Below are 53,833 nucleotides of genomic sequence, written 5' to 3'. Positions count from 1 at the left end.
TATCATATGTTACACCATTGGTTGCTGGCAAGTTTGGGGTAGAGCTTGAGTTGATCAAACCTTTCGAGGTGTCTACGTTAGTCGATGATCCGGTTATAGCTAGGCGAGTATACCGGGACTGTGTTGTTATAGTTTATGACCGCCACACCGTAGCAGATTTGATTGAGTTAGATATGATTGATTTTGATGTTATTATGGGCATGAACTGGTTAGCTTCTTGTTATGCTAATGTTGATTATAGAGCAAAGATGGTTCAATTTCAGTTTCCAGGCGAGCCAGTCCTAGAGTGGAAGGGCAATGCTGCTTCGCCGAGAGGTAGGTTTATTTCCTACCTTAAGGCAGAGAAGATGATCAGAAAAGGGTATATTTTTCATCTAGTTCGAGTTCAAGATGTGCAAGCAGAGTCGCTGAATCTTCAGTTTGTTCCTGTGGTTAATGAGTTCCTAGAAGTGTTTCCAGATGAGCTTCCAGGCATTCCCCTAGAGAGGAAGATTAATTTTGCTATTGATCTATTGCCAGACACTCAGCCAATATCTATTCCTCCTTATAGGATGGCACCTGTGGAGTTGAAGGAATTGAAAGATCAGTTGAAAGATTTGCTTGAGAAGGGCTTTATCAGGCCTAGTACATCACCGTGGAGAGCGCCGGTGTTATTTGTGAGAAAGAAGGATGGTTCCTTATGAATATGTATCGATTATAGGCAATTGACTAAAGTGACTGTAAATAATAAGTATCTGCTCCCAAGGATTGATGATTTATTTGATCAGTTGCAAGACGCCAAGTATTTCTCGAAAATAGACTTGAGGTCAGGATACCACCAGGTTAGGGTGAAGGAAGAAGACATTCCGAAGACGGTATTCTGGACAAGATATGGCCACTATGAGTTCCGTGTTATGTCGTTCGGGCTAACTAATGCCCCACCCGTATTCATGGATTTGATGAATCGTGTATTCAAACCCTTCCTAGATTTGTTCGTGATTGTGTTTATAGATGATATTCTGGTTTATTCGTTGTCAGTGGCCGACCATGCGGAACATATGCAAATAGTGCTTGGAATTTTTCGGGGTAAGAAGTGGTATGTCAAGTTTTCTTAGTGTGAGTTCTGGTTGAACTCTGTGGCTTTTCAGGGTCACATTATTTCGGAGGAAGGCATTAGAGTGGATGCCCAAAAGATTGAGGCTGTGAAGAATTGGCCAAGGCCCACAGTACCAACGGAGATACGTAGTTTCTTGGGCTTGGCAGGTTATTATAGAAGGTTTGTAGAAGGATTTTCCTCTCTTTCAGCCCCATTGACCAAATTGACTCAGAAATCAGCTAAGTTCCAATTGACATATGCTTGTGAGCAGAGTTTTCAGACGCTGAAGGATAAGCTAACTTCAGCACCAATTTTGACTCTTCCAGAAGGAGCAGATGGTTATGTGGTATACTGTGGTGCTTCAGGTGTTGGATTGGGCTGTGTATTGAAGCAACATGGTAAGGTTGTCGCTTATGCTTCCAGGCAATTAAAAAAGCACGAGAAAAAGTATCCAACCGACAACCTTAAGTTAGCGGCAGTAATTTATGCCTTGAAGATATGGAGGCATGACTTAAACGGTGTCCATGTTGACATCTATATTGATCATAAGAGTCTCCTGTACATCTTTACGCAGAAGGATTTGAACTTGCGTCAGAGGCGATGGTTGGAGAGGTTAAAAGATTATGATGTGGATATTTTGTATCATCCCGGGAAGGCGAATGTAGTAGCCGATGCCCTCAGTCGTAAATCTATGGGTAGCTTATTGCACGTGTCGCTAGAGAGAAGAGAAATGGTCCATGAGGTTCATCAATTTGCTAGCCTCGGAGTTTGATTGATAGATTCAGGTGATGCAGGAGTTTCTGTACAAGACACAGCGATATCATCCTTAGTAGTTGAGATAAAGGAGCGTCAGTATGAGGATCCTGTTCTAGTTAATTACCGAGATACGGCCCTTCAGAAAGAAAAGACACCCTTTGCGATCACAGGTGATGGCGTACTCAGATATCAAGGTAGATTGTGTGTCCCTAGTGTTGCAGGTCTCCGTCAACAGGTTATGGGGGAGGCACATTACTCCCGCTATTCTATTCATCCAGGCTCAACAAAGATGTACCATGATCTCAAGGAAGTTTATTGGTGGGATGGTATGAAAAGAGATATAACAGAATTCGTCGCTCAGTGTTCGAATTGTCAGCAGGTCAAAATAGAACACCAGAAGCCTGGAGGTCTATTGCAGGCTACGGAGATTCCGACATGGAAGTGGGAGGTAATTAATATGGACTTTATTACAGGGTTTCCCCGTACTCAGTGAAAGTGTGATTCGATATGGTTCATAGTTGATAGGCTCACAAATTCAGCTCATTTTCTGCTCTCAGAACAACTTATGCAGCCGAGGATTATATGAGGCTTTATCTTAAGGAGATTGTACGAATCCATGGTGTTCCTTCAACTATTATTTCAGATAGGGGAGCACAGTTCACAGCCAGATTCTGGAAGTCTTTTCACCGGGGATTGGGGACTCAGGTGAGTCTTAGCACCGCATTCCACCCGCAGACAGATGGGCAAGCAGGTGATAAGATGAAAGTGATTAGAGAGAGGTTGCTAACAGAAATCCTACGCGGATAATCGGCGACGTAAGCTAGAGTTCAAGATGGGCGACTGGGTGTTCCTGAAAGTTTCTCCTATGAAGGGAGTGATGAGGTTTGGTAAGAAGGGTAAGCTGAGCCCTCGATATATTGGGCCATATAACATCATTCGTGTAGTGGGTACAGTGGCATATGAACTAGAGTTGCCTTCTGAGTGAGAATCGGTACATCCAGTATTTCATGTATCAATGATTCGTAAGTGTATCAGAGATCCTTCAAGAGTTATACCAGTGAATGATATCCAGGTGACGGAGCAGTTATCGTACGAAGAGGTTCCAGTGGCTATATTGGACAGGCAGGTCCGTCAGTTGCGAACCAAGGATGTAGCCTCCGTTAAAATCTTGTGGAGGAATAAGAATGTTGAAAAAGTGACTTGGGAAGCGGAAGAAGCGATGAAGATTAAGTACCCGCATTTGTTCCCAGCAGTACAGGAGGTGCGGTCAGAGGTATCACTTTTCCCAGGTATTGTTTTCATTTCAGTTATCGTGATTTGGTCGTGTGAGGCCATGGTATTGTGTGTTGTAGTGTGTGGCCCTATGTGGCATTATTTTGGGTTGTTGTGTGCAGGGCGGATTGGTATAAGTACAGGGGAAACTCTGCCAAAATTTTTATAACCCAGGATTGTTCGAACACCTGAGGACGGATGTTCCTAAGGGGGGGGGGGGGGGGAGAATGTTACACCCCTCGTCTTCGTAGTAGTAGAACCTATGGGTTCCTAGCAGGGTATGCCCTTGGAATAGAGACCCGAGCCCGAGTTTGGAGATAGGAAATGTCTTACCCCGTGTACAAGAGTACCAGTATGTGTTCCGGGTAATTTACAGAGTTAGAAGTTGAGCGAATCAAGTCGACGCGATCAGAACTGAACCAGAAAAATCTGCAGGACACTAGTCAACGTCGACGGGTCGTCAATATGTTCGACGAACTGCCGACATGCGGCGTCGATAGGATCCCGCAGCTATGCATTTGCAGGCACAGGTCGACGGGTAAGTCGATGGACCGTCGACCCGCTCGTCGAACCGGACCGCTGTAGCCTTTTTGGCTTCCAAGTATAAATATATGGGTTACGACTTCATTTCATATTTTTCCTCCTTCTAAAAATCAGAAAACCCTAATATATTCTCTCTCAATATTTTTCATCATATTAGTGAAGATTTGACAAGACCCGGACCCCGTAAACCCGAGATGGTGAAGAAGAAAGGTTGCTTCTAGGGTTTCTTCAAGTTGTGGAGTTTAGGGAGTTGAAGTTGATGTGATTCTTGGAATTCTTGACCCCTCAAGGTATGTAAATGATTTCTACCTTTGTATTTAAATTGAGTATCAAGAGTTTTAGTGATTCTAAGTAAAGAGGGGGTAGTTGTGAAAGTGGTAAATTGATGAAAGACAAAATAGTGACTTAGGGTTATTTTAAGGGATGATTGAGAATGGATTTGAATATATTTTTATATATAAGTATTGTTGTTGTTGTTATGGTTGGTATTAAAGTGAATGAGAAGTTGAAGAGTTGTTAAGCTTATGAGAAAAATGTTGTCCATGATTCGTTAAGCTCTCTATGCATCTAAAGGAGGTTAGCAAGTGAAGTACCTAGTCTAATGAAGGTCTATGTTATCTTGATTGTAGATTTACAAGTTGAGAAGTAGGAGTTGGACGATTTGATATACGTCGAGGTATGTTAAGGCTATTCTTTCCTTCTTTTGGCATTATGATCCTATGATATGATCGTATGAGCGAGTAAGCGAGTCCATATTACTTTACTCTTAGAAACATTAGAAGTGTTTCAGTTTTTGACATTCATGCGCCCCGTTATGATTATTCCTTCTGTTCATGGGTCCAGTCTTATGTATACAGTTATTCATGCATTACATTATATATATATATATATATATATATATATATATATATATATATATGTATGTTGACCCGTGGCCAGAAGGCATTATATACGCAAGTATTATATGTATGTGGGGTATGGAAAGGAACAGGCGTTATATACGCATTACTGTTATATCCCGCATTTTCAGAGCATGAGCGTGACACGTGCTTCCTAAAAAAAAATTGACAATCATGTTGTTGCTACATAATTTAAACTCACGTTGATAGTGTTGTATCCCGTATTTTTGAACGTCGAATTATTTGTAAGCTGAGGTGGGGCCCACACGTCAAGATTTTTTTTGGAACATGTGACAAGTTATATGAACCACATATGTAAATTTAAACACAACTCACGAAGGACCCTTGGGCCAAATCAAAGTGGAAGCCCTCCAAACGAATATTTTTAAGAAAACGTTTTCGGCTGACCTGACTTTGAGGGGTAAAAATGGTATTATAAGTTTGGAATTTGGAAAAATACCAAGAAATAGAAGTTGTAGATAATTGAATTAGCTTTCCAACCATAGTTTGTGGGTTCACAAGTGACGTCGGTAGAAGGAGATATGGACGTTTTAAGGTCGAAAGGTCAGTGGGCTAGGCCCAACTCAGGGCCAACCGGGTTAGGCCCATGACAAAAAAAAAAAGGAAGAAGAGGCCTAATAGGGGCCATCCGGCCATGGTCCATAAAAAGGACCCAAGCCCAAGTGAATTCATCCATGTGATGAATAAATAAAAAGGCCACTTAATTATCATGAAACATTTAGAACTTTCAAGAAATTAGAGAAGGAGAAAAACAAAAGAAAGAAGAGCAAAAATAAGGGGCCATTCGGCCATGACCATGGGAATTTGACCCTATGAAATCGTGCTCTAAAAATTATTTTCTTGTGGTATTCCTACTAATTCAAGGGTCCTCTACAACGTGGTATAATTATTCCGGAAGATAAGTCGCTTGTTTCGTAGAATTGGCACTTTGGTCAAGTGAAGAAGTTAGGAAGAAAAGGTAAGAATTAATTCCTTTTTATGAGATATGAAGGTTTTATTTATGTTGTGAAATGTAGAAAGGAGAAGAATTCATGAAAATATGGAAGTTGCATGATGAATATATATATAGCCGTGGGTATGTATGTGTGTAGAAGGATGAACCAATTTTATTTGTTATGTTAATTGTGTTGTTGAAGCCTTGTAATGGAAATGGAAGGAAATGGTTCAAGTTGGTATGGAAAATTGTTGAAAATGATTATAGGAAATTATGTGATTTTAATGTAGTTTTTATGTAATTATGGAAGTGAAGTCTAAATATGAATTATTATGTTAGTTGGTGGATTTGGAGGGATGTAAGTCCATATTAGCATGAAAGGTTGGTTGTTAAGTTGTTATGGGAAGTTTTGTGATTTTATGGTAGATTTATGTAATTATGAAAATGAAATTGTTAAGGTGCAAATTATGATTATTGTTAATGAAATTGGAAGATGAAAATGTGTTATGAATATTTATGTTGAAAATTAGAAGTTTCGGATGAATTATGGTTTTGGTGGAATTTTTGTATATTTTGTAAATATTTTGTAGAATGATATGAAATGCTTCCGAATTGTATTGGAATGATCTTGATTAGTAAATGGATATGAAAACATTGATATTAGTTTGGAAGTGCGAAGTTAGATTGGGAGTTGTCGCACTATGTTGGAAAGAAGACTATTCATGCTAGAATGTGTTTTGTAGTGATTGTTGATGTTGTGGGTGTTGTTGTTGGTTATTTTGGCCGAGTTAAAATCTCGGGGATGTTGAATTTATAGGGGAGATGCTGCCCAAATTTCTGTAGAAAAGTGTTAATTTAAGATTCAAGTCCTAAAGTCTTGTAGTTAACATTTGGTAATTGCGACCAATTGTAGATTTTGGAGGAAACGGGAATTGAGTTTGGAGAGGCGCAAGGAGCGAATAAGGTGCGTATCTCGTCCTTAATGCAGATTCGCAGCCAATGTAGTGTTTAATGCTAGGCAACCTCTAAAAAATTAAAACTAAACAGGTAGAAAATAAATTCAAATAATTCTCTTAGCATCAAGTAATCGCAAATAAATTTAAGAGCGAGCATATCACAAATAAATTCCAGTAAATCACTTAGCAAGTAAGCCAGCAAATGACTTACAAAGTTTATAAGACAAACATTAATAGCACGTCCTAATATGCAGGGACCTCTTTATGCCAGAGGTAGGCCTAACGCAACATATTCGAGCTTATGATAGAGGGATCCGAGCTATTTAATTGAGACACTCGAGTTTGGAAATAAAAGGTCCAAGTTCCATAAAAAATAATAAAAGTGAGTACATTGACAACCAAAATACATAAAGGCGACAACCAAAATATGGAGAAATCCTAAAACTGACCTACTTTTCATTGTATTGTTTGTTTGCTCGCTTATTTTTTCTCTTAAAAGTTTATTTAGTGCTAAGCGAAAACTATATATCCTTAAGCATCTGGATGAGACAGATTCTTACGTTTTCAGTGTTAAGCGCTCGTGTGCAAAGTCTTCTTGCTCGATATGGTACAAGGAACACATCTAGTCCGCAATTTTTTTTTAATGGAGGAGCATGAGTACCATGAGACAACTACGGAGTGGAAAGGGAAAAGTTTATCATGCGTATTGATAAGAAGAAAATAAAGTACACAGAGATACTTCAGCTGTCAGTAGGCGTTTGGCCACGAAAATCAACATATAGCAAAATATAGCAGAAAACTCAACTCAACATATAGCAACAACTCAGCCTTTTATGCGTGGCAATTACAGATCACACATGGCATCGGGCTTCAAAGTAACAGCAACAAACCAAGCAGTCTTGTATAAATATGCAACCACAAGTTGGCTCAAAATGCAGTATCTCCTTGCCACAAAATATAGCAGCAATTTAGGTTCAAATGCAGCAGCGACTCAGGTTTAGAATACAGTAACTCGTGGCAAAAACAAATCAACAGCATGGCCAAAATGCAGCTAGAGTAGTATCTGTTTTTTTTTTTTAGAAGAAACACGGCAGCAGCTATTTATGCAAAACAGCAGCACTGGCCCTTGTTTGCTTTATTAAGTGCAGCGTGGAGGTATAGGAATTTGTTCTTGTCAGAAATTGTCGCCTTTCTTTTCCTCAAATGAATACTCACGTGCAAAGGCAACACCAGGCAACAAACAGCAATAGACGACCAGAACAAAATGGACCAAACATTTGGATCCAAAATGCAATACCAAGGGCCAAATGCAAACAGTTTCTAGAAACTCAAGAGGGAGCAGTATTGGCTTCTTTAAAATGCAAGACAGCCGCCTCCTGATGGTTCAAGACTTTAACTTATGCACAGAATCTCAAGCTTGAGGAGACTAGGCAACAATGGGAGTTACTACCTTCATATTTTTGATGCCGCGCACGATCAAAAGGTTTCTAGAACCCCAAGCATGGCAGGCTGTCGAAAAAGGCATAACCAATCCCATAAGTGCTCCTCGACTTCCATTTATGCTCTCAGATATAACACAATAGCTATTCTGAATAGCAACAGAATGCTTAATAGCAATTTTCATAATCAGTCAGTAGTTTATCAAACAGTAACCAAGGGTATTTGGGATGGAGCAGACTTTAAGAGCATTTGAGCATAACAACCACCATTTTCCCCCAGGTTCCAGCTAAGCAACAAGTTCACCAGGCATAGTAATAACTCAAGTATGCAGCAATTCAGATGCAACAGTAAAGACTTGGAGGCAAAACAACTTGATTTCACCAGTTCGCCTCAAATTTAGCACTTCAAATTAGCAGTAAAATTGCAGCAAAACTCAGCTAAAAGCTGAGATCTCTTCAAATTGTAGCAAAGAAGCAGCAGTTTTGTCAAGGCATCAGTAGCACCACTGAGTAAACATAGCAGCAACTTCTCAAAGTGTGGTCAACTATGTCTTTAAAGGTTTAAGGAATAAGGAAACTTAGGGGGTTACTACCTTCATATTTTCGATGCCGCGCAAGATCAAAAGGTTTCTAGAACCCCAAGCATGGCAGGCTATCGAAAAAGGCTTAACCAATCCCTAAGTTTGCCTTAGATTTCAACCACTGGGATAGTAGGAAAAAATGCAATCAAGGGAACCAGCAACCAAGTTTTAGAAATACTTTCTTGGGTGAACACACAAGAGATAACTTTTAGGAAAAGTAAAATAAATTTCCCAAACAGGATGCCCACTATTCCACTCTAGTCTTAAAACAGAAGCTTAGTGCTAGATTTTGAACAATTTCAGTCAACATTCTTAATAAGGAAAGATCAAGCAAACATCTATCGCATATTGAACACAACTCGCGGTTTGTGAGTAAGAAAGGGTCTGCCTCATTTTCCTTTTATCAACATACCAGCACTTATCTAAATAGCTTGTTTCATATCGAGTCACCTCAACATCTCTAAGAGCATACTTAGATTATAATGAAAAGGCTGATTATGTCTCAAAAGAATACTTGCATACAAGCAACATAAAATAATAAGCAGGATCTACCAAAAATCATTAGGTACAAATGCTTGCATGCAAGAAAAGAAGGCTTATAGTTAAACATTCAGAGTTCTTTAATTTCAAGTTTTTTCTAGTAAGATTGCATATCACAACTGCAAATTTCAAAAAATGAAGCAGGGGCAGCAACAGAAGTACTCAGGACTTTTGGAACATATTGCCAAACTCAAAAGCACTGGGAAATCATTCTTCAAGCAGGCCATTGGAGAAAAAAAATAACTTTGAACTCAAGTTATGAGCAATACCTATCTAAACCATCTTGAACTTGAGCAAAATGGAACTGAAAAGCTAAACTAGACAATAATCTTCATTAGATTGATATTTTACTGATTAACCTTAAGTTCAAGATCATTACAAATGAAATAGCAACAAACACTTACACAATTAAGACCATCTAAAGACTACTTACACTTAAACCTGAAGCAGATGGTTCACGACTGATCTTTATTAGTTAAAATCTAAGGAAACTATGCTAAGTTAAACCAACAACTGCCCTAATCAGTGCACGAGACTTTTATTTTTTGTTGAAACAGGACCAACATTATCTACTAAATACCAACAGACCAACAGTAGACAGTCCAACGCAATCGACAACCACCTCCCAAAACAGCAGAACAGTACTTCACGATGTGATTTTAAAATAACTCATGTGCATATTAGGATGCCAAGATATCTACGCATGATATCTGTTAGTACAGAAACCATACGTATGATAACCAAATTTATCTAACAACCAGCTACACTAAAATATATAAACAATCAATGACATATTGAAGATTCGTAACTAAATAGCCAAACAACTTCAAAAGTCTATACGTGGTGAACACTCAAAACTTCATAGATAGACACTTAAACTAAGGCACTCAAACGAAATGCAAACAGAATGAACAAACATTTACTGGACTGAACAGCTAAACTAAGCAAATGTGTGACAAAAACTGATATAGACTGACTGACAAAGCCAATGAGCACACCAATTCGAGTCTGATTTATACTAGACAGGTCTGTTACAATTGAAAAAAATGAAATAAACAATCCTTATCAGCTGAGTACTCATCTAATTACTAGACAGATCAAAGGTTTCAATTGTAACAGACCTGAAACTCAAGCTTACTCTTCCTTTGCATTTAAACAAGTCGGAGTTGTGACTAAAGTGTTAATTTCAAGACTTGAAGAAGAGATGACTATTATGCACAGATTTCATTACGACCAATGTATTCAGAAATCACCAGTTAATAGGGTATAGATGTTGATCCCTTAAGGCCAAGGATATTGGAATCTACTTTATTTAAAAAGCAATTTGTTAAAAACACAACCTCGTATTGTCAAGACCAACACATATCCCATATTGTCAAGGCCAACACATATCCAGCCAAGATAACAAATATACTCCAAGGTGCTCAAAGTAGGTGCTTAGTTTAGCTAAAGGGATCCGACTGCATATGAACATTGTGAAAAGATTACAGAACTGACAGTAGCCTTAAATGCCAGATATAAGCACACTAAAAACTCAACTGAGAACAAACAAAAGTCTAATCATAAATGCTAGAGAGCCAAATACCCAACTTAACAGGTTTGCTTTCAAGAACTAGTGAGCTTAAAGGTTGATCATAAACATCACCACAAGACCTCCACTCAAAAGACATAAGCAACAAAAGGGGTTACCACCATCCACATCCTAATGTCGCACAAGGTCAAAAGGTCTCTAGAACCTTAGGCATGGCGGGCCATCAGAGGAGGCTGAACCGAACCCAAAGCTTGTCTTGGCTTTCGGCCGACATGACAACCATAAGACAATAGGGAAACCATTAAGAGAAAAAGAGCTCTGAATCATATGAAAATGACAGGTTTGGCATATAACACATAAGAGATAAAGGTTCTGGAAAAAGAAATTCCCAAGCAGAATGCACACTGTTCATTTCATCCTTAAAACAGAAGTTTAGTGACGGAGCTTGACTGTTTCAGCCGACATTCTCAATGGAGCAGGATCAGGTAAAACACATACCACAGTTCATGAGCTAATATAAATGTAGTTGATCACTTAATTTAGCACAAACAACTCTTTAACAATTAAACAAATTAAAGCTCAAATCAGATCCGCAAGACTATCCTTTATCTTAACATTTAAAAGCAATTAATTCAAACAGAGCTGCTATGTATCTTAAACTACATATATATTTAAAGAAAGTGGGTTGACTAAAACCAAACAAACTTCAAAAACATGTCCAGTAGCTCTTTTAAAGATTCTTTGCACAAGTTAAACCTCAATCAAACACATAATAGACTAAAGAGTGTATGGTCTGGTTTGGAAATCCTGGTTAACTACTGGTTTAAAGTGGGATCTTTCCCCTAAACAAGAGAATTTGCAACTCTATTCAATTTCAGTGTAACTTTACCATCGCATGTTTGACATACAATCTTTAACAGCTCATGATAATGAAGTATGCTTGAGTGAACAACATAACAGGTTAGGAAGAGAATTCATTTCTCAATAAACTGGTTGCCTCATATGACCTCGATTCCAAAGTAAACGAAAAAATGTTGCTCCTACTGGAAGTATATTGAGTTTAATCAAATTATGGTTCTTAAGCTAATATGATGATGATGCAAGTACCAAAGCGAACACTATCACATGATCATAAAGAATGCACAGGCTCTCTATATCTTACTTCATTAAACAACTTGACCAAGTCTCAACACAAATAAGCACAACTTAGCACACGACTCCAAATATGCATACCACTGTGCAGAACATAACTTTTTAGATACAAAATATGCAGCTCAAATTGTTAGATAAGACAACACACACATGAGTCACAATCATGAATTAATACTAGTCACATGCTGCAGATTAAACTAATTAACATATGATTAAGCAAGGAAAATCTAGACTAAACAAACAACAAACGTAAACACATAAAGATGCTAAAGTAACAGGAATGAAAGAGATTTTTTTTTTTTTTTTTTTTTTGCCAAACAACAACGGGGCGACGAAAAAGGAAAAGAAATGATTCCCAAACTCGACATGTCATGATTAAGCTTGGATCCTTCTATCATTATCGCGTTACACATAATATGCTTGTTGGTCGTTGGGTTATGAAAACCGTCGACAATTTGGTAGGTTTCCTAATTGTGGAGTCGCTACCAAGGACCGACCCACCTAAGGCTTATGCATGCATGACTTAATAAAATTGGTGGCAAAGCTCTATCTTAAGTTTTCTAAGATTTATCTTACTAGACACAAGGTTCCCGAGCGGACTACTCGAGTGAGAAGGCTACGCGGTCCCCGTTACTCGGGCACCCCGCGCATACGCCAACTCTCCTAAAATTTGGATTCTACGAAGAAAATTTGCGGGTGCGCAAAACACACCTCGCGTGTACGTGTGATAGTGTGAGATTTCCAAAAGTGGAGGAAATATGAACGGAATGCCAACTTAAGGAAAGCAGTAACATATTACTACATAGAAAATTTCATATAATAAAGCAAATACTTAAAAGAACATAAAAGAAACAAACAAGGCAACGATAAAAGCAAGCATAAAGAAAACAACCAAAAATAATTATTAACCTAAGTTTGTTATGGTTAGAACCTAGAATTCCCCAGCAGAGTCGACAAGCTGTTATACCCCATTTTAACCGGGTTGAAGCGGAGTACAACATATTGGAGATTCCCAAATTGCTTTATTTTAAGGAGTCGCCACCTAATTAATTTAACGGTGAATTAGGACACCTAGAGGTTAACTAAGGCAAAGTTAAAAACTAAACCTCCGTCAATAGTCTGCTTAACCAATGTGATTCTAGGTAAGGGTTCTATATTATCCTAAAGGGAAGGGGTTAGGCATCCTTTAGAATCCGTTAAACTACGGTTATCCGGCCAAACTTAGGTTAATTAATTAAGGTTCAAAATTTTAAGAAAGTAGCTTTGAAGAAAAAAAAAAAGATAACTTATAGCTAACAAAGTTTAAAGTGTTATTATATGAATAATGCACTCTATATGGTGAAAATAAGTACTTAATGTTCGGAGTGGTGATCCTAAACGGTAAAATCTACCCCTTTCTAATCCTACGTGAATCATAGATTCTGCACCTAATTTTAAACCGCACACAATCCAAAACACAGACAAATTAGCAATCATAAAGATGGATGAGAGGAAATGAATGATACGAAAAAAAGAATAAAATGTTGCAGGAGATCTCTGACGAGTTTCGCCTGCCCGAGGTGATTTAAGAATTGCGACACGAGATGACTCTATGGATGGGTGTGCCGAGTCTCATCTTGAGACTTTATTTTGATAAAGTCCCGAATTAAGACTCCGTTTGCTCCGATGTGTACATGTAAAAGAAAGGGGAAAAGAGATAAAGATTAGCATCCGATTATGACAAAGCTATTATTGTTCTAAGAAAAGTAACAGATTAATTAGGTACAAATGAACAGACTCTTTGGTGCACAATATACCATCAGCTCTTATCTAAGGGAAATAACAATCAGCACGGCAACTATGACATAATCAACTTTAAGAAGCCATGGTATTATGCCAGACATCCTGAACATTTAATACAACATATTGAAATCCTTACTAGATCGCTTGATCAAACAACATTCTAAATCCGCCTACTTAGTCAATTCTAACAAAAACAACCTGTAAATCATGATTAACTAGAACACGACCAATATATATAGTGCACACCCAGCATAAACAGCCTAGACCAAATGACTTCTAAAGCATGTTTATACGAGCAGACTAAACATAGTATACTGTCCAATGAATGCAACAACAAACTAATCACCACTATTAAATTAGTTCACATAATCACTAATTAAGTTACTAGTTAAATTGATTCATATAATATTTACTCCTTTTCAATCTAAAATCGAGATTGAACACGAATATGATTCAACACGGACCAATTACTCTAACACATGTACATGTGTTTAGACTACGTACACAAATCACGCAGAAACAGTAAAAACGAACTAACACCGAAAAAAACATTATTTTAACTAATTAACTCATCACATGAACATTCTTAATAAAAAAAATGGCAAATTTAAAGCTAACACATAGCAACTAAAGAAACGAGAAAAAATGCAAAAATAAATGAAAAGGGGAATTACCTGCTTCGGGTGCAGCGAAGTGGGTACGGGGCCTTCGATTCACTCTCAAACACTATCAAATCCGAGATTGCAATGCTCGAATTCAAAGCAGTACCGAAGCAAACGAAAAACAAAAATTGATTTGGGTATTCTTGACCCGATATGCAGAAATAACTAATATTGCTTAAGAGGGATTTTTGCCACTGGAAAACTTGTTTTTCAGAACTTTAATTTTCAGGGGGATTTTGCGACTTCAAAACCTTATTCTTGGGGAATTTCGTGACTCCAAAAAACCCTCCCCCTTTTCTTTTTTTTCGATTTCTGATTTTTTCCAAGGGGTTTTTGACCACGAGAAATTTCGTTTCTTTTTCAGAAGATTGTGGTCCGTTTTTCTGTTCGTGTTGTAGCCCCCGTTCTTACTGTTCTCTGTTTCCCTTTATAGCTTCTGTTTTTTGTTGTTTTGTACTGAAAAAGGGAAGGAGGAGCGGGAGAGAGAGAAGTGGGGGACAAGGGTGAGTGGGGAGCGGAGAAGAAGGAGGGAAAGGGGGGAAGTGGGAGCGGCGGCGAGAGAAAAGAGAGGGGGCGGCTAGGGTTTGGAAAAGGAAAGGAAATGGAAAGGAGAGGAAAGGAGGAAGCGGCGGTGGTGTGAAGGGAATGAAGGGAAAACCCTAAAAAGGGTTCCCCTTATTTGGCTGAAAATGGATCGGACCCGGTCCATTTGTGGACCGGGTCAAATTTTAGACTGGGTATTAAAAGGATGGACTAGTGTATTAAAACATGGACTGATCTAAAAAATCGAGATAAAAAATATGGGTCAACCCAAAAATATTTAGGAGTCAATTGGACTTTGATTTGGGGTCCGGTAAGTGGAAATACGGACTGAGTGCAAGAAATAGTTTGGCTTCTAAATTTGAATAAGAGACCCATTTTGATTAACGATGCACTAAAGGTGCCAGAATATCACCAAATACGGAAATATGTAACTATAAAAGATCCGGATAATAAAATTATATGATGTTGCAATGACCGTGCAATAATATTTAATAACAAACAAACGCTATCATTTAAATGTGCGAAATAAATGCGACGTGCATGCGGAAGTTGGTAGAACGTTGAGAAATGCAAGTTCCGATAATACTAAATAATAGCAGCAAATAAATAGTGGTAGTAATACTGCTAATAATAATAACAATAATGACAATGGTAATAATGATAATGCTGATGATAAGGGTGATGAAAAATAATAATAGATATAATAATAATAGTAGATAACAAATATTGATAATTAATAACAAAAAAAATAATAATAAGAACAATGATAATAATTGATAATAATAATAATAATAATAATAGTAATGATAATAATAATAGTTGTAACAGAATAATAAAACGCCGTTATTGATAAGAGACTAATAACTATAGTAAACATAATATATATTATTATTTTATTTTTATTTTTTTTAAAAATATTAGAAGCGCAAATATGTATTTCGGAGGAGAGGCGGGACAAAATTGGGTGTCAACAACTTGTCCCTCTTTGCCTGATAATGATGAAAGAATTTTCGGGCAAAGACGTTGACTTAGTAGCCTATTTTGTCCCGGCTAGAGGATTGTGGAGGACTAAGGGTAAAGAAAATTACGGCCGAACTCTGGTCTCTGAATCGCCTACATATCTCGGGTTGCATGAGAATCAGGCCGTGTGTAGTTCTGGGAAGACTACGACACCTATGACTGGTAACTCACGATTTGATGCGAATCTTCGCAAAAAATATTTTCCCAGTGTCGAATTATGATGATACTGGGTATTGTGATAGAAACCTGAAAATTGATTGTGCTGGAATGTGAACGGGAAATTCGAATTTGGAGCCGAGTGTTCGAGGTAGATCTTTGACCCTTGTCGAGAAGTCTGCTTGTCCTTCCCGACGTATTGCCCCAGTTCGCTGCCGAAGAAATAGTTCCACGTTGCGCTAAAGCTCCTGCGAAACTAAAACTAGATGAAAATAGTCAGTAAGAATAAATATTGAAATACAGCGACGCAGGTGCGGGGCAATGCGGCTGCGAGCATATGCAGGGCATTAATAAAATAATAACAAGACAGGGCAGGTGCGATGCGGTGCGATGTCTTATGCAGAAATTTAAAAAGGGCGGTGCATGGCCCATGTGATATATGAAAGTCGGTGTTCAGCCTTATGCAGAAATTTTAAAAGGGTGGTGCATGGCCCAGGCAATATATGAAAGCAATGCGAAGAGCGGTGCGCAGCACATGCATCATAGGAAAGGCGGTGCTTGGCCTTATGCAGAAATTTAAAAGGGCGGTGCATGGCCCAGTAAATATGAAAACGTGCGAAGGGCGGTGCGCAGCCCATGAATCATATGAAAGGCGGTGCATGGCCTTATGCTGAAATTTAAAAGGGCGGTGCATGGCCCAGGCAATATAAAAGCGATGCGAAGAGCGGTACGCAGCTCATGCATCATATGAAAGGCGGTGCATGGCCTTATGCAGAAATTTAAAAGGGCGGTGCATGGCCCAGTAAATATGAAAGCGATGCAAAGGGCGGTGCGCAGCCCATGCATCATATGAAAGGCGGTGCATGGCCTTATGCAGAAATTTAAAAGGGCGGTGCATGGCCCAGTAAATATGAAAGCGATGCGAAGAGCGGTGCGCAGCTCATGCATCATATGAAAGGCGGTGCATGGCCTTATGCAGAAATTTAAAAGGGCGGTGCATGGCCCAGGCGATATATGAAAGCGATGCGAAGGGCGGTGCGCAGCCCATGCATCATATGAAAGGCGGTGCATGGCCTTATGCTGAAATTTAAAAGGGCGGTGCATGGCCCAGGCAATATGAAAGCGATGCGAAGAGCGGTGCGCAGCTCATGCATCATATGAAAGGCGGTGCATGGCCTTATGCAGAAATTTAAAAGGGCGGTGCATGGCCCAGTAAATATGAAAACGTGCGAAGGGCGGTGCGCAGCCCATGCATCATATGAAAGGCGGTGCATGGCCTTATGCTGAAATTTAAAATGGCGGTGAATGGCCCAGGCAATATGAAAGCGATGCGAAGAGCGGTGCGCAACTCATGCATCATATGAAAGGCGGTGCATGGCCTTATGTAGAAATTTAAAAGGGCGGTGCATGGCCCAGTAAATATGAAAACGTGCGAAGGGCGGTGCGCAGCCCATGCATCATATGAAAGGCGGTGCATGGCCTTATGCTGAAATTTAAAAGGGCGGTGCATGGCCCAGGCAATATGAAAGCGATGCGAAGAGCGGTACGCAGCTCATGCATCATATGAAAGGCGGTGCATGGCCTTATGCAGAAATTTAAAAGGGCGGTGCATGGCCCAGTAAATATGAAAGCGATGCAAAGGGCGGTGCGCAGCCCATGCATCATATGAAAGGCGGTGCATGGCCTTATGCAGAAATTTAAAAGGGCGGTGCATGGCCCAGTAAATATGAAAGCGATGCGAAGAGCGGTGCGCAGCTCATGCATTATATGAAAGGCGGTGCATGGCCTTATGCAGAAATTTAAAAGGGCGGTGCATGGCCCAGTAAATATATGAAAGCGATGCAAAGGGCGGTGCGCAGCCCATGCATCATATGAAAGGCGGTGCATGGCCTTATGCGGAAATTTAAAAGGGCGGTGCATGGCCCAGGCAATATATGAAAACGATGAGAAGGGCGGTGCGCAGCCCATGCATCATATGAAAGGCGGTGCATGGCCTTATGCAGAAATTTAAAAGGGCGGTGCATGGCCCAGGCAATATGAAAGCGATGCAAAGGGCGGTGCGCAGCCCATGCATTATATGAAAGGCGGTGCACAGCCTTATGCAGAAATTTAAAAAGGGGGGTGCATGGCCCAGGCAGTAATAAAGGGCGGTGAGCAATGCAGGTGCAGTGCAATGCGGCCGCGAGCGTACGCAGGGGCATTTGAAAGTAAATAAAGTAATGCATTCGAAAGCAATAGAAAATATTTGTGTGTTGATAAAAAATAATTTGCAAGATTAGCTTATTGTGATTGTCGAAGGTTAATGATACTTGAAGGCATAATTGATAGAAGAATGCTCAAACCGTTTGACGCGCCATCCTTACAAGGCCGTACATATTTTGGCTTCTGCAACTTGGAAACCTGCTTCGAAAGAAAATTTTGTAAGTTTTGGGAGGGGGTTGATTCGCGTTGACTTGGAGAATCTGGCTCTTTGCGCTTTATGCCTCCAGCTTCGTATGAACTTGTAACCTCCGCTCATTTTAAGTCTTGGCCGACTAGTAAACAGTCTGATTAGAATCACATTATTTCGAAAAATAGACATAGTAAAATATATGTATGGTAATAAATAATTTCTGCTGAACTCGGAACTGTGACACATTGTGAAACAAAGCGAATGCCCCTTTTCCGAAGTTTTCTCCTGCCCGACGACTCTGTTGAACAATATTCTCCCGAGTCTCTCGATGTTATCTTGCGGCGATACCTTTAAAAAAAAATTTGTCCCAGTTTCTGGTGCAAGGGATGTTGAGCTTTTAAAATGGCGAGACCGAGCCTCTATAGGCTGCCTACGTATCCCCACGGGAATCAGGTCGAGCGTAGTTCATATTACAAAGCAGAATAAAATTGAGATAGAAGGCGGTGCTCGGTCTTATGCTAAAATTTCAAAGGGGCGGTGCACATCCCACGCAACATATAAAAGGCGGTGCTCAGCCTTATGCAAAAATTTCAAAGGGGCGGTGCACAGCCCATGCGATATATAAAAGGCGGGCAAGCCCAAAATGTCCTATTAAAGGCGGACGAGCCTAAAATGTCCTATTAAAGGTGGACGAGCCTAAAATGTCCTATTAAAGGCGGACGAGCCTAAATGTAGTGCTTGATTTATGTTTAATAAAATTAGTGCGGTGAGATGAGTTTGACGCAGTACGTAATTTGCAGCAGTAAATATTCATGATGTAATGCCGAAGATTTGGGGACCTTCTACCCTGCCAAAATTAGCATCCAAAAAGTTCTTGCACTCAAAGAAATTTGTAAGTTTCAAATTTAATTAGTATTAAGTTGACTTTGCCCTTTACTCTATCTGAATCTTGCAATTGCCGACTTGATACTGTGCGATATCCTTCAAAAATAGCTAAAATATGCCCCTGCGTTACTCAAAGAAGATTTGTTAGTGTAAAATAAAATGGTTGCCTTGCACTGAACACCAAAGCTTTGGCGTTGAATCTGCATTTCTTGTGGTGATTGCATTGCAACAATCTAGTGACGCTAATATATTGCTCGAGATTTTGATTCACGCTTTTGTCGAATAACGATAGGCCATTTGCAAAGCTGCCCCAGTGTTGCTTTTCGATTCATGCTTTTGTCGAATAATGATAGGTCATTTGCAAAGCTGCCCCAGTGTTGCTTTGTGGGAAAAATGGAATTTTTCACTATATTAAGACCGAACCCAACATGGGCGCCTACGTATCCCCCTACTAACAGGAATCAGGTCGAACGTAGTTCATAATACAAAGTTTTAGCAAAATTACAATAAGGAAAGTTGATCATGAGGCAACTGGATGGAGAATGCTAGTGACAGTAGATCCTTTCAATTATCTTACTCAGTTTCGCGCTTCCTTTTCAAATGTCTCGGTGCCAATTTTGATGGATCACCGGTAACAATAATTGCATTTTCAACTGGAGGCCATCATTGTCGCACAATTTATTTTGTTGCACGCTTATCTTGTCCTTTTCGATCATGTTCTGGATCTTATGCCTAAGTGCCGGGCAATTTTCCGTGTCATGACCTGGAATATTAGAGTGGTAAGCACAACTCTTGGACCAATCAAAATCTGGCGGTAGGCTTTTAGGGATCCATCCTTTCTTTGGCTTCAGGAGTCCCTTGACCTTCATTCTCTCAAATATGCTGGTTAATGACTCTTCAAGGGGAGTAAAAGTGCGGAATTTTACGTGCTCTGACTGTCGTAAGCTAGACTGTGCTTGATCGGGTTGATATTGGAAGCCTCGTTGGTGAAGAGATATATGATCACGCGAAACTTGATAGTTCTGTCGTGATTGCGGCTGATATGTAGACCTGACAGCTGAGTCGGTTTCTCTCTTTTTGCCTTGCAAGTTGTTGAATGTCTCAGCTTGTACTGATGAAGTGTCAACAATTCTTTCTGCTTGAATGCCCGCTTCTACTTGCTTTCCAATTTGAATTAGATCAGAGAAGTCATGTAACCGCGCACATAACAACTTTTCATAATATATGCCCTTTTGCATGTGGATGAAAGTTGAAATCAACTCATTCTCAGGTAATGGAGGGCGTATCTTTGAAGCTTCCAATCTCCATCGGATGGCATATTCCTGAAAAGACTCATGTGGCATTCTTTCTATCTCAAGCATATCATAAAGGTTCAGACTAACCCCGATGTTAAATTTGAAATGTTCTACAAAGTCGCGGTCCATGTCCTTCCATGTGTACCATTTGCGAAAGTCTTGTTCTGTGTACCAATCTAATGCTAACCCTGATAGGCTCTGAATGAACAATTTCATTCGTATGGCTTCATCGTGTCCAATTCTCATTAATCTGCTACAATAGTCCTTCAAGTGCGTAATAGGATTTCCTCTGCTATTGAAGGTGTTGAATTTTGGCACTTTGAATCCTGGCGGCAACTCAACATTTGGAAGCATGCACAAGTTTTCATATCTTAAACTTTGGACATTTCTTGTCCGCATCTCTTCTTCGACAATTCTCCTTAAATTGTGGAGCTCTCTATCCGAGTCATCCCAATTGATTGCATTCGTTTCATTTCTCAATCTCTTGTATGGGCATACCGCTAGCTGATTTTGCTGGTTTTCTGTGAAGGGTGCTGCAAGTGCAGGCTTTTGGATATTAGGCATCAACATGACTTGTAAAACTTCTGGTTTAATGGAGTATCTTGGCGGTGTATATGTAGGAGCTGGGTGAGGAGAAATGGTGAAGAAAATGTTTTGGGTTGAGCTGGAAGCCGAACTTGTGTTAGGAAGAAGGCTGAAGGTATTTCCCAAATTCACCAACACGCTTCTTTGTACTACATTCTTCTCGCTATCCTCATTTTGCGCTTGCACCAATCCCACACCGATGTTGAATGATTCATATCTTTTGCCATTGTATCTCGTCCTTAATGCAGATTCGCAGCCAATGCAGTGTTTAATGCTAGGCAACCTCTAAAAAATTAAAACTAAACAGGTAGAAAATAAATTCAAATAATTCTCTTAGCATCAAGTAATCGCAAATAAATTTAAGAGCGAGCATATCACAAATAAATTCCAGTAAATCACTTAGCAAGTAAGCCAACAAATGACTTACAAAGTTTATAAGACAAACATTAATAGCACGTCCTAATATGCAGGGACCTCTTTATGCCAGAGGTAGGCCTAACGCAACATATTCGAGCTTATGATAGAGGGATCCGAGCTATTTAATTGAGACACTCGAGTTTGGAAATAAAAGGTCCAAGTTCCATAAAAAATAATAAAAGTGAGTACATTGACAACCAAAATACATAAAGGCGACAACCAAAATATGGAGAAATCCTAAAACTGACCTACTTTTCATTGTATTGTTTGTTTGCTCGCTTATTTTTTCTCTTAAAAGTTTATTTAGTGCTAAGCGAAAACTATATATCCTTAAGCATCTGGATGAGACAGATTCTTACGTTTTCAGTGTTAAGCGCTCGTGTGCAAAGTCTTCTTGCTCGATATGGTACAAGGAACACATCTAGTCCGCAATTTTTTTTTAATGGAGGAGCATGAGTACCATGAGACAACTACGGAGTGGAAAGGGAAAAGTTTATCATGCGTATTGATAAGAAGAAAATAAAGTACACAGAGATACTTCAGCTGTCAGTAGGCGTTTGGCCACGAAAATCAACATATAGCAAAATATAGCAGAAAACTCAACTCAACATATAGCAACAACTCAGCCTTTTATGCGTGGCAATTACAGATCACACATGGCATCGGGCTTCAAAGTAACAGCAACAAACCAAGCAGTCTTGTATAAATATGCAACCACAAGTTGGCTCAAAATGCAGTATCTCCTTGCCACAAAATATAGCAGCAATTTAGGTTCAAATGCAGCAGCGACTCAGGTTTAGAATACAGTAACTCGTGGCAAAAACAAATCAACAGCATGGCCAAAATGCAGCTAGAGTAGTATCTGTTTTTTTTTTTTAGAAGAAACACGGCAGCAGCTATTTATGCAAAACAGCAGCACTGGCCCTTGTTTGCTTTATTAAGTGCAGCGTGGAGGTATAGGAATTTGTTCTTGTCAGAAATTGTCGCCTTTCTTTTCCTCAAATGAATACTCACGTGCAAAGGCAACACCAGGCAACAAACAGCAATAGACGACCAGAACAAAATGGACCAAACATTTGGATCCAAAATGCAATACCAAGGGCCAAATGCAAACAGTTTCTAGAAACTCAAGAGGGAGCAGTATTGGCTTCTTTAAAATGCAAGACAGCCGCCTCCTGATGGTTCAAGACTTTAACTTATGCACAGAATCTCAAGCTTGAGGAGACTAGGCAACAATGGGAGTTACTACCTTCATATTTTTGATGTCGCGCACGATCAAAAGGTTTCTAGAACCCCAAGCATGGCAGGCTGTCGAAAAAGGCATAACCAATCCCATAAGTGCTCCTCGACTTCCATTTATGCTCTCAGATATAACACAATAGCTATTCTGAATAGCAACAGAATGCTTAATAGCAATTTTCATAATCAGTCAGTAGTTTATCAAACAGTAACCAAGGGTATTTGGGATGGAGCAGACTTTAAGAGCATTTGAGCATAACAGCCACCATTTTCCCCCAGGTTCCAGCTAAGCAACAAGTTCACCAGGCATAGTAATAACTCAAGTATGCAGCAATTCAGATGCAACAGTAAAGACTTGGAGGCAAAACAACTTGATTTCACCAGTTCGCCTCAAATTTAGCACTTCAAATCAGCAGTAAAATTGCAGCAAAACTCAGCTAAAAGCTGAGATCTCTTCAAATTGTAGCAAAGAAGCAGCAGTTTTGTCAAGGCATCAGTAGCACCACTGAGTAAACATAGCAGCAACTTCTCAAAGTGTGGTCAACTATGTCTTTAAAGGTTTAAGGAATAAGGAAACTTAGGGGGTTACTACCTTCATATTTTCGATGCCGCGCAAGATCAAAAGGTTTCTAGAACCCCAAGCATGGCAGGCTATCGAAAAAGGCTTAACCAATCCCTAAGTTTGCCTTAGATTTCAACCACTGGGATAGTAGGAAAAAATGCAATCAAGGGAACCAGCAACCAAGTTTTAGAAATACTTTCTTGGGTGAACACACAAGAGATAACTTTTAGGAAAAGTAAAATAAATTTCCCAAACAGGATGCCCACTATTCCACTCTAGTCTTAAAACAGAAGCTTAGTGCTAGATTTTGAACAATTTCAGTCAACATTCTTAATAAGGAAAGATCAAGCAAACATCTATCGCATATTGAACACAACTCGCGGTTTGTGAGTAAGAAAGGGTCTGCCTCATTTTCCTTTTATCAACATACCAGCACTTATCTAAATAGCTTGTTTCATATCGAGTCACCTCAACATCTCTAAGAGCATACTTAGATTATAATGAAAAGGCTGATTATGTCTCAAAAGAATACTTGCATACAAGCAACATAAAATAATAAGCAGGATCTACCAAAAATCATTAGGTACAAATGCTTGCATGCAAGAAAAGAAGGCTTATAGTTAAACATTCAGAGTTCTTTAATTTCAAGTTTTTTCTAGTAAGATTGCATATCACAACTGCAAATTTCAAAAAATGAAGCAGGGGCAGCAACAGAAGTACTCAGGACTTTTGGAACATATTGCCAAACTCAAAAGCACTGGGAAATCATTCTTCAAGCAGGCCATTGGAGAAAAAAAATAACTTTGAACTCAAGTTATGAGCAATACCTATCTAAACCATCTTGAACTTGAGCAAAATGGAACTGAAAAGCTAAACTAGACAATAATCTTCATTAGATTGATATTTTACTGATTAACCTTAAGTTCAAGATCATTACAAATGAAATAGCAACAAACACTTACACAATTAAGACCATCTAAAGACTACTTACACTTAAACCTGAAGCAGATGGTTCACGACTGATCTTTATTAGTTAAAATCTAAGGAAACTATGCTAAGTTAAACCAACAACTGCCCCAATCAGTGCACGAGACTTTTATTTTTTGCTGAAACAGGACCAACATTATCTACTAAATACCAACAAACCAACAGTAGACAGTCCAACGCAATCGACAACCACCTCCCAAAACAGCAGAACAGTACTTCACGATGTGATTTTAAAATAACTCATGTGCATATTAGGATGCCAAGATATCTACGCATGATATCTGTTAGTACAGAAACCATACGCATGATAACCAAATTTATCTAACAACCAGCTACACTAAAATATATAAACAATCAATGACATATTGAAGATTCGTAACTAAATAGCCAAACAACTTCAAAAGTCTATACGTGGTGAACACTCAAAACTTCATAGATAGACACTTAAACTAAGGCACTCAAACGAAATGCAAACAGAATGAACAAACATTTACTGGACTGAACAGCTAAACTAAGCAAATGTGTGACAAAAACTGATATAGACTGACTGACAAAGCCAATGAGCACACCAATTCGAGTCTGATTTATACTAGACAGGTCTGTTACGATTGAAAAAAAATGAACTAAACAATCCTTATCAGCTGAGTACTCATCTAATTACTAGACAGATCAAAGGTTTCAATTGTAACAGACCTGAAACTCAAGCTTACTCTTCCTTTGCATTTAAACAAGTCGGAGTTGTGACTAAAGTGTTAATTTCAAGACTTGAAGAAGAGATGACTATTATGCACAGATTTCATTACGACCAAAGTATTCAGAAATCACCAGTTAATAGGGTATAGATGTTGATCCCTTAAGGCCAAGGATATTGGAATCTACTTTATTTAAAAAGCAATTTGTTAAAAACACAACCTCGTATTGTCAAGACCAACACATATCCCATATTGTCAAGACCAACACATATCCAGCCAAGATAACAAATATACTCCAAGGTGCTCAAAGTAGGTGCTTAGTTTAGCTAAAGGGATCCGACTGCATATGAACATTGTGAAAAGATTACAGAACTGACAGTAGCCTTAAATGCCAGATATAAGCACACTAAAAACTCAACTGAGAACAAACAAAAGTCTAATCATAAATGCTAGAGAGCCAAATACCCAACTTAACAGGTTTGCTTTCAAGAACTAGTGAGCTTAAAGGTTGATCATAAACATCACCACAAGACCTCCACTCAAAAGACATAAGCAACAAAAGGGGTTACCACCATCCACATCCTAATGTCGCACAAGGTCAAAAGGTCTCTAGAACCTTAGGCATGGCGGGCCATCAGAGGAGGCTGAACCGAACCCAAAGCTTGTCTTGGCTTTCGGCCGACATGACAACCATAAGACAATAGGGAAACCATTAAGAGAAAAAGAGCTCTGAATCATATGAAAATGACAGGTTTGGCATATAACACATAAGAGATAAAGGTTCTGGAAAAAGAAATTCCCAAGCAGAATGCACACTGTTCATTTCATCCTTAAAACAGAAGTTTAGTGACGGAGCTTGACTGTTTCAGCCGACATTCTCAATGGAGCAGGATCAGGTAAAACACATACCACAGTTCATGAGCTAATATAAATGTAGTTGATCACTTAATTTAGCACAAACAACTCTTTAACAATTAAACAAATTAAAGCTCAAATCAGATCCGCAAGACTATCCTTTATCTTAACATTTAAAAGCAATTAATTCAAACAGAGCTGCTATGTATCTTAAACTACATATATATTTAAAGAAAGTGGGTTGACTAAAACCAAACAAACTTCAAAAACATGTCCAGTAGCTCTTTTAAAGATTCTTTGCACAAGTTAAACCTCAATCAAACACATAATAGACTAAAGAGTGTATGGTCTGGTTTGGAAATCCTGGTTAACTACTGGTTTAAAGTGGGATCTTTCCCCTAAACAAGAGAATTTGCAACTCTATTCAATTTCAGTGTAACTTTACCATCGCATGTTTGACATACAATCTTTAACAGCTCATGATAATGAAGTATGCTTGAGTGAACAACATAACAGGTTAGGAAGAGAATTCATTTCTCAATAAACTGGTTGCCTCATATGACCTCGATTCCAAAGTAAACGAAAAAATGTTGCTCCTACTGGAAGTATATTGAGTTTAATCAAATTATGGTTCTTAAGCTAATATGATGATGATGCAAGTACCAAAGCGAACACTATCACATGATCATAAAGAATGCACAGGCTCTCTATATCTTACTTCATTAAACAACTTGACCAAGTCTCAACACAAATAAGCACAACTTAGCACACGACTCCAAATATGCATACCACTGTGCAGAACATAACTTTTTAGATACAAAATATGCAGCTCAAATTGTTAGATAAGACAACACACACATGAGTCACAATCATGAATTAATACTAGTCACATGCTGCAGATTAAACTAATTAACATATGATTAAGCAAGGAAAATCTAGACTAAACAAACAACAAACGTAAACACATAAAGATGCTAAAGTAACAGGAATGAAAGAGATTTTTTTTTTATTTTTTTTTTGCCAAACAACAACGGGGCGACGAAAAAGGAAAAGAAATGATTCCCAAACTCGACATGTCATGATTAAGCTTGGATCCTTCTATCATTATCGCGTTACACATAATATGCTTGTTGGTCGTTGGGTTATGAAAACCGTCGACAATTTGGTAGGTTTCCTAATTGTGGAGTCGCTACCAAGGACCGACCCACCTAAGGCTTATGCATGCATGACTTAATAAAATTGGTGGCAAAGCTCTATCTTAAGTTTTCTAAGATTTATCTTACTAGACACAAGGTTCCCGAGCGGACTACTCGAGTGAGAAGGCTACGCGGTCCCCGTTACTCGGGCACCCCGCGCATACGCCAACTCTCCTAAAATTTGGATTCTACGAAGAAAATTTGCGGGTGCGCAAAACACACCTCGCGTGTACGTGTGATAGTGTGAGATTTCCAAAAGTGGAGGAAATATGAACGGAATGCCAACTTAAGGAAAGCAGTAACATATTACTACATAGAAAATTTCATATAATAAAGCAAATACTTAAAAGAACATAAAAGAAACAAACAAGGCAACGATAAAAGCAAGCATAAAGAAAACAACCAAAAATAATTATTAACCTAAGTTTGTTATGGTTAGAACCTAGAATTCCCCAGCAGAGTCGACAAGCTGTTATACCCCATTTTAACCGGGTTGAAGCGGAGTACAACATATTGGAGATTCCCAAATTGCTTTATTTTAAGGAGTCGCCACCTAATTAATTTAACGGTGAATTAGGACACCTAGAGGTTAACTAAGGCAAAGTTAAAAACTAAACCTCCGTCAATAGTCTGCTTAACCAATGTGATTCTAGGTAAGGGTTCTATATTATCCTAAAGGGAAGGGGTTAGGCATCCTTTAGAATCCGTTAAACTACGGTTATCCGGCCAAACTTAGGTTAATTAATTAAGGTTCAAAATTTTAAGAAAGTAGCTTTGAAGAAAAAAAAAAAGATAACTTATAGCTAACAAAGTTTAAAGTGTTATTATATGAATAATGCACTCTATATGGTGAAAATAAGTACTTAATGTTCGGAGTGGTGATCCTAAACGGTAAAATCTACCCCTTTCTAATCCTACGTGAATCATAGATTCTGCACCTAATTTTAAACCGCACACAATCCAAAACACAGACAAATTAGCAATCATAAAGATGGATGAGAGGAAATGAATGATACGAAAAAAAGAATAAAATGTTGCAGGAGATCTCTGACGAGTTTCGCCTGCCCGAGGTGATTTAAGAATTGCGACACGAGATGACTCTATGGATGGGTGTGCCGAGTCTCATCTTGAGACTTTATTTTGATAAAGTCCCGAATTAAGACTCCGTTTGCTCCGATGTGTACATGTAAAAGAAAGGGGAAAAGAGATAAAGATTAGCATCCGATTATGACAAAGCTATTATTGTTCTAAGAAAAGTAACAGATTAATTAGGTACAAATGAACAGACTCTTTGGTGCACAATATACCATCAGCTCTTATCTAAGGGAAATAACAATCAGCACGGCAACTATGACATAATCAACTTTAAGAAGCCATGGTATTATGCCAGACATCCTGAACATTTAATACAACATATTGAAATCCTTACTAGATCGCTTGATCAAACAACATTCTAAATCCGCCTACTTAGTCAATTCTAACAAAAACAACCTGTAAATCATGATTAACTAGAACACGACCAATATATATAGTGCACACCCAGCATAAACAGCCTAGACCAAATGACTTCTAAAGCATGTTTATACGAGCAGACTAAACATAGTATACTGTCCAATGAATGCAACAACAAACTAATCACCACTATTAAATTAGTTCACATAATCACTAATTAAGTTACTAGTTAAATTGATTCATATAATATTTACTCCTTTTCAATCTAAAATCGAGATTGAACACGAATATGATTCAACACGGACCAATTACTCTAACACATGTACATGTGTTTAGACTACGTACACAAATCACGCAGAAACAGTAAAAACGAACTAACACCGAAAAAAACATTATTTTAACTAATTAACTCATCACATGAACATTCTTAATAAAAAAAATGGCAAATTTAAAGCTAACACATAGCAACTAAAGAAACGAGAAAAAATGCAAAAATAAATGAAAAGGGGAATTACCTGCTTCGGGTGCAGCGAAGTGGGTACGGGGCCTTCGATTCACTCTCAAACACTATCAAATCCGAGATTGCAATGCTCGAATTCAAAGCAGTACCGAAGCAAACGAAAAACAAAAATTGATTTGGGTATTCTTGACCCGATATGCAGAAATAACTAATATTGCTTAAGAGGGATTTTTGCCACTGGAAAACTTGTTTTTCAGAACTTTAATTTTCAGGGGGATTTTGCGACTTCAAAACCTTATTCTTGGGGAATTTCGTGACTCCAAAAAACCCTCCCCCTTTTCTTTTTTTTCGATTTCTGATTTTTTCCAAGGGGTTTTTGACCACGAGAAATTTCGTTTCTTTTTCAGAAGATTGTGGTCCGTTTTTCTGTTCGTGTTGTAGCCCCCGTTCTTACTGTTCTCTGTTTCCCTTTATAGCTTCTGTTTTTTGTTGTTTTGTACTGAAAAAGGGAAGGAGGAGCGGGAGAGAGAGAAGTGGGGGACAAGGGTGAGTGGGGAGCGGAGAAGAAGGAGGGAAAGGGGGGAAGTGGGAGCGGCGGCGAGAGAAAAGAGAGGGGGCGGCTAGGGTTTGGAAAAGGAAAGGAAATGGAAAGGAGAGGAAAGGAGGAAGCGGCGGTGGTGTGAAGGGAATGAAGGGAAAACCCTAAAAAGGGTTCCCCTTATTTGGCTGAAAATGGATCGGACCCGGTCCATTTGTGGACCGGGTCAAATTTTAGACTGGGTATTAAAAGGATGGACTAGTGTATTAAAACATGGACTGATCTAAAAAATCGAGATAAAAAATATGGGTCAACCCAAAAATATTTAGGAGTCAATTGGACTTTGATTTGGGGTCCGGTAAGTGGAAATACGGACTGAGTGCAAGAAATAGTTTGGCTTCTAAATTTGAATAAGAGACCCATTTTGATTAACGATGCACTAAAGGTGCCAGAATATCACCAAATACGGAAATATGTAACTATAAAAGATCCGGATAATAAAATTATATGATGTTGCAATGACCGTGCAATAATATTTAATAACAAACAAACGCTATCATTTAAATGTGCGAAATAAATGCGACGTGCATGCGGAAGTTGGTAGAACGTTGAGAAATGCAAGTTCCGATAATACTAAATAATAGCAGCAAATAAATAGTGGTAGTAATACTGCTAATAATAATAACAATAATGACAATGGTAATAATGATAATGCTGATGATAAGGGTGATGAAAAATAATAATAGATATAATAATAATAGTAGATAACAAATATTGATAATTAATAACAAAAAAAATAATAATAAGAACAATGATAATAATTGATAATAATAATAATAATAATAATAATAAATATAATAATAATAATAATAGTAATGATAATAATAATAGTTGTAACAGAATAATAAAACGCCGTTATTGATAAGAGACTAATAACTATAGTAAACATAATATATATTATTATTTTTTTTTATTTTTTTTTGAAAATATTAGAAGCGCAAATATGTATTTCGGAGGAGAGGCGGGACAAAATTGGGTGTCAACAGATGTCATGAAGTGTAACGTACGTAAATTGTGTACGCCACCTCAGTTGACCCGAGGTGGGCCCACTAATCCCGATTTATCTCCTATTGTATTATTGTCTTATTTTCGAGCGATATTAAAGAAAACGTTTTAACTATCCTTCTAACTACTAAATGACAATTATTTTAAATATTCATTTAAGTCTTATAAACTATTTTGGAACATGGAAACGATCCCAGAAAGATTGTTTCTACGTAACTCACTATGACATCTGAAATACACCTACTATGATTATTGTCCGATTTCATTATTACGATTGGTCATTCGACATGTCCTATCGAGTTTTTGTAAATGTATTGTGTTTTACATTGCATTTAGTTTCTCACTACTCTACTCGTGGACGCCTCAATGTTTCCCTCACTAAGCCCGGGCCAGGATATGTTATCACGCGTATTCCACTGCATTGTTCGCCGTGCCTCGATGTGAGGGGGCAGGTATACACGTACATGGGTTGTGGAGTATGCTGTGCCATGTACATATATTTGATATGTGATGATATGATATGATATGATATGATATGATATGATATGATATGATATGATATGATATGATATGATATGATATGATATGATATGATATGATATGATATGATATGATATGATATGGCCATCTGATATGTTATGATATGTGCACATTCTGATATGATATGATATGTTACGGAGCTATTCCCTACTCTGGAGTATGATGTGTTGTGGCGCCAGTGACGGGGTAGCGACCACGTTCTATTCACCGAGTCCCAAAATGGGGCCAGATATGACATATGTTCCGACATGCATTATCTATGTTTTATGAGTAAGCATTTTTGACACTCCGGTTATTGTATTTATTTTCTGTACTCTCTGTTCAGATTATGATTCTGTTTATTGTGTCTCATGCTTTACATACTCAGTACATATTCCGTACTGACCCCCTTTCTTCGGGGGCTGCGTTTTCATGCCGCGCAGGGACACCCATATGATGCAAAATTATTATAGAGGATGTTCCAGCAGAGTTGGCAAGCTCCATTTGTTCCTGGGGTGCCACCGAGTCAGAGTTTGTATGTGTGCTTCTTCTGGATTGATGTTAGAGACTTTGCAGACAGAGTTGTGGGTATAGTATGTCAGTTATGTATGCGGCTTCATCAGCCGATACGTCATTCTGTATTATGTGTTAAATTTTGTATGATCATAGATTCTGTTTGATTTGGAAAGCATCGAACAAGCATATTTTGAGAGTTTATTATATATTTTATTTTTATCTGATTTAAAAAGTCTACTCAGATTACGTGTGTCCCAAAGGTCTGTGGGTTCGCTCGGCTTCGGATGTGGGGCCGGGTGCCCATCACACCCTAGTGGAATTGGGGTGTGACAATTACCACCTGATCAGCTGGTGCACTATGATGATGATATGAGAATCAGGCTGCAAGTATCGCAACAATGTATATGATGATGGCCGCAGAGAGGCCGATATGATATGAGAAAAGAGACAGGCGTTATATACGCACACATATCAGGCGTTATATGCGCACACATATACAGATGTATGACCTTCATTGATAGGCATGAGCATGCATATTATGCGCCACAGAGGCATTGTTAGATATACAGATTTATGCAGATACTAGTTCATACAAGTACATGCAGTCAGTCATTTCAGCTTTTGAGTTCAGATCTTATCCATTATTCCCATGTGTATATATGTATATATGATGTTGCTCTTATGCTTTACATGCTCAGTACATTATCCGTACTGACTCCCCGTTGCCCGGGGGGCTGCGTTCATGCCCGCAGGTACAGGGAAACAAACAGGTGGTCTGGCTCAGTAGGACCTCTAGATCTAGCAGTGGTCGGTACGCTCCATTCGATCCGGAGCTACAGTCAGTTTTGGTATGCCCTTTTTGAGATGTGTATGCATATGGGTATGACGGGGCCCTGTCCTGTCCTTTCTACAGCTTTTGTTCCAGTAGAAGTCTGTAGACAGCTGTATGTAGTAGTCAGATGGTGTAGCCTTATCGGCTTCTATTCTTTTGTGTACAGTATATGTAGCAGCCTAGCTGGCTTGCACTGTTCTTCCGCATGATGTGTATATATGTATGCAGATTGTACAGAGTTCTGATGTTTCCTTTTTATGAGATTAGTTTGTGCCATTTATGGGCCTTTGATGTTCAGTATGTTTCAGATAAGTATTTAGGGTTGTTTGGTCGCTAGAGGTCAGACTCCCGTCTCGGCTCATCGGGTTGGGTCGTGACAACTTTGACCCACAAATTTTCATTGAATGAGAATTATGAGTAAAAATTAAAGACCAGCGATTTGAGGGACAAAAATTGAAGACCAGTCCATATGAAGGGGAATCCGCATAATTTTTTGAAAAAAGCAGCCCGGTGCTAAAAACTTAACCTTCATTAAGGCATCATTTAGTTCGGAAAACATAAGTGTTTCAAACATAACATTTATCCACTATATTAAAAATACGTATTCACTTTTACTTGTCATTTTTAGCATGTCAAGAAAAAAACATATATTTTTCATGTTTTACCCTTAGCATTAATTACTTATTCCCCAATTCATTTCCCAAAATCTAAGACTAAATATCAATTAATATGGATATTGTGATAAAATTTCATCTTAATTTTTGTTTCTTAAAGGAAGTGCAAAATCTAAACTGGACAAGTAAAAGTGACCGGAGGGAGTAACTCATATGGAATTGATAACATGCATGGAATCATTTTCAATAAGAACCTTCAGTTCAACGCCTGGAATAACAGAGAAATCATTTATACCATGTCAAACTAGCATTTAAAGCAAGACTTGAGAAAAATATGGATAATGCAAACTCATAAGTTTTAATGTTGTCATATCTATAGTCAGGTCCCCGCGGAACGCGCAGTCGGTGGGAGACCCAAAGAAAAAAAAAATGACGAACATAAGTTTTTCTTTGGAAAATTTACCTGTCATAACTACCTCTAAGACTTATTTATGAATAATAACTACCTTATTTTTTATTTAATTTTTGTAGCTCTATTTTTCCAAAATTACATTTCATAACTGGTCCAGTAACTTTTGAAATACATGTACCTCTTTATTCTCCCTCACTACACATTTAAGATTTATCACCTTCTCCAAACCCTAAAAAACTTCTCTCTCCTCTTTCCCCTTCCCCTCACTGCCGCCTCTCTCCCTCCCTTTCTCTATCTCCAGCCTCTATTCTCCTTCCTCTCAATTTCATTATCCCGCGAAACCTTCTCGTCAATCTCTTTCGAAATTTTCTTCGTCACTTGTTTTTTGACGAACCAACCCATCTCTTTTTCATCTGCTATTTCTTTTTCTGTTTTTCTTCCCCTTTTTCCTTGGGCATAATTTTACCATTAGATATGTAGTTCTAGAATTTGCAAAACTGGGGTCATTTGATGGAACTCCATTATAACCACCACTACCGACTTCAATTTCGGACTAGTAGTGGAAACTCTTCAATATTTTGCTCTGTACATTTTTCAGCATTTATTGTTTACTGTAATCTTTGAAATAAAAACAAACGTGTGTGTAATTGAAAATGAAGACAGAAGAATGATTTATGTGGTTGCTACTCTTAGAATGATTAAAAGTTGCGATTGATAACGACGCTCTTTCTACCGCCCCTCCGGCATGAATTCAACGCATACTCCACCTTTGATGAGAGTTGTGGAGCTTCATGCTCACCAAGTGTTTGATAAAACGTTTCAGTATATTTCAGTGTACTGTTTCAGTATATTTCGTTGTATTTCAATGTATTTCTAATTTATGAAACAGTTTATGATATATTTCATTGTATTCCATTGTATACACACATACTACAATTTTATATTTCTTAAACAATCAACCATATTTCATTGTATTTCAGTGTATATTTTTCTGTATTTGGAAGTATTTCTAAAAGTTTGGAATGGAGTAATTTGGAGAGAGAAACGTGGGTTGTTATGGAACTTCAACAGTTATGCGTCATACATGGTTGATTTAATTTGACTTACCATTTAAAATGGGCCTTTAAAATGAAAGAAGAGAATCTGTTTCATAAATACAACCTATTTTTACTCTGCCAGATTTTGTATTTCAGTGTATTTCAAAAATGCGAACTCTGGCGGATTTTGTATTTCCGTGTATTTCCCTATATTTCAAAAACACGAAATACAACCGAATACAACAAAAACTAGCTACGATTTGTAAATATAGAAAAAATAACTATAAATTGTTAGAAGCTATTAAAAGGTAGCTGTTTATGTAAGTTTCACTTTTTCTTTTGGGGGTAGGGGTGCCAATTTTGGCCCAGACCCAATTGATCCGCCCAGATTTTCATGGGTTTGGGCATGACATACAATAATGATGGGCTAAGTTTGGGTTAGCCCAACTTAATCCATTTGTCCAAGGTAGCCCAAAACAGTCCATTACTTTAGCCCAAATTGACCCATTCATTATTAAGAAAATGACATAAACTACCTACTTAAGACTCTTTATTACAAAACATAACTATACTTTTTCTTATTTACAAAACCTAACACTACAAAATATAAGAATCTTCATTTATCATTTTTTTAATTATTTAAAAAAAAAATTAAAATTTAAAATTTAATTTTTTATATTTTAAAAAAAACTTTTTTTTTTTTTTTATTTTTTTGCTCAATGCTTAAAAAAATCTGTCAAAATTTTTTATATGAAAAATTGAGGATGCATTGTGTCAAAATTTGAGTATAGCTTGAAAAAATAAATTTATAATTTGTTTTTAAAAAATATTGATTTTTGATTTGTTTAAAAGTTTTGAATATTGTAAAGAATTGAATCAAATTGGGTGGGTTGGGTTACGGCTCATTATTTAGCCCATCTTGACCCAGCCCAAATACACTTTGGGCAGGGTTGGACATTAGTACATCTATCTATTCGGCCCATCTTGATTAGCCCAACTTCAGCCCAAATGGCCCATTTCCCACCCCTATTTGGGGGTAAACCATAAGTTATTCATATATGTTAAGGTTCGTTGTGACCTTGTGTGCTAATCAGCTGAAGATACCTACATTTTCAAAGTTTCATTAGTATCTTAGTTCCTTCAAGGACGGCCAAACAAATGATTCAAGTTGTCACAAAATACAAAACCAAAGGCTACGCCAAGAGTGCCCCATCATTCTTATATTTTAGTTTTCCTTTGTAATATCCACCAACTCATAACTCCACATTGGAACATCACAGTGATTCAACTGAGAAAGTGACTATCAAGAAACGTACAACTGAAAAAGTCCGAAACTTTGAAGTCAATTTCAATGTTGATTCCGAACTCATCCAATAATTTCTGTCAGTGCAGGAAATATAAAAATCTATCAATGTTGGATTTTCAATTTTTGTACTCAAACCAAAAAAAATTGCAAACACAAGGATTATACTATATATCCAGAGGCAAATGTGTGTATATAAGGCCATATTCTGGTAACATAGTTGTTCATTAATTAGAACTATATCAAGCAGCATGACCAAGAAAAAGTCACCAATTCATGCCAGAGATTCTTTATCAGGCGATTCACTCTCCTTTGCAGGCCTGGTGTGTATTCAGGATGTTTCCACGGTTCAGGCACAGAGCAAAATCCCCTCAGGTATTGGAGGCAAAAAAGAAACAGAGTTTGAATTTGGTCATGTAAGTCACAACATAACCACTGTGAATCCAAATAGTAACAATTGCCCTGCTGATGTTTTGTTCAACAAGGGTCAGCTCTTACCACAAGCTATTCAATTACCACAGCCAAATCAAGCTCAAGTGCTCAAGCAATCCAATTTAGAAAAGGATTTTCCAACAGTCAGAAACAACAGCAAGAGCAGCGCGAATAAAAAGGAGGCAAGTGGAGGGCAATCATTTGGTCAGAAAATTTTACGGCTTGCAGCCCCTTGCAGAGATTGCCATGCCACTGAAACAATTCCATCTACAAAGCCACAAGCACTAAGATGATCAAGCACAATATAGTTACACATGACACTTTGTGTTTGGTAAGATGGGAATCAAAATGTTTAGTTAAGATTGATAATAATGTTAGCAAATCAGATAATGTCTAGACGTAATCTTTTAGTATTAAAGATTGGTAATAATGTTTTACTTATTGGTTGGAGCAGTGATAGTGATGCTAGAAATCGCAATAGTTGCGAAGGAAAACGATTTCAGTGAGAGTCATTTTGCTGTGAACATGTTTTCTTGGAAAACATCTTTTGCTAACCAATAAATATCAAAACATCACTTACTTTCCGGAATATTTTCGATCATACCAGATTCATTTCTCAGATAAACTGGCAACAGATTTTTCCTATTAAGTGTGTCCAAGGTTCATTTGCATCAGCAGATTGTGGTTGTATTATTCGAACACTTCAGAGGTTGCAAATTAAATCCTTGGGTTGGACATGTCGAAAGAGTTTATTTTCAACTTAGTAATTTCATCCCTACAATAACATATACCACCATATAAATGCACATATTTAAAATGATATGACAATAAAACCTAACATGAGTAGCTTCACAGCGGATCATGCCAAAGTCTCGTGTAATTATTGCTAAACTGACCAAATCATACTGGAGGAGTATTTTGGTAGTAAATTCTGGATTTATTGTTATATAATAAACCATATAAAAATGAAAAATCTACTGTCAGTATCATGTCTCCCAAATACCAAAAGTTCTTATCCGTCTCCTAATACAAGTCCATATATCCGTGTTTTCCAAATTTTAAAGATCTGCTTTTTTAGCTCCACGGAAGAAAGACGTGCATTACAAGTCAAAAATCTCAATGAGAAAATGTGTAATTCTCTCTAAGAAAATATAAAAGGTAAAGATAGGAACATAAAGCGATTTTTAAGGTGTAATTAACAAATTTACTACTTAATTAAATCCCCTTTCATAGCACAATTTAAGACTCAATTAAAGGGGAAATGGGAGTGATTCATGGAAGCTTGGCGCTTTGATTACAATGGAAGCGTCTAAATTGCAATAGCCGAGGCACTTTGAAGTCCCAAATGTCAAATTTATTTTATTCTTCATTGTGGTCAATGATGTAATTATTGCAAAATCAGGGGGCCAAACTCACGTTTTAATTTTATATTTTCTTTGCACGTCGGTAGCGTTAGTCTTGTAGTAATTGACTAATGGAATATGTAAGAAAGCAGTTAGTACATGAAAGTGAAAATCGTTAGCATCGCCAAGCCATGTGGTGCGCAGGTTCATTGTCATCCCATGCACTCGCATCCCCTGCCTTTGTGAAAACCACTACTAATCTGATAAAGACTTTTCTCTATTTATCAAGAACTAACTTTGCTATGAGAGGTAAACACAATTAGTTCTTCTAACCATATAGGAGGATCGAAAAAATGGAATATAAGAAAGGTCAATTTTGTTTATTTCATTTGTTCATTCACATGCTTTGTCTTATCAAGTCAATCAACAACTTAATTCATAAAAATGTAATATTGACATTAAATTGTATAATCATACAATAATTACTTATTATATACAAACACTCATCCAACAACAACAACGACAACATACTCAGTATATTCCCACAAGGTGGGGTCTGGGGTAGGGATGGGCATGGTATGGTAGATACCGATTATCATACCGAAATCGAAAATTTTTATACCGCGGTTTCGGTATTATAGTATTTGGTATACATTTTTAAAAAGTTTGGTATTCAGTATTCATAAAGAAAATTACCGAAATACCGAATACCATACCGAAGTATATAATTACATATACAATTCATATATCTTAGTATTATAATACTAACAAATATATAAACTAGTATTATTAGAAAACTAATTGTTTAAACGTTGGAACTTTGACTACTCTATCTTGATTTAAATATCTTTTTTGTGTAATTGATTTACGAAGGGGATTGTTTGTACTTTCTTTTGAATATTTTTACATGTGTAAGGTGTTTAGTACATAATAATTGAGACGTTTCTCAAGTAGTGGAAGTCATAATTCTCCACGATATGAGTATATGTAAGTCGAAGTCGGCCAAACTATGGTACCGGTTTACCGTACCATAAAATATCGAAATCGAACTTTAAAATACCGAAGCATACCGAATTAATTTGGTACGGTAATGGTATAGTATTTTTAGAAACCAAAAATCGAAATTACCGTACCGAAGTTTCAAATACCGTACCATGCCCACAGACTAGAGAGGGTAGAGTGTACGCAGACCTTACCCCTAGCTTGGGAGGTAGGAAGGCTGTTTCCGATAGACCCTCGGCTCAAGAAAAGGTGCCAAGACAACAATAATAATAGGCAGTAATAGCAACATATAATGGGATAAATGACGTTAAATAAAGAAACAAGCAAGCTATATGAGAGATCTAGAAAAAATAATCGAGTGAACAAAGATAATAATACTCCTAATACGGAAAAAAAATCCTCGCAGCCCCCTACTATCCCTCTACCCTGATACTTGACCTCCACCCCCTCCTATCACCGGTCATGTCCTCGGTAAGCTGAAGTAGCGTCATATCCTGCCGAATCACCTCTCCCAGGCCTTCTTTGGCCTACCCCTCCCTCTCTTCAGGCCCACCATTGTGAGCCTCTCACACCTCCTTACTGGCGCATCAATGCATCTCCGCTGCACATGGTCGAACCATCTCAACCTCCCTTCTCGCATCTTATCCACCACTGGGGCCACACCCACCTTGTCTCGAATCACTTCATTCCAAATCCTATCTCTCCTGGTATGCCCGCACATCTATCTCAGCATCCGCATCTCTACTTCCTTCATTTTCTGGACATGAGCTTTCTTAACTAGCCAACATTTCGTCCCATACAACATAGTCGGTCTAATCACCACTTGGTAGAACTTTCCCTTAGTATAGGCTGCACCTTTTTATCGCACAACACCCCCGATGCTAGCTTCCATTTCATCCATCCCGCTCTAATACAGTGTGTGACATCATCATCAATCTCACCATCCCCTTGTATAATCGACCCCAGGTACTTGAAACTTTCTTTCTTCGAGATGACCTGAGTATCTAGCCGCACGTCCTCATTCTCAACCTGAATCACATCACTAAACTTGCACTCTAAGTACTCTGTCTAAGGTCTACTCAACTTGAAACCTTTCGACTCCGGGGTCTGTCTCCAAACATCCAGTCTCGCGTTAACACTGCTCCGCGACTCGTCAATAAGCACAATGTCATCTGCAAACAACATGCATCACGACACCTCTCCTTGAATGTGAAGCGTCAGTGCATCCATTGCCAAAGCTTTTAGAAAAAATATTACTCATCCCTTACGTTGAAATTAGAGTAATAATTCTCAAATGCTTTTAGAAAAAATAATATCAACATTTAAAAAGTTTTCTTATACTCCATGGTTTTCTGGTCATTATGTTCCTCTAAAAGGCTTTCATCATTATTCATCATTATTATTTTTTTGGTAATATTCTGAGTTTTCATTTAAGGATTAAGTTCTATCCTTAAGTTCTACACTTTTAATAGGTTAAATATCATTATCATTATAATGTTATAAGGTTGCCTTTTACATGACTTGATTGTGTAAATAAACTTTCCACTAATAATACATAAAACTTAACTCTTTCATGAAATAATTAATCTAATTAGTTAAAGTGAAAAAAGAAAATGAAGAGGGAAGCAATCCAATGATTCCTTACGATTCATTAGGGAGGCTTCACTGTAAGTGGTGGACCTTAAATGCATAATAACAATGCCCATCCACGGGTCATATCAAAGAAGAAATATAAATGAAAAGGAATTAATTATTGGACTTTCCTTTACTCTCTCTCTTTACCTGCACAGAATATCACGCTACTGATTATTATGGTAAGTACAAGATTTAAGTATGAAGACAATGATTTTGTAGAAGAAAACAAGAAATTGGAGTAAACCCAAGTTGCATTTGGAGCCAAAATGTTGAGATTCCACTATTCTTTCTTGTTTCTTTGCTTCTGCGTGATTCTTCAGCTTGTTTGCTCTCGCCATGGTTAGCCCTTTTAACTTTACTTATAATGTGTCAACTAATTTCTACTGCGTTTAGATGAACACTTGCTTGTTGGGATTTGGGATCTACTTATCTTATTGTAATTTAACTTGCAAGTTGTGACCTTTCTCTGGATTTGTTTTACATGTAGTAATGGAATTGTGTTGTTCATTGATTGGGATTTTGCATTGGACTTGCTTTGTTGTTAATGATTTTTTAATAGCTTAAATGTAGTGATTTTAGCTAGTTTCTGCTGTTTTGTTCCTCAGTTGAATACTCTGGATCGTTAGTAGTTATATCGAAACTCGAGTTATCTGAATAATGGATTTAGGGGCGAATATCCCTACTGTAATTCTTACATGTATGATAATCACAATAACAGTTGCATTGATGGTGGTTATCTTCAGTCTTAAAGACAGTAAACAGTGTTTGACTTTATAAGCTTTAGTGATCTTTAAAAGAAGTTAAGGTAGTGTGTCGGGTGCTCTCACAATGCAAGACAAGAAAATGAGTCTATAACTGCGGTTCAATTCAATCCCCCGAGTTAGCTCGGAACAGTTGTGGCTAGCTATAAGAATCTTCTATATTCATTCCAATAATAGATCTTATGCCTTCAACTTAAGGGGTCTTTAAATGTTAGGCATATGACCCTACATGCATTACTGTTCTCTAAATGAGTGAAACTCGAATAGTTGTGGAATAGTTTTTTAATAGCTTGAATATACTACTGTTTTATTCCTGAGTTGAATACTTTGGATTGTTATTCTTTTCTGAGTGAACTAGAAAGTTCTTTTTTATGGTTATCTTTTCTTGTTTCTGCTTCTGCATTGTTCTTCAGCTTGTCTGCTCTCGCCGTGGTCAGCCCTTTTTCTTTTGCTTGTAATGTGAAATGGGTCAAGAAATTTTACTAGGTTTCTTTAGTAATAAAGGCTTGCCTTTTGTGATCTACTTGTCTTATTTGCAAGTAGTGGCCATTTTATTAACAAAAATCTACTTGTGTGGATTTGTTTTAGATGTAGTAATGGTTGTGTTTTCATTGATTGGGATTTTGCAATGGACTTGTTTTTGCTTTTGTTTTGTTGTTAATGAGTTTTTAGTAGCTTGAATATACTTATTTTAGCTAGTTCTGCTGTTTTATTCCTGGATTGAAATACTTTGGATCGTTATTCTTTTAGTGAACTGGAAAGTTCATTTTATAGTTATCTGAATAATGGATTTAGGGGCTAAGATTCATACTATAATTGGTGACATGTATGATAATCAATATAGTTGGAATTATCACGTTAACAGTTGCACTGATGGTTATCTACAGTCTCAAATCTGTACTGTTTTTGACTTTTTTAAGCTTTAGTAGTCTTTAAAAGAAGTTAAGGTAGTGTGTCGGGTGCTCACACAATGCAAGACAAGAAATGAGTCTATAATTGTGGTTCAATCCCTCGAATCAGCTTGGAACAGTTGCGGTTAGCTATATGAATCTTTTATATTCATTTCCACTCTACTCGGGTCCATTTCATTCCGTACTAGATCTTATGCCTTTTAAGTCAACTTAAGGGGTCTTCAAATGTCACACATATCCCTACATGCATTCCTGTTCTCTAAATGAGTAAAACTTTTTGTAATGTTTTTGTTGTTGCACACTTGCACTTAGTTGTTTTAGGTCACCTGTTCCCTGGCTCTTTTTTGGTTATGGGGTTGAACTTGAAAGTCGGGTTTGGGCATATTTTTCTGGTTGTGGTTTGATGAATCAAAGGAGGAGCAAATAAGAGTAGACTCACAAATCTGCTGAGCCTCTTTAGGTCTACCTTGTACTCGTTAACATAAGCTTTTAAGTGCATCAAATCAATGTAACATTAGTGATAAATAAACATTATTCCACCTCAAATATTCAAACTGCTCCCGCTTCCTCTTAAGTGTAGAGTTTGATGAACTTGTGAAGTACATTTAGGACTACATTCTACCCCCCCACCCCGCCCGCCCGGTGATGTTCAAGGTGGACTTGCTTCCTCTTTACACTGTTCTGTCATTTCTGGATGTCTAGTGCTTTTATTCTGTCATACTCGAAAACTTGCTTCTTGGCTTTTATTCATTAGCCTCCAAGTGGGTATTTTGTTCAGTATGCTGTTTATTCACTGCAGAGCCGTATGTAATGCGAATAAGCTGTGGAGCTCGACATGATGTTCATAGTGCCCCTACAAATACCCGCTGGCATAAGGATTTTGCATATACTGGAGGGATACCTACCAATGGAACGTGGCCAAGTTTCATTACACCTCAACTCTCTACTCTTCGGTATTTCCCGTTATCAGAGGGACCTGAGAATTGTTACAATATCAAGAGAGTCCCCCATGGCCACTATTCAGTGAGGATTTTCTTTGGATTGGTTAAAGAACCAAGCTTTGATAATGAACCACTGTTTGATGTTTCTGTTGAAGGCACCTTGGTTTATACTTTGCCATCTGGTTGGAGCAATCACGACGATGAACGAGCATTTGTTGAAACACTTATTTTTCTTGATGATGGTACTGCCTCTATTTGCTTCCACAGCACGGGTCATGGAGATCCAGCTATACTTGCAATTGAAATTCTCCAAGTAGATGACAGAGCATACTATACTGGCCCTGACTTTGGTAAAGGGACAATTATTAGAACTGTCAGAAGACTCAACTGTGGTGCTCAGAAATCAAAGTTTGATGTGGACTACAGTGGTGATCATTGGGGTGGTGACCGGTTTTGGAATTCAATCAAGACCTTTGGCCAGAATTCTGATCGCCTCATTTCTACCAAAAACAGTACAAAGTCAACTTCCAAAGCACCAAACTTCTACCCCGGATCTATTTATCAAACTGCTCTTCTTAGCACTGACAATGAGCCAGAATTAACATACACAATGGATGTCGATCCCAATAAAAAATACTCTGTTTGGTTACACTTTGCGGAAATTGACCCTTCAGTTACATCCGTGGGTCAGAGGGTCATGGACATTTTGATCAATGGTGACACTGTATTTTCAGATGTTGACATTGTGAAGATGACTGGGGGTATTAACAGTGCTCTCGTGCTGAACACAACAGTTGTAGTCAGTGGCAGGACTTTAACAATCACATTGCATCCAACAAAGGGAACTCACGCCATAATTAGTGCTATTGAAATCTTTGAGGTTATTGTAGCTGAATCTAAAACGTTACTTGACGAAGGTACATGAGTTAAAAGATTTCCGCTAACATTTCTTGGATGCTTGTTCAGAGTTTAAAGTGGGAAAGAAATATGTAGTCAAAAGTTTGTACAAGTTTTATGCCTGGGATAGCTTTCTCCGTTTCTCGCTTTGTTATGCTATAGAGAGTAGCCAAAAGTAGTATTTTATTCTTTTTTTGACTCATGGGTCCAGCTTGTGCCTTTAACATTTTACTGCTCTGATTATGGAAGTTATTTGAACTATTATTGATACTAATTTATCCTGCTTTACTTCTGCAGTCCGGGGTTTGCAGTCACTAAAGAATGCACTTGGACTTCCCCTTCGGCTTGGATGGAATGGTGATCCATGTGTGCCCCAACAACATCCCTGGAGTGGAGCAGATTGTCAATTTGACAAAACTAGCAATAAATGGGTCATCGACGGGATGTACGTCATTGAACTTACTCTTAGATACAGAAGTTTGTATCTATATGTACGTTTGTGTGGTCGGGCATGTAGTGTACGTATGCATGGCATATTCAAATATCAATTACGTACACCCATGTATTTTGCATGTATTCTTCAGTCAAGTTCCCCACCTCAATCTATAGGTTTTTGGTTGACAAGTTTCTGGACAACTTGGTCTCCACCGTGTGTGAATTGTCTGAATAACACAATCATGAACCAAACCAAGATAAATGGCCTTGCTCCCTTCCAAAGGAAGACGGAAAAAATGGGCAGCTTTAAACACTTAGCTCAATTAGAGAATCTTGCTGATGTAGAAAATTTTCATCTTAGAAACATATGCTCGCGCCCACATACTTAAACACTTATTTCTTTATATTCTTTTCTTAAGTTACACATCTCAATCTAACATGGGTCTGGTGGTGAGTTGTTGAACAGCTGGGCTTTCTGTGTTTTGTGTGATTCACCAATTAACATGGTTCATTACGCATAAAGTGGTTAAAGCCAAGTTGAGTGTGTGAAAGGTATTGTAGCTATGAGGTGGAATATTGGGACTGTGAATAGCAAAGGCCGAGGACTAGGGGGAGGCCAGGAAGGAGGCTATGAAGGGGAAAGTGAGAGAGAATGGTGGCAATGGCCCAAAAAGGAAGTTGCGGCAATGAGGGAAGGATTGGGTTTATGAAAGAATGTTAATGTATGCTTTACCAAAAGCAACAAAAAAGAAAGAATGTTTTGTATGATGGAATGAGGAAGAGGACTAGGCTAATGGACTGTGGAGATGAAGGGCGTATTTATCTAACTAGACCAGAAAGCCCATGTGGAATTGGGGAACAGGGAAGCAGTGAATTAGTCAGGAAATTCTGGTTTACTGGTAACCAGGCATAGTATCAATTTCTCCACTGCCAAAGTAACCATCCCCATCTCCCATCATGGTTGAACTTTGTTAGTTGAGTATCTAATTAGTTTATCTATTGGGTGTTAAAAGTAAACTTTATTATGTGATAGTGATAGTTGAAAGCTCGTTTCTGTACCTTTTTAATTTTATAATTTTGCTTGTTACTAAATGAAGTCAACTTGGGCCACCTAAAGGTGGGAGCTAGTGTTTGTTTGTTAAAACTTCAATCCAACTTCTCATATTTCTTATAATTATTGATTAGATGGAGTAGGGGCGGGTTGGTTTGTGCTTTCCTGTTTATGATGTAATGTTTTATTGAGAAGCATCCAGAAGATGCAAAGAAGTGCAAATGGTGATCAGAGTACAAAAAGATGATTAGCTCCTGGACAATTATACTTTAAGTCCTAAATAAAATTTAGGAGCTAAGGAAATCCATAAATTGATCTACAGTAATTTATTTCCATTGCTCAGCTTACATCAACAAAATAGATTTTAGCAAGTATCTAGCCTTTTTAGAGAGTGGCTGGAAGTTGAAATCCTAGCAAAATATCTCTGGTTTTAATCTTTCCTTATACACCAAAAAATGCAGGGTGGAACAATCTGTTACATACTTTGGATGGACCTTCCAACTCTTCATTGTCCCAACCAGTGTAGGGCATCACCCAGTATACCCCAAAAAGATTCAAGAATATGTTCCGAGCATCCTTTGCAACAGTGTTGAGAAGCAGAAGATGACACATCTTCAGAGTCTTCCATGTACATATAGCATCTCTGACTCGAGATATATCCTCTTTTGCTGTGGTTATCTCAAGTTAGGCAGGCTTCTGGAGTGCTATCCTTCTTTTTTTTAAAACTATCTTTGTTGGTACCTTTGCTCCATCAACTTCCAAGGTCACTCCTCATGTTGTGTTTTATTGAATGTTATACCATGCTTTCACAGTGAACGACTGCAGCACTTCATCATGTCTTACCTCTGAGGTTTTATTGTCTCTTGTTCCAAATTGGTCATCAATTCCGTTAAGCTACTCAGCTCCCAGTCTCGACAATTACTCCTCAATACTTTATTCAAGAATTACCGTCTCTACATTGTATCACAAGCCGGAATAATTCAATGAACTCTTTTAGTGGGCTGCTTCCAACCCACTTCATGCAAAACGCTGCTATTTTCACCATTACCCGTTTCAAAGTAGACATTTGAGCTGAACTCCTGCAGCTTGCTGATATACTTCCAAGGTCCTACACCATATGGAGATTAAGCTATCTTTGTGACAGTGATTGTTCACCTTGTTCAGCTATGATCATGCTCCTCCAGTAAGGCCCATTTTTTTTTAATAAAGTCCTCCAGTAAGCCTCATAGTCACTACTATACTTCCACAGCCACTTCATTAGCACACTAGGATGGCCAGGTTTATTATCTCAAGATCTCCACTTTTTAGGCAAAAGATCAGATCGTATGAGCTGATTGTTTTGGAGGTGCAGATCTTGTTCTAAGTAGACCAGAAAGCCCATCTGGAAATTGGAAGAGAGTAGCAGTTGAATTCGTCAGGAATTTCTTCTTTTCTTGGGATTTAAGTGATTTACTTTAATCAGACAGTATAAACTACTCCAACTTTCCAAAATTTTCCATCCCCAGCTGTGCATGTCAAATTTATCTTTGAGCATCAAATTATTTTATGTCTGTTAGGTCTTTTTGAAATTTAAACTTATTGATGTGATTCTGATAGTTCAATAGCTCTTTACTTTAACTTCTAACTTAAAAAATTGGCCAGTTTTTAAAAAGTGAAATGAAGTGTTTGTTATTAAACCTTCAAAGTTACAATTCTCATAGTTCATATACTTCTGATCTCAGTTCTTGGTCCCACTATGCTTGTATAATAATGTATTTTCTTATCAAGATGCCTTTCCTGTTTGGTGTCCTCATTCTTCAAATCTGCATGTTAGCATGCCCACGCTTTCATGTGTGTGTTTTTTCTTGCAAGCTTTGTGTAGCAAATTCTTTAACATATTTGTCGTAGTTAGTTTCTGTTATTAGAATAGCAAAACATGGTGTCTGTATTTCTTCTTTTCTAATGCATAGTCTCTAACTCTCTATAAGTTGGTTCATATTAACTGTATTTTTATGAAAATGTACATTAGCTTTGTTGCTATTTGCTAGATAACATGTTACCTCTTGTAATGTAACTGCTCTGTCTGTAAATGTTCCCTTTTACTGGTTTTTGACCAAATCTTATCATTTTCTACCATCTATATTGCTTTTCTTGACACTATGTGAATGCATTGAATTTCCTTTGCATCATCTTTAACTCTTCTTCTTTTTCCAACTTGTTTTCCTGTAAGGTCAGTGGCTTGGACAACCAAGGTTTAAGAGGCTTCTTACCAAATGAAATTTCTCGGTTGCGTCATCTTCAGAGCATGTAAGTTAGAAACACAGCTTGCAAATGCTTTTTATTTTTGGGGAATATGTGCTGCCAAAGACAAATACAGAAGCAATACATGACACTTCCCAAAACATCTTTTGGCACTGCACCCTTTTCAATTCTTCTAAGCATCTCTCTATTCTTAACGTCCCATTCTTGTATGTGGTAGTGGAAACAACCATTTCTAAATATGATCTGCTTTGACCCTGCTTTCCTTGTGTGCGTTTTTACAGAAATCTAAGTGGGAACAGCATTCATGGGCCTATTCCTGCGGCATTGGGAACAGTAACTAGTCTGGAGACATTGTGAGTAAAGCTTTCAGGGACTTCATGTGCTTTTCAGAATTAATTTCTTTTTTTATTCTGTCAGAGTAATGGATAATCAAATTTGAAATTAAGTGGTTTCTTAACTATACTATTTTGAGTAGTATTGAGTCATACAACTGTCCTCTTTCATTAATATCATAGCCCACTCTTCTTAAAAACAGTGCTGGTTTTACGCTGCAGCATGGGTATTCATTAGGAAAGAGCTTTAAGATTAGGATGGAAGAAGGAATAAGAGATGATATCTCGTTTTCACTTTGCTAATAATGATACAAAGGGAAGACTCTTGATTTTGTTAGTTTTGTGGATTGTGAAATACAAGTCATATTGCCCATCCTTGTTATCTTTATGGTAGTATATATTATATTGTATATACTGTTCTTTAAAATTTTGGATGTATCTTTATGTTTTAATTGAAATTGATAGACCTAAATAGGGTAGGATAATATATGAAGGATAAGAGGATTATGCTCATTCCGAGAAACATAAGAATTTCTTACGGGTACAACTCTTATATAAGCAAAGTGAAAAGAATGTTATATTTGTGTATTAAAACAAACAGTATTACACTTCTCGGATTGCTCTAGACATCTCCTTATACTGTTCTTTAAAATTTTGGATGTATCTTTATGTTTTAATTGAAATTGGTAGACCTAAATGGGGTAGGATAATTTATAAAGGATAAGAGGATTATGCTCATTCTGAGAAACATAAGAATTTCTTACGGGTACAACTCTTATATTAGCAAAGTGAAAAGAATGTTATATTTGTGGTATTAAAACAAACAGTATTACACTTCTTGGATTGCTCTAGACATTTCCTTTCAACTAGAAACGATACAAGATCAACTCATTCCATATTTTAGCAAGATAGTGAAGGATATTCTACTAGTCAAGAAAAAAGGGGTGGATCTTACCTGATGAGTATCTAACAAAGATTTGCTCCACAGGGATCTGTCGTACAATTTCTTCAATGGATCAATTCCTGAAAGCCTTGGGCAATTGACCTCATTACGTACTCTGTAAGATACTTAAACTTTTGACCAGTTGGAAGACAAGAATTTGATTGATAAAGAGAGCTAATATACTGTTCTGTTACAGGAATCTCAATGGCAACTCACTCTCTGGAAGGATTCCTGCAGCATTAGGTGGAAGGCTCTTGCACAGAGCTAGCTTCAAGTATATTTCCTATAATCATCATATTATTTGGTGTAGGGCTTGTTCTTGGTGAAACATCCTTTTAATATTATATCATATATATAGCATGTGAAGGTGTTTGCTTCTACGAATCTGTTGTAGTTGCTCTTATTTTCTGATTTTGTGGTGCCAACTAATTGCACTGCGTAGCATGATGATCCTTATGCCTTAAGAACATTGCTGTGCTTAGGAGTTAACAAATTCCTTGGCCAATACTATTTGCATTAGCATGTACCGGTTTTATCCAAAATATGATGGCCTCGATCTAGCCTTTGAAGTAAGTCTACAAGCTGCAATCAGCATCTTGTATGTCACGTGTATAATTATGTGGTCAAATTAAAAAGTTGAAAAATGTATTTTGTTTCTGTATGTTATGACAAGAAAATACTTACAGTGGATGGTTCCAGTTTCACTGATAATGCAGGTCTTTGTGGTATTCCGGGATTGCCAACATGCGGAACGCATCTCACAGTTGGAGCAAAAATTGGAATTGCTTTAGGGGTGTGTGTGGCTGTCCTGCTTATTGCTACCTGCATAACATGCTGGTGGAAGAGACGGCAGAATATCCTCCGAGCTCAAAGAATTGCTGGTAAAGTTCTCATTTCAAATTTTTGTCACTCTGGATTGGTTATTTAATATACTCTTAACCCCCAATCACTTAATGCCACCTTCAAATCCAACCTTTTTCCCTCTAAATTATGCTTGCTTATAGATGGATCATTCCGTTCTTAAATTGCTTTTCCATTTTTATCCAGCGAGAGAGGCTCCTTATGCAAAGGCAAGGACCTCACTCAATCGAGATGTACAAATGTCAAGAAGCTATAGTCACGAGCATACTCGAACAGCTGCTGAGAATGGACCTCCCTTGCTTACCTGACTGATTAGTAACAAGACTGCCAAATGCTTTGTGACTGGAAGATGTGTATATTGGGCACAGAAGCTTAGTTCAAATGGTGTTGCATACAATTTATCCTATCATTAGAATACACACAGAGATCATGGAGGGATAGAAAGAACATTGTATATTACTCGCACCCTTTTTGTTAGCTTTGATTAAACGACACCATGTAGTAACTGTTAATTGATGAATGGAATGTGAAGTTTTTCTTCTTAGTCCCAGATTTTCTTCTTCAGATTTTGCTGTGGCCTTTCATGTCAATGCACATGTACATCTTTAAGGGATGCTACTATGTACGAACTACATATGAACTGGCTGTTCATTGCATATATACCAAGTTCACCTGTTCGAAGAGCAAGAGTTCAATCTAGATTCCCCAATCAGGCCCAAAGCTAATGATTGAAAAAGAGTTATACCTCAAAACTCCCCTGAGCTATTTGGTATTCAAGTTTCATACCTAAACTATGAAACAACAACTATGAGAATATTTTCTATCTAAAACGCGGCAGGGAGAGTGATCTTACCCTCTTTGTAGTATGTGAGAGCTATAGGTCAAATAAAGAATTAATGTGGCATTTACATTTATTTTGTGCTCTTCGACCTTTTATCATTTCTCTCTTGGATAAATTTAAGCCAGCTAGGAATATTAGCAGAGTAACATGATTTTCAAGTTAAATTTTATCCATGGTCACTCAGTAGGCGTTTGGCCATGAAAACAAAATATTTTTCACTTTATTTGGAATTTTGAAGTTGGAGTTCTGTTTGGTTATAGTTTTGGCAAAGAGTATTTGAATGTACTGAAAGTGAAAAAAGTGAAAACATGTTTTTAGGTGTTTTTCAAATTTCAAATACAACTTGAAGTTCTATTCGGAGTTTTCATGGCCAAACGTTGATTTTCAAATAAAGTGAAAACGTATTCCGGAAAAAAGTGAAAAATTCTTGTGGCCAAACGGGCCCTAAGTTTACTTTTTATTACACTAAGGGGTTGTTTGGTAGCTGGCAAGAGACTAGTTATTCATGTATTAATTTTTGCATTAACTTATACCATGTTTGGTAGCTAGTAAAAAATCACCTTATTCGTGTATTAATTTCTGCATACTTATACCGCGTTTGGTAGCTAGTTAGGGAGAAAGTTATTCATGTATAAAATCTGTACGACGTTTGGTTTGCAATTTAGAAACCCGCATAACTAATACATGTATGAAACAAGCGGGGGGTTGTGGTGAATTGTAAATTTAAAGTGTAAGTCGACTGTTAATGCGACGTAGTCGACTCCCTTACAATTCTCAAAAATTGGTCAGCAAACATATAAGAGTAAGTAAATGTAATGCAAAAAGTAAACGAACACAGAGAGTTTTTATACTGGTTCGGGTCACCGGTGCGGTGCCTAATCCAGTTCCCTCGGGTTACAAGGGTTTCCTTAAAGCTCTTGTTGTAACTTGATTACAAGGATGGTTCAATGTGAACCGTGACTTCAACTATGAGAGTTTCCAATCTTTGTTCTGATGACAGCCTCGACCTGTATAGCTAACTATTCTCTCTTTTCTTTTTTTAACACTATAATACTCAGACTATAATGCTTTTACAAGATGGAGAGTAAATAGCTATTTTGCTCAAGTGAAGTTGTAAATGTCACTGGCTTGTAAGGACTATATTTATACTTGTGTCAGTCCTGCTTTGTGATCTTGACAAATGCTGCGGAATCAATCGTTTCATTTGATTGGTTCTGATTTGCTTGCTCTAAGCTAATCCAAGGGAGTTTGTCTCAATCAGGAATCTTGTGGGTATCCACTGATTGATCTTGATTCTTCTTCCTTCATGGTCTTGACTTCGGTGTGCTGGACTTTGTTGTATCTTCTTTCCTTTGCTGTGGAAGATGTACGAATCTGCTTGGCTGTCTGTTTGTATCTTCCATTGTATTTTACTCTGTTTGTATCTTAGGTTGTATTTTACTTTCTTTCCTTGTGGAGCTCTGATTTATCGCTGTGTAATTTGAGTTGAACTTGATTGATCTGCTTTTCTTGTGGAGAGGCTTGATTAATTGCTTTGTATACTTGATCAAAAGTTTTTCCTTGTAGAGAAAATCCTAGCGGTCTTCTTATTATGTTGTAGGTAGTGGTGGGCGTTCGGTTTTAACAAAATTCGATTTGGCTATTTCGGTTTCAGTTTTTTGAAGGTGAACACCGAATACCGAATCAAACTAGTTCGGTTCGGTTCTTTCGGTTTCGGTTTTTTAAAGTTTGGTTCGGTTCGGTTTCGGTTTTTTCAATTCGGTTTTTTGATATGATATTAGAAGCGATTCCATTTACACTAATTCATATTCTCAAAAGCAACAAAACATAAAACTAACAAATTAAAATCAAAATCAAACAAACAGGATACACAAGAACAGAAAATCATAACCATAATATAGGATTATTAGGTGTTATATACATACAGTGAGAATAATTAAGAAAAAACATAAATGACATACATTAATCCTAAAGACACATCCTAGTCACCTTTCTTTGTTAAGGATATTTGATTTTCTCAACTGAAGTGGAAAATTAGGAATACAAAAGCAAAAAAAAAGAGCTTATTACAATTGGGTTTTTTTTTTTGCTTAAACTTAATGGGTCTGGACTATTTTAATTTTTTTGGGTAATGTATAAATTTCGGTTCTTCGGTTCGGTTTCATCAAAGTTCGGTTCGGCTATTTCGGTTTCAGTTTTTTAAGGTGAACACCAAACACCGAACCAAACTAGTTCGGTTCGGTTCTTTCGGTTTCGGTTTCTTGAAGTTCAATTCGGTTTGGTTCGATTTTTCGATTTTCGGTATTTATGCCCAGCCCTAGTTGTAGGGTTAATACCAACTTGTTTCCTTTTATAGTTGATTTGCACCATGTGACTCCGAGGGGTTTTACTTGTTTTCATCATCTTCCTTTTTGAGTTTCCTACACGTAAATATGTCATCATTAAAACATACAAAATATTATTCTGAAAGCTAACAATGTATAAGTTATTATGAAATCTATGTATTATTTTATGCGGGGTAGAAGATGAAATAACTAATACATGAATAAAAAGTTAAAATGACAATAAACCCTTATCGCTTCCACTTAAATACTTTCCTTTTCTAAACCATATTTTATATAATTTTTAATATAATCTTTACATTTTTTTAAATAAATACTATTTTAATTTTAATTCTAAACAAATATTTTAATTTTAAGAAATATATAATATTTATTAACTAATAATATAACAAATCAACATCCAAAGAAATAATTTATACATAACTAAACTCTGCATAACTAATATTTGCATTACTAATACCTGCATAACTAATACATGCATTACTAATACCCGCATAATCCTAACCAGCTATCAAATGACCCCTAAAGTCATAAAATTATTACCCGCAAGGGTGGCTCAGTTGGTTGAGCATGGGGCTTTCGTAATGGAGGTCTCAAGTTGGGGATTTGCCTTCTGGGTCTAGCTCGTCGCACAGGACTTGCCTAGTGCGGGTTACCTCTCCTATGTAGTTTGCGAGTTATTGCACAGGAGCTGGGTTTATCCTGTGCGCATCCAAGGATAGCGGCTGCCGGTTCACATGTCGTCAAAAAAAAAAATTATAAAATTATTTTTTATAATAATAAAGTTACTAAACTATCTGTAATATTAAAGTCACAAAACTATTTTTTATAACAGTAAAATCATAAATTATGTGTTAGTTGTACAAAAAATGTAAATCACCGAAAAGTCAAATTTATGACACCAGAAAGCAACATGTCATTATAATAATACCATTTTGCTACCGTGTACAATCACATGTTAAATTTTTTATTAAAAAACTCATATTGTCATAACATATATTTTAAACGTATACAATTAATTAAATCACTAAATTAAAATAAACAGAAAGGAAATCGTTTACTTATCAGAAAGCAGTGTCGTCTATTAAAAATTCTTTGCAGAACTATAACACTTCTTATTTCTTTCTCAATGATATTCGATAATCAAGAC

The 53,833-nt window shown here is 37.5% G+C and overlaps 1 protein-coding gene across 2 annotated transcripts; it reads left to right on the top strand.

Moving 5' to 3' along the window:
• Positions 1-40,159: 40,159 nt before the first annotated feature.
• LOC132621365 (receptor-like protein 4) lies at positions 40,160-50,044 on the top strand. 2 transcript variants are annotated; one of them, XM_060335598.1, is made up of 9 exons: positions 40,199-40,466; positions 42,599-43,657; positions 43,935-44,082; positions 47,338-47,409; positions 47,646-47,717; positions 48,685-48,756; positions 48,836-48,913; positions 49,339-49,520; positions 49,687-50,044. In XM_060335598.1, exons 1-9 carry the CDS (start codon positions 40,394-40,396, stop codon positions 49,806-49,808), a joined length of 1,878 nt encoding a protein of 625 aa, XP_060191581.1. In that variant the 5' UTR covers positions 40,199-40,393; the 3' UTR covers positions 49,809-50,044. The 2 variants fall into 2 exon arrangements, with proteins under 2 accessions (XP_060191582.1, XP_060191581.1); XM_060335599.1 differs by lacking the exons at positions 47,338-47,409; positions 47,646-47,717; positions 48,685-48,756; ... (1 more) ...; positions 49,339-49,520; positions 49,687-50,044 and adding an exon at positions 45,585-47,299 and having other exon boundaries at positions 40,160-40,466.
• The last annotated feature ends 3,789 nt before the right edge of the window (positions 50,045-53,833 follow it).

The sequence above is a fragment of the Lycium barbarum genome, chromosome 12, assembly GCF_019175385.1.
Source record: "Lycium barbarum isolate Lr01 chromosome 12, ASM1917538v2, whole genome shotgun sequence".
Taxonomy (NCBI): domain Eukaryota; kingdom Viridiplantae; phylum Streptophyta; class Magnoliopsida; order Solanales; family Solanaceae; genus Lycium; species Lycium barbarum.
The sequence above is the reverse complement of the archived record's forward strand: the minus strand, read 5'-3'. Positions and strand labels throughout refer to the sequence as shown.

Bases quoted from the DNA above. Each gene is read 5' to 3' on its own strand.
- LOC132621365 (XM_060335598.1), top strand. From the start codon at position 40,394: ATGTTGAGATTCCACTATTCTTTCTTGTTTCTTTGCTTCTGCGTGATT. The intron at 47,410-47,645 runs GTAAGTTAGAAA...GCGTTTTTACAG, and splicing joins TTGCGTCATCTTCAGAGCAT to AAATCTAAGTGGGAACAGCA. The intron at 48,914-49,338 runs GTATATTTCCTA...GGATGGTTCCAG, and splicing joins TTGCACAGAGCTAGCTTCAA to TTTCACTGATAATGCAGGTC.